Raw genomic sequence first — 69,929 nt, 5'->3', positions numbered from 1 at the left:
CAAAAGCAATTCAACGGTTCTTTTCCAAGAAATGGTCCTCCAGCGACTGCCGACCCACGGGCCAAATAATGGACACCGACCTGGACTTAGGATGTGACAAAAATGGATCAGAGTCGTCCATAGACTTGAATATAAACACACAATGTCAAAACGGCTAGAGGAGAACGTCGGAGAGACCTCGGTGTTTCCCGCGTACATGGACGTGTCCCAGACGCGATGCCAAACAGAGGATCCGCAAGAGAAGAGGGAGACGTCCCCCTCCTCAAGAGCGAAAGCTTTGTCCTGTGAGAGCCCTCTGTGAGGTGAAGCCACAGGCGGGAGGAGATAGTCACAGCCAGGGAGCTGACAAGGACTCGCGTCTGGATTGCAGAGATTCTCAGAAGCCCACAGAGAAGGCTCAGGCTGTCCAACCAGGAGAAGTACCCGAGGCAGGGAGGAGCATTTCACCTCCGAGGACGGGAACAGGCAGCTACGTTCTGGAAAAGATGCCCAACCTCACTAGCCACTGGGGAAACTCAGACCAAGAGGGTGAGGTGCACGGCTGCTGACCAGGACACCCACATGGACAGCAGGGCGACACGGTGGTCATTGAGCCTGCAGTCACACGTGCATCGCTGGTGGGAATGTAAAACAGTCCGCCACTTTGGATAACCACCTGGTGACTTCTTGAGGCCCCGAACGTGCATTTACCATGTGGTCCTGCCTCACGTTCCCAGGCATCGATCCTGAGAGATGAAAACAAGTCCACCAAGAACCTGGACACGACGGTTTCTTTACAAAATCCTCAAACTGGCCCCCATCAAACTGTGCTTTGGAGTGTGCACGGTTAACATGGACGCTGTCCAGCAACCCAAAGGACCCAGGGACGGTCTAAATGGATCTCAAAGGCCGACGAAAAACAAACAAAAACAAACCCCTGGTCTCAAAAGGTCACTCACTGTGTTTATTTATGTAGCACTCTGAAAATTACAGAGATGGAGATTAAATGAGTGGTTGCTGGGGTCATGGATGGGGGTGGGTACTGTGACTACCTAGGGGTACACAAGGGGCATACGGTGCTGCCACTCAGTTGCTGCACATGAACCTATACGTGTGACACAGTGACATAAGAACACACACACACACACACACAGGACCAAGGTCGGCTTCCTGGTTTTGATATTGTTAGACTCACATTATATGCATCCACTGGGGATCACTGGCTGCCACACACACTCCATCTCTCTATAATTATTATTTCAAAAGAAAAAATTAAGCATGTAAGCTGAGCAAGTCTGAGAGAGCTGCTTTCCACAGTCAGAGGATTCTGCTGTGTTTCTCTTTCCATTTTAATATTTTAACCCCCTTCAATATTTAAAAAGGAGCAAAGCCGCTGTTTTTATTATCCCTTTCTTTTTTCCAACTTCCTTGACTGTCAATGAGCTGAGGCTTTAAACCAAACTAGTGCTAAATCAAGAAGGAAATGCAACGAAAAAGATGCGGTGGCCGAGTCCAGGACTTAGCCTGGTGGGCTCTGAGGGGCCCAGAACCGTCCCAAGAGGCTTTGAGAAGAGAAAGAGGGACCAGGAGCAGAGGCGCACACCTGTAATCCCAGCGGATTGGGAGGCTGAGGCAGGAGGATCGCAAGATCAAAGCCAGCCTCAGCAACTCAGTGAGGCCCTAAGCAACTGAGTGAGAACCTGTCTCAAAACCTCAAAGGGCTGGGATGTGGCCCCCCGTGGTTAAGTGCCTGTGGCTTCGATCCCCAGTCACCCACCTCTCCAAAAAAGGGAGCGAGGCCTAGACCAGAGCAGGTGGAGGTCACTGCACCAGCTCCACACCTGCTTTCCAGATCAGCCCAGAAGGCTGAGGAGGGCCTTTCAGTGGGGCAACCACGATGTGTTCAGCAAAGGACAGAGCGGCTGTCATGCTGCCCGTGCTCAGGGGCTTGGCTTATTCACATTGATTCTTGGTAGCACAAGGAGCAACGTGGCTGCTGTGCTTCAAGACGTGGGAGTCCCCGGGTGCAGGGGATGGCTGGAGGGGCGTGGGGCTGAGGTCGGGGTGGGGGGGCAGCTGGTGAGCCTTCTTACCTGCAAAACAAGGTCTGAATCCTCATGCTTCCCAATTGTGGTACTTTTATTCAGGACAAAAAAGCCCTCGGCACTCTTTAGATAGGCTTTCATTCTCTTCTCTTTTCCTGTATGAGGTTTTCAGAAAGAATTTTGTTAGAAAAATGCAGCCCTCCAGCCACTCAACAGTATCAGTTTTAGAATGAATGGGATCCCCATAGAGCTGAAAGCAAAGGGAAAGTCTGCAGACGGCAGTGGGCCTTGGACTTGACCGTGATCACCAAGCCAAGTCTGCGTCTCTTCAAGAGCGTCTTCGCTAACTAACAGTGCTGTCTAACGTAGAAGAGTTTGGGTCTGATAACCAAACAGCAGACATTTGCTGTGGCACTCAGGGCACAAACCAAAGCTGAAACAACCCCCAAACAAACCTGAATCCCACTGATAACTGCCACCCACCACTCATCAATTTAGTTATCTGACATATTCACAGTCAGTATTTCTAACCAAGCACTGACTAGCTCTGTGACCTTGGCTGGTTACTTATTCTCTCTGTGCCCTCCAGTTTTCTCATCTGTAAAATGGGTGTGGTGAGGATTAACTGCAATAATACATGTGAAATACAGAGAATGGCTCGGAGCTCACTTTGCACACAAATTAGTACTACTGCTATTAATGCTGTTGTTAGCCTGGGCTTCTCGAACTCTGAACCCCAAGCTTCCACAGAGCTTGAAGTGCAAAGAGCTAGTCATTGAAGAAGCAGGCATTAGATACTTTCTTTCTAAATTCCTGCATTTCTTTATATACTTGGCTAGAAAAAAAAAAGAGGGTGATTTCTAAAATTAAAGTAACAGGTTATAGCTTGATCATGTGATCAGGACGCTGCACATATCCCCACCCCAACATTTTATTATGAAAATATTAAACATACAGAGAACTTTAAAGAAGTAGACACCACTGTCTATCTTATACTTTGATGTATTTCAGAATAAGTTGTAAACATGTTTTTTCAAAATGCTTTGGAGACTTCAGAAGTCTGTACAATGCTGATAACATTTCATCTGCTGCTTGAATTCTGATCAAGCTACGTCGACGTACATCAATGTCATATGGAGGAACAGCGTCCCTCCTTTTTGTTTTCAACTGAAAAGGCGCTGAAATGCAAAGTAGCTGGACTTAAGGATAAAAATGATAATCACCTAGCTGTGATGGTAGCAGCTCTCGGGGGCTCTGCTTCTCATCATCATCTCTGTCGTCACTTATTGAGTGCCAGGCCTTGTCACCCTTGAACACATGATTACTGTGCATCTTCAGAGCAACCCTGCAAAGTATTGTCCCTACTTTACGGATGATGAAACAGACTCAGAGAGGTTAAGTTCACCCAGAAGTTAAATGGCAGGGAGAGAACTTCTGGCCCTTGCATGGAATTACTAGGTTAGAGATAGTGTCTCCCTCTAGGGCAGGGGGCAAATTTGCATATCATAAAGGTAATGTCCTCTTCTAGGGCCAAGGTTTGCTCTCAGTCCCTTTATGAGACTGGAGTTCCCTGGGCTCGGAGTGCCTTAGCTGGAACTCAGACTCACTAGCTGCATTCACTGGGCAGGGCTTGCGGGACCAGAGGAACCATTGCCACAGGAAGCTCGCACAGCCTGCTGTGCGGTGAGTAACAAAGTTCTCCATCTCTTGCCCAGGAGTCTCCTGCCTTCTGCCAGCATCCATTAAGTTTGTTAGCTTGCAGATAGGGGTAAAATCCCAGGCCCTCTCTAATTCCTGCTCATCACTCTATCTCCAGCCCCCAGAGCTGCCATGCCTGGCAGCAAATTCTTACTGAATAAATGAAATTACAAAACAATGCCCCCAAGTCAGTCTGCCACCTCCTAATCTCTGATGGGTAACCACCTTTCATGTTTCCTTCAGGGTCTAGCCTCAGTGACATTTTGGAAAACTTAACGTCTATTTTTAAAGCTGTCTGGGTCAGGCGATGTCTCTGCACTTTAATCTTGTCCTGTGCATTCACCCACTTGCCTGAAAACACTGCAGAAAGTAACTCGAATATGTTAAGCTCCAAGTGAGCTTTTACTTGATACAATGGAGCCGCTGATCAGAGTAAAGAGCCAAAGAGCTGTACTCCTCCTGCCAAAGATGGGTCAAACGGAGATTCGGAAGCTAAATTTCTATGAAGGCCAAAGGTGTAGGTGGCCTGGGAGATGCAGAAGATTCTCCAGGGGACACCTGGAAAGGCGAGGTTAGGTAAGAGGCTCTCTCTGGCCACTGGCAGGTGTCCTCCATATCACGGGCAGCTGGGGCTCCCTCCTAATCCCTGCCATACCCCCTGGACATCCTAGTGGCCTAAGGCTCCTGGGCGGGCTACCTCGGGGGTGGGGTGGGGGGGGTGGGACAGGGTGGCTGCGCTTGGGGAGGAAGGGAGGGTGTAGGGGCCGCTCCTCTGGGTGCTCCTGGGGACCGAGTCACCCCCGCCTCCTCCCTCCAGCCCGGTCCTCGGTCCTCGTGGGCCGGTTCCCCTTGGCGAGCCGCACTCACCTGGCCCCCCGCCCAGTTCCCGGCCGAGAGCCCCGCGGGCTCGGTAAGCGCCAGCCCGCTCAGCGGCCAGGCCGCGGGCCGCGCTCCGCGGAGTCTCCAACTGGCCGCCCGCTCCCCGCGCGGCCGCCCCGCCTGTGTACGCGCGTCCCCATGGCAACGCCGCGCGGGCAGACCACGCCCCTCATCCGCCGGGCCGCGCGGGGGGGGGGGGCGTGGTCACGCGCCGAGCATCCTCGGGCTGCGGGCAGAGTCGCCGGGCGCTGCAGGGGTCCGCAGCCGGTCGGGTCCCCTTTCACGGACGGGAAACCCTGGCGCCGCGACCACACGAGGCTTTAGAGCGAGGAAGGAGCAGAGACGACCCAAGAGTCCCGTTTGTGACCCCTGCTCTAAGTCGATGCCGGGAGGACAGAGGAGCCTCTCGGAGGTGAGCACCACGCCCCTCCCGAATCTCCACCCTCTCTTTACAGACCCCAAAACCGAAAGAGTAAGCGGAGGACCATCACCTGTGAGGCGGGGGCCACCCGGGGGAGGCTGCGGGCCTGTGAGCTGTCTTGAAGGGCGGGGGGCTCTTCCCCGAGCTGGGGAAACGCGTTTCCAAACCCAGGACCCCACCGCCCCTGCCTTCTGTTGTTCATCTCGGCAGACATCCCCTGGGTCCCTGTGAGTGTCAAACTGTGGCCCCAGAATTGACCTGGACGAGAGGATGGGTCGTGTCCGGAAGATGTGCAGATCTGATCTACCTGTCCAAGCACCCCCAACCCCTCCTGGAGAAGGCCTCATCTAACCCGCAGGAAGTTGCCGAGGAGGTACCTGGAGAAAAACTCAGTATGTGTTTCCAAGAAAGTTGAACCGTAGCTGACCCTTCCCTGGTCAACGGGAAGACCACAGAAGAGAGCCACCAGGGAAATCAATTACATTGGCCTCTCTAGCCAGCTGCCCAGCCCAGCACGCAGCCACCACCCCCTGCCATTTCCACCACTCTATGCTCCTCTCTGCCCAACCCTTGTCTTCAAATTGTACCCAGGACTCAGACTTGCTCATTACCAGTGAAGCACATGCCAGCCATGAGCTAGAACAGCCCACAGCATCTGCCAGGCTTTAGAGATGGTGTCTCTACTAAACCGAGAGCAGAACTGACACTCAGAGCCACTGGAGCAGAGATTGCCAGGGCTTGATTGGATCCTCCCTTCCCCGAATGCTGCCATGACCTCCTGAGCATGTGAACTTCTCCACATTCAATTGAGTGTGACCCATTTTCTCTACTGAAACCAAATAAAACACCCAATAGAAACACATTGCTTTTCGTTTTCTTTTTAAACAATAATGGGTATTAAAGATACATTCCTTAAAGATCAGAGGTGTCTAGACTATCTGGACTCCTTGGTTGTGCCTGTAACCCAAGCCATTTTACTGAGCTCTGGGTACCTTCTAGGGCCATGTTATAGGATGGTTAAAATCGGAAGTGTGGGCCGCTGAAGGGTTGAGAACATTTCCATTGTCCCTAGCTGTCCTCAGAACACTTAATGTTAACCGAGGGCTTTGTACCTCCTGGCTACTGGCCTTTATATTGGTCAATCTCATTTAACCTTGTCAAAACTGGCTGTGTGGGAAAAGCACGGAGAATAGTGACTGAGGCAGAGAGCCACCTAAAATATCAGCAGTGATCATTACTTCTAGCAAATCACTGCCATGTCCTTAATGGTGACATAAGCCCTAGAGACACAGAGGAATATGCCTGAAATCTAGAAAATCAGACAGAATTAAATGTGCAGATGTTCTCCAGCTTACGATCTATAATGCGTGGAATTGATGTGCATTCAGTAGAAACCATACTTGAATTTTGCATTTTGGTGTTTTCCTGGGTTGGTGACACCTGCAAGGATGACATTCCCTCTTGTTGCCCGGCAGTGGGCTGCAGCATCACAGGAGGAAACAGTTCTTTGTAGTACACTGCGGTGAATTACACAAAATCAATGTGTTTTTGAGCTTTGATTATTTCAATTTATGACGGGCTCACCAGGATGTAGTCCCAATGTAAGATAAGGAGCATCTATAGTTGAGTGTCACTGGGAAGGCATTTCCCCTGATGGGGCTACAGGTGATAGCTGTCACAGCCACAAGATGATACCTGCTTGCCACCTGCTCTCTCTCACTTCTGTCTGTTCCAAGGGCCCAGGCACGGGGAAGGGTTCATAAGTCAGGAGGGGCCAGCTCAGGCCGACCACCCTCTCCAACTGCTGCACCCTGGGGGCTGGGCTTCCTCCTACAACTTCTCCCAGAAAAACCTCATTCCTCCCAGCCACCTTCCCTGGGCTGCCCTGTTCCCCTCCCTGGAGACCTGGCTGATGCTTCTGTTGCCCTTGTGTTTCAGCATGGAATGAGAGCTGGCCTTAGGCCCCAGCCCTACCCAGGGGAGAGAGCGGAATAAAGAGTGTGGTAGAGCAGGAAGTAGCCGGCAGGGTGCAGGGTAACAGGGCAGAGGGCCTGCTAGTCTGCCTGTCCTACTGATAAGCTGGCCATAGAAGCTGATCAAGCAGAGACTTTCACAGCAAGGAGACGCTCACAGAGGCCTAGGAGAATGTGGAATCCCTGGTCGAGGAGGATGTGGAAACCTGCAGCCGGTGGGTCTCCCGCAGACTCATGGCTAGTTGGGAGCATTTCTCTTGCCAATCAGTCTTCAAAGTCGGTCCCTTGCTTCCTCCTGTTGTGCCTGTGCATTTGTTAGGAAGCTGCAGGCCAGGTGTGACGGTCCCACCTTTGAAGTCTGGCTTGTTTTCTAATTTTGTCTCTGCCTCTGCCCTCCTCTGTAACATGGCGGTAATAACCGCATCGACAGCAAGGATTCCGCGGTTATTAGGAGTGAGTATCGTGCCTGCCACAGCGGGATCCCTCCACAGTGTTTGCAGTCGCTGGTGACGGTTGCTTTTCCTCCTGCTGCTGTGGAAGGACGGCTCCATTCTCAGCCCTGGTCACAAACGCCCCGGAGAAGCTTTGATTGGCATCAAGACTCAGTGTCCCCATCCCAAGCAAAGCTGACGTGTATCATCTGTCCAGCTGCCCTGGACTTTTATGGATGTGGATATTGGAGATAGACTGAGGTCCCTCCCCTGGTGACCATCTAGAAGACATTTCTAGAAACCCAGTAGTCTACAAGGTGGCACCTGGGCACTGGGGCAAACCCCCACTATTTTTTGCATGTCCCGGTGACCCTTCGTGGGTGTGGTTAACACAGACAGCTGATGTGTATTAAGGTGCACTAGGCAGCAGCCACATGTCAGGAGTAGTTTTATTTAATTCTTAGCCCAACCCTTTTACAGAAAGGGGGAGCTGAAGGACAGAGAGGTCGAGTGGCCTGCCCAGTGACAATTTTTGTAAAGGAGGTTCCAGAATTCAACTTCTGGCTGCTTCCACTCCAATGGGCAGTGTTATCGGGAAATATTAATGCTGGAAAAAAAAAAAACCAAATATCTGTCAAAAGAAGAGTGGACCAAGGGAGGTATATTTATACCATGGGATACAACTCAGTAATAAAAGGGGAGGAAATCCCAATGCACACAACTTGGATGGTTCTATAATCCTTGAAAAACAAACACCATGCATAGACATATATTGCTCTGACTGAAATCCGCGTATAGGAAAAGCCATCTAGAGCGGCAGAGTTCTCGCTGTTGCCTGGGGGAAGGGCAGTGGCTGGAAAGATAAAATGCAGGGTGTTCTGTGTCTTGTATGTGACAGCTCTATAGTGTCAGAGTTCATCAAAGTAAAAAACGGGACTGATGAAAAGAATAAAGTCCACTGGGGCGGGTGGGGCGGTGGGGGGGGATGCATAGGTTATTTGCAAACATGACACCATTTTGCAGAAAACTTAAGCATCCTTGGATCTGGGTATCTGTGGGGGATCCTGAACCCATCCCCACGGGTGACTGTGTGTCTTTCAGGGAGTACACGTGCGCGTTTCTGTTGCACACACACCTGTGGGTGGATCACTGGGTCACGGAATGTGTGTGTGTCCAGCTTTAGGAGAGTCCGCCAAAGATTTCTCCTGAGAGCTGGCACTAGTCCACAGCCCCTCACAGCACCTGAACTCCCCAGTCTGAGCTTTTCAATATGATTCCCCTTTCCTGTACAGAGGGAGTGTTGACCTGGGGTCCCCTGGGGCGGTAGGTGCTGAACCTGGCCCCGTGTTGGAACTCAGAATCACCGAATTCCTGGGCCACTCCTGCAGGTTTTGGGGTTGTCTGAGGATGGGATGTAACCTGGAAGGTACGCTCCAGGTGGGGAAGGTCCTTTTCTTGTTCTCCCAACATCCCGGGTGCTCGGACCAGTACCTGATATGTAGCTGACACTCAATAAATATACTTTTTAAAGTTCAGTGAATGAGTTGAGGAACAAGGAGACCCTTGTGGGCCTCTGAGAGGGCAGGGGCCCCTGAAATTGGTGGAGCCTCTGCAGTGGGGAGGTTTTGCTGTATCTGAGCCTTAAGCAGATTCCTCCTCTAATCTGGGTTGGCTGGTCCAGCATCTGAAGAAGCAGTTGGCCTCAGGCAGGAGGCTGGTCGCCGAGGACCAGCTTGTGGGGCTTGACGGGGCTTAGGAAGTGAGAAGAGAGACGAGTTTGCCTGGCGGCTCAGGAGCGGACACCAGGCTTCCTTTGGCCTTTGAGTCCTGGTGGCACTTTGGGCACATCTACCAACTGCCTGGCCTCCTGGGGGTGGTGGGGGGCCTACCTGTGTCTGTTTGTTGAACAGCAAATCCCAGGAGGCCGGGGGCCCTGGTTTCTCCTGTGGCAAGTGAGCAGGACCCCTGCCCCCGGAGAAGGCTCTCGTCTGCAGTGCCTCCCAGGTGTCTGGTTTGGGGTGACCTCATCCGTCGTCACCTCCCTTGCCTTCTGGAGGGTCCCCTGCTCTCGCTGCCACCTGTGTGCTTTGCTCCTGTCAGTGGCTCCAGGTTTAATACTTTGTTCTTGTTTCAGGCCCTTCCTGACTCTTCCTTTCACAGATCCACCTGGGGGCCTTTCTAGACAGTTCTACTCAGGTGTCCTCCCGTCATTCCATTTGGTCTAAACGTGTCCTGTCTTTCCTCCTCCTCCTCCTCCCGGAGCTCAGCACAGGCTCTTTTCCGGAGAACAATGGTTCTTTTCTTTCTAATCCCTCCCCTGAGGCCTCATCTGTCACCTGCCTTCTGACCTCTCCTAAGCACGGATTGTTTTCCTGAAACCTAAGTCTTGGAGATCGTCTCCTCTAAGCTGGGTCTGAATTGGGAGCACTGCCAGGAAGCACGGGGACAGGAGTGTTGCTGGGTAATTAGGATCCCAGCAGAAGAGGCCAGTGCTCTGTAGAGGCCCAGGGGGGCCTGGGGTGGAGGGGGGAGAGGCGGTCTTCTGCCCGAGTAGGGTTGAGGGGCCAGCAAGGGCTCGAAGGTACAGGAAGCCATCTGACCTGAGTCTGGAAGGAGGAGCAGGATTTCAGGGGTAGGAGAGTGTGAAACATGGTGGGCGGAAGCAACCAAGGGGATAGAGGCTGGAAGACCGGCTAAGTACCGGGTGGGAGGAAGGTGTGAGATGCAAAGAAAGCCCACCATTGGCTTTCATAGTGCTCAAGACTGAAGAGATAAGGCATCTGTCTACAGTGACAGAATCCAACGAACTGGTTTGGGCATGAAGGCAAATTCACTTGTTACCCTAAATGAAAAGGCTCCTGGGCCCAGGTCTCAGCCTCTCTCTAGCTCTTAGCAATGCTTTTAACCATATGGATCCAACCTCAGATTTTACAGCCACAAAATGGCTGCCATAGATCCAACCCTTACAACCTCTCAGCTTTGAATTTGATGATGAATAGTGAGTGTTTTTCCCGTCTTGTCAAAAGGCTTCACTGCTTCTCACTTTCTCTAATTGGGCCTCAGGCCCATTCCTGAGCCAATGGCTATGGCCCAGAAGGCGGCCCTGCTGTGATTGGCCCTAACTTGAGTCACACACCCACCCCCTGCCACTAAAGATGGAAGACCCCGAAAGACTGGGCTGAGACTGAGAGAAGGCGTGGTCCCCAGAGGAGAATTGTAACACTACAATATTTTAGAAGAGAGGAGAATCGATACTGGGTGAAAGAAATGTCAGATATCTACCATGATGGCAATATGTGCAAATTATTTTTTTTTAGTTGGAAAACTGAATCATCTGTCAGCACCCGAGCTTTATCCCTGTGTGTCCGGGCTGAGGAGAGGCTGCCCTCTCAGACACAGCCCAGGTCCCCCCTGGCCTCCTCCTGCATCCACGTCTCTCTCTGGGTTCTGTAAGCTCTGGAGTTTTTACCCTTGGTGTAACTCGATTATGCAGATAAATCAGCTTCTCCCACCAGAATGGAAGTGTCGAAGTAGAACACTTAATAGATCTTCCTGGGGCCCCCCAAACTCCTGAGGCTAAATGACGGGCCTCATTTTTTTTTCTCACTTAAAAATCCTTCTTTAAAAAAATATTTTGCACATAGTTATGTAGAATCTGACATGCATCGGAAGTCCTCTGAGAGGGTGGGAGGGCAGCTGATCCCTGTGTTCTTTCTGCGGCTCTTGCTGTTTCTCTAGGTTTTGTAATTCGATGGTGATCTCGGTTTTGATTGAACTTCATCTGTGGGACTCCGGAGAGGTCTGATTCCTGGCTGCTTGGCTCTGGGCGGGGTTTTTCTTTGTTTTAGCTGGATGTCGAAGGTGCCACCACTGTGACCACCAGAGACCAATATCGATTAAACAGCAAAGAGTTGTTTATTGCGAGCTAGCTCGGTCCTCCGCGCACACAGGTGACACTGAGAGGCCCCGAGCCCAGGGTTTGCAGCAGTTTTATACACTCTTTGGGGAAGGCAGGGACTTCACATACATCATAGCATCTCTTAGGAAGTCATCACACACCGAGGGAAAATCATAAAACAACTCTAAAACACGATTAGCACATTCACTGGCGGGAACAAGTTGGGTAGGGGTGATTGGTAAGTACAAGAGGGGGATTCCTTTGAACTGATTGCTTTAAGCCACGAGAACTACATGGTTTCCCAACATGTTATCAACCACCATAAACTACTGGGAGGGTCATCTGGCATCCCAGGTATTTTCCCTGTCTCATGCTGATTGGTGGTTGCTAGGGGGTTGCTATGGGTCCTCACCTAGCCTGACTGAGTCAGGGACACCTGGTGCCTCAGATCTCTCCTGTTATTTGTAGATAAACAACTCAGCAGGTGGGTATGTGCCTAGGAGTGCTCTGTGGGTTTTTCCAAGGACAGGGGTCAAGACCCTTCCTTGGACAGCTGTGCTCTGAGGTAGAGGCTGGTTTCTCACACTTATACTTGCTTCTCGGAGTTTCCTCATTGAATGCATGGATTGCAGACTTGAACGCTCGCCCTATGTGGTTTTAAATTCATCGGGCTGAGGATTAACATCATTATGATTGTTGCCTGTTACTGTCTTTTCCCTCCAGAGCCCCCACACACTCCCTTTTTTCGTAGTTTAGAAAAGAAGGATTTAAAAACCTTCCTCTTCCCAGGACAGATAGTGCCTTGGAGGTGCCGGCTCAATACCGCATTTTAGATTCGGCCAGTTCACTCGCACGGGCCCAGTGCCCACCTGCTCACCCCTCCCCCCAATTACTAGCACCTATAAATTCCCCCAAATAGGTCCTCAGAGAGGCCACCGTTTGGGCTTACACCTGATGGGAAGCTCGCTCTGCCTGTTGTGTGTGTGTGTGTGTTCCTTTGGGACTGCTTACTTTAAAAAAATATATGTTTTTTGAAAAAAAATCTTTTTGGAATTTTTGAAATTTCAAATCTGGAATTTTTGGAATGCACACAAAAGTAGAGCACAGAGTGTAACTGACCCCAGCTACCTGTCACCCAGCTTCACTGATTCCCAATCTTATTTCATCTCTCTTCTCTTCCTTCCTGATTTCATTTTTCTGGGTTCATTTAAAGCAGATCGGGTCATTTCACCCATAAGTCACAATCAGGAGCCACTTGTCAAAAGAAACTAACTTTATTTTTAGAACCACACACGCCAAACAAAACAGCCTCTCAGGAAAAACCCTCAGAGCCTCAACTGCCACCACCGGCTTTCCACAAGCCTCTCTCCCACACAAGCTTCTCTCCACCTCCCACAATCCTCCTGCTCTTGAGGCCGATTGGCTGGGTCACGTGGGTGGAGCCAAAAAAGTCCCCAATGAGCAGCTCCGTGGTCTGAAAGGGCAGGGAAACAGCCCAATGAGCATCACCGCAGAGGAGCCAATCAGCTAGATGTTGCTGGGGCCGCTGTGAGCCAATCATCAGCCGGCAGCTGGAAGTTTGCTGGCAGCTGGAAGTTTGCTGGGGCCCCTTCGGCTGTGGCTCTCAACATCGTCCTTCCTGACTGAAAGGAGCTTACACCCCCGACATTGTCACACGGACACACACTACCGCGATTCCCGAATGTGATACGACTTCCTGCGTGTATTTCCTTGATTTTCTCCAAGGTGTGCTTTGACTGACCGTTAGGGTGGAAATCTGGGAGTTGTGTTTGCTCTCTGTGTGTCTGAGGGCACCTTATTCTATAACTCCCCTCCCCCTATGTTCAATGGCCCTGATTTTTTTTTTAATATCAATTTTTTTTTTTTAGTTTTTGGTGGACACAACATCTTTATTTTATTTGTATGTGGTGCTGAGGCTTGAACCCAGCCCCCCGCCACGCATGCCAGGTGAGCGCTCTACCACTTGAGCCACATCCCCAGCCCCAGGCCCTGATTCTTTCATGAGAATCCGGTTCTTTCCTTCTGTAGCCGGTCACACCCTGGTTTTGCCGGTTGCGTCCTTATGGTTTAGTGACCCGTCCCTCTTGTCCCTGTGTCTCCCACCATCTAGTAGTTGGATCCAGAGGTCAGATTAGACTCAGTCCTTTGGTCAAGGGGACTTTGTGAACCAGGCGTGGTGGTGCCCGTGTGATCCTGGTGACTCCAGAGCGAGGATTGCAAGTTCAGGGCCAGCTGGGTGACCCTTGTGAGACCCTGTCTCAAAATAAAAAATAAAAAGGGCTGTAGACGTGGCTCACTGGGAGAGCTTCCCTGAATTCAATTCCTAGTACAGGAAAAAAAAAGAAAAAAAAAAGAAAGTGCTTCCCAGGCAGGCGGGGCTGTGGGCTGTGGCTACCCCGCCCCCCATCCATGAGCCTGTGACACCGGGCAGCTGTTTGTATACATGATGAGAGACAAGGGTGGGTTTCTTTCTTCTGCGTACAGATATCCATTTTTCTAGCAGTCTTTATTGAAGAGACTTTCCTTTCTCCAACATATGTTCTGATTGCCCTTTGTCAAAAATCAGCTGCCCGTAAACATACAGGCTTCCTTGGGCTCATCCACTCTGTTCTCTTGGTCTGGGTGTCAGCTCCTGTGCCAGTGCTGTGCTATAGAGTCACCTATGGCTCACTTCACAGTATATTCATAGTATATTTTGAAGTCAGGTATCATGATGCCCCCAGCTTTGTTCTTTCTGCTCAGGGCAGCTGAGGCTAGTGGAGAATCTTTTGTGCTCTGTATAAATTTTTGGAATTTTTATATATATATATATATATATCTGGGAAGAATGCCCTTGGTGTTTTGATAGGGTCTGTAGATTGCTTTGGGTAGATGGACATTTGAACAATCGTAATTATTCCCATCCATGAACATGGGCTACCTTTCCATGTTCTCTTGAGTTTCCTTCTCTGCCTTCTGTGGTTTTTGTTGGAGAGATCCTTCACTTCCTTGGTCACTACTTATTCCAGGAATTTTGTTTATTTCCTGATTTTGTAGTGATTGTGAACGGGATGGCTTTCTTGACTTCTTTTTCAGCAATTTCCCTATTGCTTTATCAAAAAGCTCCTGGGTTTTTGTGTTGATTTTGTGTCCTGCAATGGGGTGTCCATTTTTAATGATGCCAAGATTAATAAGCAGGGTCTGTGCTGACAAGCTGAATCCATTTTAAAATCCCCATCAACTCTTTTTTTGTTTTTATTCCTCCAATAAGTTCTCGTTTCTAATTTAAATTGTGGTCAAACACATATAAAATTTACCACTGGAAACCATGTTTAAGTGTCCCGTTTGGGAATGTTAAGTATACTCATGTGATGCCACCACAATCTCCAGAAATGTCTCATCTCACAAAACTGAAAGTCTGTGTTCATGAAACACAACTCCCCAGCTCCCCTCCCCTCCAGGCCCCGGCCTCTGTGTCCCACTTTCTGTTTCTATATCTGACGGCTGTTGCTGCCTCAGACAGTGAACCTCATCGTATGTGTCCCTTTGTGCCGGGCTGATTTCACTTCCCATAATGTCTTCAAGGTTCCCCATGTTGTACCACGTGTCAGAGTCTCCCCCGTCTTCAGGCTGAGTGGCATCCCTCTGTGTGTACACGCTACATTGTCTACGTTCACCACCATCCGCTTTGTAATTGTTATCCTTTGGGTGATTATCAGCTAGAATTCTTCTAGAAGGAATTTTCTTTCACCAACTATTTATCATGGAATGCAGCGTGTTCAGGAAAACCAGAAAAAAATAAGACTGAATCTTTCCCTTTATGTGCTAATATTCAAGTTTAAAAAAAAAAAAAAAACCTGCCTGAAGTGACTCCTGAGTTTTTAAAAAATATCATTAGAATATCAGATTTAAGGACATGTAGTTGTGCTTTAATCCACCGAGGTCACTATTTGGGTCGTTCCTCACATGGTGCCCTCTCAGGGGTCCCTGGGGCGGCTCCTGTGTCCTTTGTTTTTCCAGGTGGAAAGCACCGCGTCTGGGTAAACACAGAGGTCTGTTCGGCCTTGGTGTGGTCCCTAGACAAACACCTCTTCATTTCAGTTTTCCTTCCCTGCCCAAGGAAGTAGGACAGCACGAACCAGTTCTGCTCACAACCCAACCTCCTGCAGCGTTTCCACAGGTAACACACCCCCGTCTCTCCCCCCGTCGGTGGCCCAACACGGTTATCGATATCCACTTGACAAACACAGACATTTCTGCTCTGGTGACAGGAACTTTTCTACTTCCCCATACTGCATTTTCCCGTGGCAGACTTCAAGCTGTGGCTTTCAACCAGGTGTGTGTCCCCCCACCCCCACCCCCACCCCAGGTGGCTTTTGACAGTGTCTGGACACCTTTTTGATGGCTGCGTGTGTCCATCAAATTTCTTTTTTGACTCAATGCCTGATATAAAGTGCCGTGAGGAGGAAGGGGTCCTCAGGCTCATGATTCTAGAGGTTTCCGTTCAGGGTTAACAAGTGCCATTGTTCTGGGCTGTGGTGAGGCAGAACGTCATGGTGGGGAGCACGTGGTGGGGGGAGCTGCGCCCTCATGGTGACTGGGAAGCAGAGAGAGAGGAACAGAGCCAGGATCCCAATGTCCCCTTCCAGGGCACGCCCACAGTGACCCAACTTCCTGTAACCGGGTCCCGTCCCCTAAAGGTTCACCACCTCCTAATGGTGCCCCAGACTGGTGACGAAGCCTTTTAGCACACAGGTCTTTGGAGGACATTCAAGATACACACCATGGCTCCACAGTAGGGAGAGGCCACCAGCACCTGGAGGCCTGGTGCTGGGGACCATCCTACAACACGAGAGCAGCCCCTCCACCACCCTCTGCCCCGTGTGAAGTTATCAGCCCCAAATGTGCCAAGGTTGAAAACCCCCACTCACAGCAATCTGTGGTGGTAAAATCATATTCCATTGAGCCCAGCGTTTAGTCAATGAAAGAACGTATTAAACTGTGCGTAGCTAAGAATTCAACTCTAATGAGGTAGAGCCCCGGGGCCCCGCCCGCTCACACACAGACCCCAGGCCCTAGCTCCCTGCTCTCCTTCCCCTCTTCCTCTTGGCTCTTATTCCTGGCTCCCATTGCCCCGTGAGACCTTCCTATTATAGGCCGAAGGGAAGATTGATGGACAGTTTTCACTGCACTCAGCAATGGGAAAATTTTAGGCCATAAAACATTTCTATTTTTTAAGCTTAGCTTGAAAAATAAACATCCAAATTGCCCTGTATTTTTGTCCTGATTTTTTTTTCCTGTGCTATTTTGATTACTAAATGGATGTTTTCGATACGCTGAGCCTTACCTTTTAAAGTCATTAGTGATTTTGGCCTTTGGCCCTCAGCTTCTGTGTTTCTGTGCCCTGCTTTTCCTGCTGGTTGGTCCTGATGTCAAAGAACCCAGTTGGGGCTAGAATGAACTTACCACGCTCAGACGGCCTGTCCTGTCCAGTTCAGAAGCAACTTGTGGACCAGGACTTTGACTCTGATTTTGAAAGCTGACAACTAATTTGTCAGAAAACAGAGAGAAAAAAATGCAGGGTTCTCACTCCCCAGTGTGACTCTGAAAGGGGCAGGAAATCAGACCAGGCAGGTGCATTTACTCAGCGGTGTGGGTATCCCGTAGTCACTCGGTTCCTCTTTGCCACACGCGTGGGCTGTCAGATCTCATCCAAAAGGTAAAAGAAAGCACGGATGTCACGTTGTTTTTCTCGTCTGTGTTTTCTTAAGGTAGGTGCTGATGATTTTTCTGGACTGGGCAGGCTGACCAAGGATACATTTGGAAATAAGACACCTCAGGATGGATACTGAGGAGATGCGCTTGGTTTGAGGTTCCTGCACAATTCTGCAGTTTTACACGGTGCTGAGCGCAGCTCACCTGGGAGACGCAGGCTATATTTTCTGACATTGTTTTTTGAGAAGATTTATAAGCCAGGAAAAGCGGTATCATCATGTTTGCTTCCAAAATGGCATTCTAGTCATCTTATTTTATTCTCTACCCTTCATTGTTTCTAAGGATGCTTTTAAATAACCTAAAATTTCTCCAAGTCTGAGTTTGTAAGCACCTCCCCTCATTATGGTCCCCTTATCCTGTATGGTACAGTTAATAAATTCCAGGATATTGTAGTTTATTAAAACTCCATCAAAGGTCAGCTGGGAACAGAGGGAGGCTGTCCTTGGTCAACTGCTCTGCCAGAGGCAGGGGCATGGCTTCTTCTCCTGATGACCTGGAGGTATCTCACAAATCGCCCCAGAGAACGAACTGCTGTCTCACCAACTCAGGAACGCATCCACCCTCCCCGTGGTGCGAACAGCCATGAGGGTGCTGACTGCCTCGGGACTCACTCACCGCTGTTACCTCCCAGAGGATTTCCAGGTCACCCCCAGAGGTGACCCCTCATCACCTCACCTTCTTCACCTTGGTCACTTTCTCTTCTAATGTGACATCATGTGTTTATTTATTTCTCATTGTTCCCCCACCCCTTCCACCCAGAACGTAACCTCCAAGTCGGCAGGGACTGGGTCTGTTTCTTTGTAGCTTTATCCTGAGCACGTGGCACATAATAGGTGCTCAATAAAAATGTCTTGAATGAGTAGGCCTTGTTTAGCCTGGGGACTCGTCCCAAGCACATCGAATCAGGGACTTCCTCATATCCACACAGTAAACTTCAGGGGAACACGCTTGGGAATCCCCTGGGAAGAGGGTCCTCAAAGTCCCGAGAGCTGTGGCCTCTTGAGATTTACCTCAGACTGAGCGGCTGCACTTTGCTGGTGAGGAGCCGGAGGCTCGGGTGGGAAGTCCTGCTTCCCGTGGGCTGGCAGACAGGACAGGGCCGTCTTCTCTGACTCCGCCCGTGAGCACTCGGCACAAATGTCTGGGAGCTACACAGGCCTTGTCAGGGCCTTCACGTCAACAAACTCGTCCACTGACCCTTAGAAGAGCTCTCAGTGCTGCGGTCCTACTGAGCCGTCCACTTCTGGTGAGACAGTGGTGTCCCCTTCTCCACTGGCACACTTGCCGATTTATTTTGGCTCTGCCATCTCCTGCTTGCCCATATGAACAGGGTCATCTCAGGACATTTGGCATTGAACAGAGGAAACCCACCCCAACTTGGCAGAGACAGGCGTTACTGAGGCCCACGGGGCAGAGACCCACGGGGCAGGCGAGTAGCCAGGGTAAAGGAGCCGCCCAGAGCCAGCTGATGCAAAGTGGCAAAGTCTCCTCCCCTGTGGGGCTGCTTCTTCTGTGACCCTATTCTTTGGTCATCTCTCTGCTCTCTGTGCCTGTGACCACCCTGCAACTCTTTAATGTATTGTATCCAGTTCAAGTAGCCAGTCCAGCGTGATCATCCAAAGGTGACTGTCACCAAGGATATAAGATCTGCTTTGGAAAATAGTGCCCAAGCAAGGACTCTTCTTTAGAGAGCGGAGCTTAGGCTTGATGTTGGTCCCCAGAGCCCAGCTAGCGCCTGGCATTCAGAAGGAGACTGTAAAGCCCCGTGGGATGGATGGCCCCGCTGGTCAGCCACACACACCAGGCAGCACCCTACACAGCCAGATAGTCACGCTCCAGGGCCATCTTTGGCCCTAGTTAACTGCTATTTCTCTTTTGCCAGAACTGGAACTAGTCAGAAAAATGTGAAAGTAAAAATCAAGTCTAGGTGGGCCCGGAATCACTGACAATGGAAAGGTCGTCCCCATCCTCAAGGACTTCAGCTAAGTTTAGGATCAAAGCTAAAAAAAAGGCGGGGGATCGGGGCTGTGGCTCAGTGGGAGAGCACTTGCCTGGCATGTGTGAGGCCCTGGGTTTGATCCTCAGCACCACATGTAAATAAATAAATAAAATAAAGGTATTGTGTCCATCTACAACTACAATTTTTTTTTAAAGGGGAAATTACTGGGAGGATTCATTTGTCTTTTATGAAACCCAAGGGCAGCACAGCTGGACTCCCCAAGGGTCAAGGACCAAGCACCAAGAGTCACCAGGAGGCAGCTTCCTCTGTGTCACTTGTCCATGGCCCATCGTGATGGTCTTTGAATGGCCCTCAAGTTTCTGAGACCACATCACCCACCCACTAGCCTCGGCATCTGGGGACCAAATTCCTTGGAGAAACTAGCCTCTCCCAGCTCAGCTTCTGATTGGCTCTCCCTGGGTCATGTGGACACAAAACTCAGTCCAATCAGCAGTGACCTGAGCGCCTGGAAGTCACATGATGCCAACATGGGGCTGAGATCCTTCCTTTTGTGGAAGTGCTGGGTGGACTTTGGGAGCCCTGAATTCTGATTGCTGCTCTCTCTGCCCTTTCCTAGCCCCGGGCTGTAAGGCCCAAGAATGCGTGTGACTTCATGTCTCTCCTCCCTGTCTCCTGCCTTCTATTTAAGAACAAAAACCCAATAGAAAAGGACGAGGGCCTATCGTCTGGGTTTATCCTTTTTAATCATTTTTACTCTTTTCTTCTCATTTCCTTTTTAATTATAAAAAAAAAAAAGGTGGCCCCCACTAACAGGTCTGGGCAATAAGAAAACGGGCCTAGAAGACACTGGGGAACCTCGAGGTGACGGGGGCTCCCTGCCTGGAGAGTGGTTTTAACTTAACGTTGCAGAGAACTCCCGGCCTGTGTGTGTGGGGGGGTCAGGCTCCAGCTCTTGGTTAACATTTCCAGCTGACATTCTCACCGCCCATTTTTATATGCCAAAAACCCACCACACATTCTCTGAGTAACACGCGTGATTTCTTCCTCCATCATCCCCACAAACAGAACAAGCTGCTAGCCCAGCACGGTGGCCCACGCCTGTCATCTCAGGGGCTCGGGAGGCTGAGGCAGGGGGGTCGTGAGTTCAAAGCCAGCCTCAGCAATAGTGAGGCGCTCAGCAACTCAGTGACAGCCTGTCTCCAATAAAATACAAAATGGGGTGGGGATGAGGCTCAGAGGTCCAGGGCCCCTGAGTTCAATCCCTGAAACCAAACCAGACAAGACAAAGAAACAGGACAAGCTGCTGTGTCCACAGCACTCCTGCCTGTAGAGGGCTCTTGAAGGGTCAAGGGAGGGCTGGCTTCCACTGGGCTGAGGATCGAGCCATGGATGCATTTGCTATGGCTCCTGGGACAGATTCTCAAACATGGTGCCCAAGACCACAGACCGTTCTGTGGCATTTCTGCAGGCCAGGTGGCCCACATCAAAATCAGCAAGTGATTCTGAAATCAAGGGGTCAGGAGACCTGGCTGCCCCATCCCTTGCTGCCTCCAGCTTCTGGGGCTTCCGGTGTCCCCTGCCTTGGAGAGGTCACACCACCTCCTGGGCACACAGACTCCCTGCCTCTCATGGGGACACTGCGGTGGGTACAGACACCCAGATAATCCAGCATCGTCTCTTATCACCCCTTAATTTAATCACAGCTACAAAACCCTTATCATATGAGGCGATGATCGCAGGTTCCAGGGTTAGGGTCTCTTCCACTGGGGGCCTCCATTCAGTCCGCACAAGCCCCACACCCCTGCTCCCTCAAGGAGCATCTAGGTGGGCCGCCACCCACAAGCTGTCTACCGGGGGCCAGGTGGAGAGTTCCAGAATGTCGCCTCTCAGGTAGCAGAGAAAGGCTCTCCCCTTCCATTTGCCGCCTTTTTTTCCAAGCCAGGAAGAAGCATGAACAGCCAAGCGAGCCCTGCCCAGGGACCAGCAGCACAGGGTGCCCGGGGCAGGGCAGCTTCGGGCACCTCCCCTGCGGGTAAGGTGTCTGCATAAGGCAACGGAAAGCCTGGGACTTCCTGCCCCGCCCTGTTCCCAGGTGAGAGGGGACTCACCTGCTGACTGCCCGGAGCTTGTTAGGAAGTGCCCAGAGCCTGAGGGTCTTCTTCAACCAGCCCAGACCCCTCCACAGACCCTTCAGCAGCCCACTCCCCCTGCACCAGGGCCAGGAAGGTGTTCTCTGGACTTGGTCCCGCTCCAAGACCAAGACCCTGACCCCTGAGGTCTCTGGTCCCCTCCTTTGTCCCATCCTTGACAGTCTCGATCCCAGGGCCTCCCTCCCTTCTTTCCTTTCTTTTATTTGTCTATTTATTTTAGTTTATTTTTGAACCAAGCAATGAACTCAAGGGTGCTTAACAACTGAGCCCCATTCCCAGCCCTTTTTATTTTTCTATTTTGAGACAGGGTCTCACTGAGTTGCTTAGGGCATAGCTAAATTGCTGAGGCTGGCTTTGAACCTGTGATCCTCCTGCCCCAGCCTCCTAGCCGCTGGGATTACAGGCCTGCGCTGCCACTCTCGGCTCCCCCGGGCATTTCTTGTGGCTGAGCTTCTTTCCTGCCCTGCACAGGTGGTCACTGCCCCCTTCCAGGAGGACATGATCACCCACCAGTCAATTCTGGGGACAGATGGTAGGCTGTGCTGAGCCCCCTCCTGGGCCAGTTGCCCGGAGGGGGAGGTAGGAGGGACGCTTAGACAGGTGGAAGGCCGTGGTCTAAACCACCAGTACTTTCTTTGGGGCACGTGAGTTGGTGGGGATGCCTCTGAGATCTGGGGAAGTGCAAGTCCCTATTCAGATCTGCAGATTAACGTCCGGAGCCACACAGTGGAGTGTTGCGAGAACGCAGGCCCTGGGGCCCGGTGGCGTGGGCTCGAATCCACTTACCAGCCGTGTGACACGGGCTGCTTTACCTAACTTAGGGCCTGGAGAACTAACTTGCAGAATGGCGGTGGCACCAGGCCTGGGTACAGGTGACATGGGAGAGCATATGCCCGGAGCTTAGCCAGCATTGGAAGAGCTGCTAAGATAACTCAGGAGTCCAATGTCCTACATACAAAATAGTTTATTACAAAAAGCTCAGCGTGCCACACGTCAGAGGAATGGAACCCTCTTTAGCCACCACACAGGAGAGGCTGGCAGACGGCGCCAACTAAGACCACGGTCTTCCGCAGCAGGTGCTGAAGCCCCTCAGGCCCTCGGCCATCAAAAAACCAACAGCACGGGGGCCTGAGAGAGCCACCCCCGGGGCGGCCCGCGAGCCACCATCGCCCCGTCATAAAACAGCCCGGGTCCTTCTGGGGAAGCTGGCCAGGTGCACCCCGGCTCAGGACTCCAGTGCAGAGAGCAGGTGCCAAAGTTGCTGTTCTTATGAAACAAAGCAGTCAAAGCAGAAGCAAAGCGACCGTGTGGAACCGTCGCCAGGCATCTTTCTCTGACTCAAAAAAAAAGGAGCATGTCGCCCACGACCCAGAGTTGGGGAAGGGCAGGGCAGACGCCCCGCCGCCCCTCTTGGCGGGGTCCAGAGGGCCACCAGCGCCAGGGCAGCATCTCTTCCAGATGCACCTGCCACGCGAGCTCTGAGGAGCGTCAGCCCCCACTCCCGGGACTCGGACCCCCATCCAAATGGCCGAGTGCACAGTGGCCCCTCGGCTTCTCCCCCCCGGGGCGAAGCGGCTGCGTCTCAGTCTGTGGCTCAGGGTGAGCCAGGAGGGACGCGGCCCTGAGGGCCGTTCAGTCGGGTGGCCGGGCGTCGGCGGCCTTCTCCTGGACCTCGTCGTACTGTGGCGGGGGAGTCAAGGGCTCGATGGAGGGGGGAGGGACATTTTTGTCCGGGAGGTTGATCCTAAAGTCTTTGAGGTGCAGCTTTTCGGATTTGATCCTCCGAACCTTCAGGGGCTTCAGGCGCTTGGCCAGTCTGGAGTTCTGCCTGGCGGGCGGGTGCCCGGCGCTGGCCTCCACCTCGGCCCTGGTGGGGGTCGTGTCGTCCAGCCCCGTCAGGGACTCGTAGGAGGGGAGGGAGACGCTCATCCTCGGGCTCTGCTGCAGCTCGGGGCCCTCTGTGTAGTGCGTCTGCATCACCTCCTCGTAGCTGGGGACGTAGTACCTGGAGGAGGCCGCCTCGTCCTCCTCCTCCTCCTCCTCCTCCTCCTGGCTGCAAGACACGAACACACACGGTTGTGAGCACACTTGAGGCCCCAGAGGGGGCTGCAGACCCTGACAGCCTCGTGAACCACTGTGTACCAGGAGCCTTAACGCACCACACGGACTTCATATTCCTGACTGGGGTGGAGCGCGGTTGGGATGCCCATTTTACAGATGGAGAAATGATACATCAAGGAAAGGGAGGGCAGGAGGCGAAGGCCACGCTGAACTACTACGCAGCGTTACCTGGGTGTGGACCCCCTTGGCCTGGAAGCCTTTCACACTGCACAATGCTTTGCGGGGCTATTTATTCCAATGCCCAGCGGGGGCCTCTGGGAAAGGCAACACAAGACTGGACGCCGCAGCCTCCAATCTGTGGTCGTCCCCAGGTAGAGAAGGAACAGCTGACCGTGAACACATGCATCTCAAATTATTCATCTCCAGTACTCAGAAGACCAGACGCTCCCCCTTACGTCATTTGACGGTTGAAAGAGAAAACCCAAATGCCAGGACCTCCCCTTGAACTTGCAGGGGATGGCGGGCAACAGACACCTCCCCGTTGGCGCCTTCTCTGGAAGGAGCTTGGGTGTGCTCACGGCTGGCGTGGGTGTGTGCGGGTGACTGGTTTTCCTCTTTTGATCTTTTCTCTATCTCCCAAGTTTTCTAGCATCAGTAGGAGGGACAGTGAGCGGCGTGTGACTGGCCATGGGGGCCCAGTCTGTGAGGATCTTCCCAGAAGACATTCCCATTTCAATCAGTGGACTCTGCCCTCCCCGGTGTGGGTGGGCCTCTGCTGGGGGCCTGGGTAGAACGAGGGTTGCAGCTAGCAGGAGCCTCCCTTCTCCTGCCTCCAGTTCGGGAGGGGGGGCATCTCATGTCCTCTCCTCCTGCCCCAGGAGTGGGCTTCCAGCCAGCAGCTCCCTGGTCCTCAGGCCCTTGGACTTAGGAGGAATGAGACCACGGGCTGTCCTGGGCCTGGGCCGCTGGCTTCCTTGGGACTTCTCAGTCTCCACGGTCCCAATTGCCAGTTCCTCATAGTACATTTGCACACACACACACACACACACACACACAGCCATGAGCCACACAACAATGTTTTGGTCAATGGCAGTGCCTGAGATGGAGGTCCCATAAGAGGACGTCACCCAGTGACCCACAGCTGTCCTGGTTGGTGGCAGTACACTCTGGGAGGTGCTCACACCACAAACTGCCTACCTGTGGCTTTCAGGACGTGTCTGAATGCTGGGCACCGGCCCCACCCCAGTTTGGGGAACCTTGGCTAGGACAGCAGGGTTGTCTGGTTATTTATCTTGATACAGGGAATTGAACCCTGGGGCACTTTACCACTGAACCACATCCCAGCCCTTTTTATTTTTTGAGTAGGGTCTCACTAAGTTGCTGAGGCTGGACTCAATCTTGCAATCCTCCTGTCTCAGCCTCTAAACTGACTGGGATCACAGGTACGTGCCACCACACTCAGTTATGTGTTATCTTTTGTTATCAGAAAATAAGTCGGCTTTCTCCAATATAAAAACAACTTCCCTCCTGCTATAAAGTAAGAGATGCTTATAGAAAATTCAAACAAGATAGAAAAATCTAATGAAGAAAATAAAACATCCCCAGTCCTTCCATGTAGAAAACCACGGTGAATACCCCTGTATGTGCCTCTCCTGACCCTCTCTGAGCCCACCCCACACCCTGTGATGTGACAGTCTCCCAAGATGCTGAGCTGTGGGCTGCGGTGTGGCTCGTGGTAGAGCACTTGCATGTGTGGGGCACTGGGTTCGATCCTCAGCACCATAGAAAATAAAGAACATAAAGGCGTCATGTCCATCGACAGCTAAAAACATGTTTTTAAAAAGATGCTGAGTGTCATCTCCTTTCTGAGGCAGATCTGGTCCCCCGTTAGCAGGTGCAGATCTGCAATGGCTGGCAGGACCGTGCTGAGGGACCACCGAGGCGCTGCCCCTGGCGGGTGGACAACACGGCGGCCAGGGCCGCTGCTCTAGACAGGGACCTGGCAAACTTGCTGGGACGTCCCCTCCTGCGACTGTCTCCTTAGGAGCAAGTCGGGCAAGGATGTGACAGCCTCATGAGTACTGCCACTCGGCATGGGGATCTCAGGAACCCGTCTGTCCACAAACCCTCGGCACCCCACCTGCCTGCGCCCCACCTGCCTGGGCCCCACCTTCCTGCCCCCCACCTGCCTGTGCCCCAACTTCCTGCCCCCCACCTACCTGCCCCCCACCTACCTGTGCCCCACCTTCCTGCCCCCCACCTGCCTGCGTCCCAACTGCCTGCGCCCCAACTGCCTGTGCCCCACCTTCCTGCCCCCCTCCTGCCTGTGCCCCACCTTCCTGCCCCCCTCCTGCCTGTGCCCCACCTGCCTGCCCCGCACCTGCCTGTACCCCACCTGCCTGCCCCCCACCTGCCTGCGCCCCACCTGCCTGCACCTCACTAGCCTGCATCCCACCTTCTGGCACCCCACCTGCCAGCACACAACCTGCCCGTGCCCCACCATCTGGCACACCATCATCCAGCACCCCACCTGCCAGTGCCCCACCATCCGGCCCCTCACCATCTGGCACCCCACCATCTGGCATCCCATCTGCCTGCACCCCACCTTCCTGTGCTCCACCATCTGGCACCCCACCTGCTGGTGCCCCACATTCCGGCACCACACCATCTGGCACCCCATAATCCGGCCCCCCACCTGCCTGCCCCCCACCTGATGGCACCCCACCGGTCGGTACCCCACCTGCCTGTGCCCCACCTCCCTCCAACCCACCGTCCTGACCCCCAACTGCCTGCAACCCATCTTCCTGCATTCGACCATCCTGCCCCCCACAGTCCTGTGCCCCACCTGCCTGCCCCCCACCTTCCTGTGCTTGACCATCCTGCCCCCCACCTGCCTGCCCCCCACCTTCATGCGCTCGACCATCCTGCCTCCCACCTGCCTGCCCCCCACCGTCCTGTGCCCCACCTGCCTGCCCCGCACCTTCCTGCGCTTGACCATCCTGCCCCCCATCTGCCTGCCCCCCATCTTCCTGTGTCCCACTTGCCTGCCCCCCACCTTCCTGCGCTCGACCATCCTGCCTCCCACCTGTCTGTGCCACAACCGCCTGCCCCCCACCTTCATGCGCTTGTCCATCCTGCCTCCCACCTGCCTGCCCCCCACCTGCCTGCCCCCCACCGTCCTGTGCCCCACCTGCCTGCCCCCCACCTTTCTGCACTCGACCATCCTGCCCCCCATCTGCCTGCCCCCCACCTTCCTGCGCTTGTCCATCCTGCCTCCCACCTGCCTGCCCCCCACCGTCCTGTCCCCCACCTGCCTGACCCCCACCTTCCTGCGCTTGACCATCCTGCCCTCCACCTGCCTGCCCCCCACCTGCCTGCCCCCCACCGTCCTGTCCCCCACCTGCCTGCCCCCCACCGTCCTGTGTTTGATCATCCTGCCTCCCACCTGCCTGCCCCCCACCTTCCTGTGTTTGATCATCCTGCCCCCCATCTGCCTGCCCCGCACGGTCCTGTGCCCCACCAGCCTGCCCCCCCATCCTGTACCCCAACTGCCTGCACCCCACCTGCTGGTGCCCCACCTTCCTGCTCCCCACCTTCCTGTACCCCATCTCTCTGGCCCCCACCTGCCTGAGCCCCACCTGCCTGCCCTGCACCTGTCTGTCCCCCACCATCCTGCACCCCACCTGCCTGCACCTTACCTGCTCGCACCGCACTGTCCTGCATTCTACCTGCCTGCACCCCAGCATCCTGCACCCCACCTGCTGGCGCCTCACCTGCCTGTGCCCAATCATCTTGCACCTGACCTTCCTGCACCCCACTTGGTTGCACCCCACCTTCCTGCAATGCTCCAACCCTGGACTATCTCCCCTGGCCAAGATGAAAGACCATAAAAAGCAAAGAGAAAACAGAGACACCTTTTTGTTTCAACTTCATGACTAAGTCCTTGAACACCTCTGTGGGTTTCTGACTGGTTGCTCATCTGTCAGGTTCATTTGCAGGGCTCTTTTCTAACGGGGTATCAGCCTTTATCACCTGTTCCCCAACTGACCACCTATTTTCTATTTTCACTTTTGGTCTGGGGATTGAATTCAGGGGTGCTTTGCCACTGAGCCTCATCCCCAGACCTTTTGACCTTTTAGTTTGAGACAGAGTCTCACTAAATTGCTGAGGCTGGCCTCAAACTTGCGATCCTCCTGCCTCAGCCTCCTGAGTCGCTGAGATTACAGGCGTGGCCGCTATACCTGGCCACCACCCACTTTTAGTACATGTCTGTGGCCTGTTAGGTCCAACGCAGTGCTGCTCCCTGACCTTTTCAATTCAGCATAAACATTCACAGCACGTTGGGGTCAGATGGACGAACACCCAATCAGGAGTCCCCCAGGCCCTGCTCGGACTCCCAGGGGCTGTCTAACTGCAGTCCACCTGTCAGCCGTGCACACACCTGGCCTGGGAAGCCCTGCTCTAGGAGGATAAAGTAGTTGTAAAATGGAAAGCTTTGCAGAGTCTTCCTGGGAGAGAGTGGGAAGTCGAAGCCTCGGGACTAAAGGATCCTTGCTCCCAGGTGCGGGCAGCAGGCGTGGGCCCCTCGGGGTGGGAGTGGCCCTCACCTGTCTTCCTCCTGGGCGCGCGGCACGGCCCCCGTCTGGTGCTGGACTCGGGCCAGCTCCTCGCTCTGCCGCTGCTTCCGCTTGTCCCGGATGCTCAGGCAGATGGACAGCAGCAGCAGCATCACCCCGGCCCCGACCAGCACGTAGGCCACGGAGAAGGTCTTGCTCTTGAGGAGGCCGCTGCCCACCTCGGTCTTGTTCCCCTGCGCCGTCGGCTTCTCAGCAGCACTGAACCCGGGCACCAGGTTCCACATGGCCATGATGACCCCCAGGACCAGCATCCCCAGGCCGATGGCGGTCAGTGCGTAGTGGGAGCCGTTGGCCTTGGACTGTGCCATCCTGCCGGTGGGGGCGTGGGGCCCGGCCCAGGCCAGACCAAGAAGGAGAGAAATCAGCAGCAGCAGCAGCAGCGAAGCCCCCGGAGAGCAACGAAGAGACTCTCCAGTGCTGCTCTAGGAGGACGCAGGCCGGACCCTCCAGGGGACTCCAGGGGACTCGGGGAGCAGCTGCGGGGAAGAGAGGCCTGCAGGAGGGACAGAGAGCGGCAGGTCAGCCTGGAGCCACCGGGCTCTGGCTGGGCCTGGCCTTTGACGCATTCCAGATGTCCCGCGGGCTCCTGCTCCCGGTGCCAGGAGGAAGGGACCCGCCCAGCCCCAGGCAGAGAGGAAAGGCAGACCTCTCCCTGCAGGAGGCCGCGCCCAGCGGCCAGAGCGCAGGGCGTTAAAACATTTTGTGCAGTTGAATGAACGTGGTAAAACCTCAGCTCTCTCCAGAGAAGGCAGAGGGTGGACGTAGCAGGAGGGGGCCTCCTGGATCGACCACTGCAACAGGACTCCCCGTGTGGGGGGACGTGGGTCAATAACGTGTGCCATCCAGGCAGCCTGCTGGGGTCTGCTTACCACCCTCAAGGGCTCCCTATTACCCTTAGAGGAAAATCCACCTCCCTAGAACGGCGCTCACGCCGCCTTCCCTGGCCCTGCCTGCTGCGCTGCCCTCCCCCGCCCTTCTCCGCTCAGCTGCAGTTTCCCCATCACCTGGATCAGGTGCCCTAAACCCCACCAACCGCTGTGGCGCGTCTCCTCCTGGGAGTTCCTGGCCGTCTCTGAGCCTGGCCCGCAGCAGGGACTCTCAAGGGCTCTGGGATCTCAATGTGGAAAGAATGACCGGAGGCCGCGCGAAGCCACCAGCAAGACCAACTCTTCTTCGGCCACATCAAGTTCCCTTTCCTTAAAGGGGACAGGGGCCTGCACGTTTCCATCTGAGTTCCTAAACCCCGTCCCCAGGAAGCAGCTCGCAGACCCTGAGCGGCAGGGAGCAGCCAGCAGGCTGCAGCCTATGACCGCTGCAGGGAAGGGGACCCCCAAAAGCCCGGGGTGAGAGCCAGGAGGGGCGGGCGCCCCGCCGACCGCCCCGGCAGTCTGAGTGATGGGTTAGGGTGATTTTTATCTCCTTTTTCTTACCGGGAGAAGAACAGTTGGAAATAGAAAGATTCATGAGCTGCTTCTCCTAGACAGAGAAACAGAGAGGTTCATTCTTTGGGCTCCTGGTGGGTCGGTGTCCAGCGCTGCCTCAGACGCGTCCCTCTGGAGATCCTGGTCCTGCCGGGCTCCGCAGTAGCCGCTGCCCGTCTGTCTCGGGCTTGCTGACCTGGAGCGCCCTGTTCTGTTCAGCGGGTGCCTTTCCCTCCCAGAACTACGCAAAGAGCCAATTTGGTGCCTCCAGGGTTGGGGCTACAGAGCTTCTGACGTGGCCCTGGAAAGGTGCCACCTTGGGGGGCCGCGGGGGTCCCGGTTCATTCAGACTCAACCTCCAGACCCCGGGTTGGGCCGTCCGTGGCTGCCATGTTCGAGGGGGCCCTAGGGAGAGCCGGCGGCCCGGTGCCTGGGGTTTCAGGGGCAACCGTGAGCCAGCTAAGGGAAGACCCACCTGGCACGGGTGAGGGCGCGCCTGCCAACCGCTCCAGCTGCCCGGATCGAGTCAGATCCACCTGTGAAACGAAAACAGACCCAGTTTCTAGGTGGACCGTGAGCATTTCCATTTTGTGGGGTGCTCCTGGGGGGCATGAGCCTTGTGGGGACTCAGAAGGGAAGGAAGGGGTGGGCAGGGGCGTGGATCAGTGGGACCCAGAGAGCCCAGACTCTGTAGCCCATGAGCAGTAAGATGGGTGACAAGAGGTGGCCAAGGGCCATCGCGAGGGGAGCCTCTGCGCCAAGTTCCAGGCCTGAAGGCCCCAGAGTCACGTGCTGGGGGCGGGAAGAACGGCCAGAGCCTCTGCTGCTGCCCGGTCCTGCCTGCGAGCTGGCTCCAGGCCACCCCTCCACAGACCAGGGTCCAAGGGTGCCAGGTTCCCGACGCGGGGATCTCTCAGACTGTGCGTTTGGGAAAATGAAAAGCAGAGGAAAATGTCGAGGGGCTGGCGGGGAGGGAGGACTGGGTCAGCGGGCGAGGCGGGCACAGCAGCAGCCGTCACAGTAACAGGGCACCAGCAGCCGCTGACCCAGTCCTCACACCGGCCTTCAAAGACCGATGAGCCCCACCACCTCTGGGTCTCAGAGTGGGCAAGGGATTGGCTTTAGGTCACACAGCAGCAGCAGAGGCAAGACTCATGATCGGATCTGGCTGACTTGAACTGGACCTTCTGTGTCCCGAGCCACTGCTGGGTCCTGCAAGGTGGAGCCCTGGGGGCCGGCTCCCCCTGGAGCCCCCAGCAGGACCACCTGGCGACTCGCTGGCTTTAGGCCCTGGCGCTGGCTCCCTCGGGCATCCGAGTTCCTGCAGGAGGAGGACATGTGCGGCTTGTAGTCAGAAAGCTCAGAGTCATCGGTCCCAGCAGCCAGGGGACAGGAGCACAGGCGGCCACCAGGCTCCCCCTGCTCCCCAACCCGAGGCCAGGTTCCTGGGGGAAGGGCACCGAGGCCAGGCGGCTCCTCGGCCCTGGTGGCCGGTCCTGGTGGGCTTGTGCAGGGAGCTCGTCCGCCGCCTCGGGTTTGCATTTTAACCCAGGTTCTGCCACCAGCCAAGGTCACCCTAGTTCTGACTTCTTGGGGCAAACACCGTGACCAAGGGGCAGGGCTGCGCTCCCGGGGGCTGGAGGCTGCAGCTCCGGAGCCCTTGGGATGGGGGGCCGGGGTTAGCATCAGTGCCTGGATGTGAGGGGCTTAAAGCCCAACCAGAGGCCCGGGACAGGGCGCTGGGTGACCCAGGAGCGGCTGCGTTCCCAGGCCTCCAGGGCTGATCCTGGAGATTAGGGCGCAGGCACGGCTTGTCCTGCCCATATCTGGACTGATTCTTTCCAGCCTCAGAAGCGGTTCCCAAACCTTCTGCCAAGAGCACTCTGGGACCGAGCCGGCCGCCCGCCCTCTCCCACCCGCGCCCACCCCGCCGCGGTGCCCGGCTCCTGCTGGCTGAGTGGCCCCCAGGCTTCCCCCAGCTCCGTCGCTGTCCCGGGGCACCTGGTTCTTTTTCCAACTCTGACACTTTGGAATTGTAATGACGGTGAGCGCTACACACCTAGCAAGTGCCGGGTGCCTTACATGCACTTATTACTGTTGATTACTATTTATTATTATACTAACTTTACTTATAGTCTGTTTTATTCTACTTATAAAATCTCTGACGTTTTATTTATTATGTATTCACTTCTACTTATTCATAACTCTGGATCTTATTTCTTTAATATCATCATAATTTAATAGATCGTCATTCATTACCATGCTTCCATTTTCCGAGTACCCTGTGACAAACTTTTTCGAATCATCCTCAATTTACAAAGGAATAGTTTCAAGTTCAGAGAAGTTCAGCATCCGGCTCAAAGTCACACAGCAAAGGGCACCGCAGAGATTCAAGTTAGACCTGTCTGACTCCAGAGCTAGCCCACCCCACCCGGCGCCTCCCCGTCGCCCCACTGCAGGGAAAGCCCCCTCCCCAGGCTCCGGCCTGGAACCCCTCCCCCCAGGTCCACTTCAGTCTGTGCAGTGGGTGAAAGGCCTCCTTCCCTCAGCGTCCTTTCTCCTTCATAAAACCCGGCTCCCCGTGAGTCACTCCGGCCCTGCGGCCTGATACCATCGGGACGGGCTGTAAATAATTGATGCTGGGATGTTTAATCATCAAACGGGGTGGCCTGGAGGACAGGGCGGGGGTCATGACCTGAGACCATTTCCTGGGTCCCCCAGACCAGGGCCCCGACGGGGGCTTCGACCACAGAACTTTGTTCTCTTTCCTTCCCCGGCTGAAGGCCCGAGACCACCTCATGGCCTCCCTCCAGGGCCCGTCTCCAAACCCAGCTCCCTCCTGGGTGCGGGGGCCAGGGCTTCGGTGGGTGAGTTGGGGGACACAATCCAGCGCCTGCCGTTGGGTGGTCAAACAGGAGCTGCCCCTGACCGGGTGCTCAGGAGCCCACGGCCTGCCCCGGGCCTGCCCCCCCCCTCCCCGCAGCTGGGAGGGGCCCCCGCCTGTCACGGTCTCCGCAGAGGCCCAGGTCAGCCCAGGGATCACTCAGGCCACCGTGTGGCTCCCCGGGGCTGAGGAGCCAAGGTTTCACCCTGGCAGACGGCAGGTGCCAACACCTGGGGGCGCCGCGGGGGCAGTGGCTTCAGATTCTCCCAGGACACCCGCTCCCCAGGTGGTAAGCCTCCTGGGGGGGGTGGCACGCCACACCCCGTGGCCTGTCACTGTGGATGTCACCTGCTCCTGGGCCGGACCCAGGGGCCTCCGTGGCCTGGGTGGCTGCCCTGTCTCTGCCACTTGTCTGTGAACACCCCTCATGACCAGCTGCCCCGCGAGGCCGGCTCACCCCAAGCACAGGGCCCCCGATGGCTGCTTCTGCCTGTGCCTGAGGCAGAGGAAGACCAGGGTCACTGGGCGCTACTTCCTTAATTGACCAGAAGGGAGGTCCCCAGACCCACTTTCCCTCCTTCACGGTCAGGATGCTGAAGCTCAGCTTTCCGCCTCTCAGGCAGCCCTGCTCAGCTTCTTAGGCACCAGCTAGCGATTCCACATGACCATGGATATAAGCAGAAGTATAGGGGTGAAGGGACATTCAGAAAGAGTTCTTAGAGGGAAAGCACACATCTCCTCCCTCCCCCTTCCTCTTTCCTACTGGCAGTAGTGTAGATGTGAGGGCAGGAACTTAAGCAGCCATGCTGGAGCATGAGGTAAAGGATGGCAGAGCAAAACAGACAAGCCCAGGTCTCTGATGATCACAGAGATGTTCTTCCAATGCTAGACTGCTGACCTCTGGATTCCACCTACATGAGCGAGAAATAAACATGTATCTTACTGAATCTACTTTTTTTTTTTTAATTGTTGTCACCTAAATGCACCCAAGCCTGGTAAATAGTAACATGGTATTGTAATGATGTATAACAGCTATGCCAAGGATAGTGTTGAGAGAGTTACCTCGGTGGGTTTATCCAATGACCCTGAGAACCCCAAGAGCCAGAGGGTATTGCCCCATTTTATAGATGAGAAACCTGAGGTCTTGCTCTAAACCAGCAGGTCTCCATCTATCATCCTGCCACAAAGAAAAGATAACAAGTGGGCAGATGCTTAAGGTGGCCCAGGGTGCCTGCTTCCTGGCGTTCCTGCCCTTGGTGAGGCCCCTCCCCTGAGTGGGGGCAGGAACTGTGGCCTCTGGTCAAGGTGATGGACGAGGGTGGTTATGTCCATGGGCTCAGGTGGCATAAGAGAGGACTGACAGAGCCAAGGCCACTTGGGAGGAGACCATTTGGCAGGGACCTGGAGCAGGTTCCCACTGACCAGGAGCAGGACGGCGAAGCCCTTGGTGCCACACTGCGAGGTGGAGTCTGCAGACAGCCATGAGACCTCAGGTGAGAAGCTGGCGGAGGCTCCCGACCCCACGGCTGCAGAGGCCGGGAGGCCAGGCCCCAGAGGAGGAAGCCCGTGAGTCACCCCACAGCGGCCACAGGCGACCTGGCGAAGGGGGCGGCGGCTCTGAGGGCCCTGGAGAGATCCGGGGAGGGGTGAAGGGGTGAGGCTGGACGGCAGGAGCGCCTGGGAGTCGCTGCCGCTGTGGGGCAAAGGCTGGGGCTGCTGATGCCACCCGGAAAGGCACGCGGGAGCCAGGTGGCCCTGGGGACTCAGGTATGTGGAGGACTGGCAGGGGAGGTCCAGGACTCTGCCACAAGCTCAGTTCATGAGCTGTGCCCTGTACCCCTCAGAACCTCAGTTTCCTCATCTGTCAAACAGCAATAATGATTTTAAAAAATAATAATAACAGAAAATAACTGAGAAAGCGGAACACACCTGGCCCTCCGCATCCTTGGATTTTACATCTGTGGACTCAACCAACTGCGGACCAAAAGCACTCGGGGGTGGGGGGAGTCAGCATCTGTCGTGAACACCGACGGACTTTCCCTGTCATTATTCCCTAATGGCCACGTCCAGACCCCTCACACTGCATGGCTGTAAGTAACCCAGAGGCGACGTAAGGTCCACACGAGGATGCACGTCGGTCATGTGCAAACACAACACCCTGTGCATTAGGGCCTGAGCGTCCTTGGGTTTTGGCATCCACAAGGAGCCCTGGAACCCACCCCCTGCAGACAGCAAGGGCGACTGTAAACAGAAGGTGCCCCATACATGGAGCGCAGGCCTCCGAGAGGACCCTGCGGCTGACCGGCCCACAGCACTCCATCTGCAGGAAGCAGCGCCCGGCTTCCGTCCTCCAGGGTCTCCCCATTCTCCACCCAGGACAGGGACCTGTCACTAGGCCCAGGGGTGGGCACAGGGCCCAGCCTGGCCGGTCAGGGCTTCCAGGCTCCGGGGCTCAGGGGTGAGCCAAGGACAGCAGGGGGCCCGGAAGGCCAGGGAGCTTCACTTGGCATCTCAGCGCCTCAGTGGGTGGCTGAGGCCAGGCTGCTCTCTGCACGTGCGCCTCCCTCAGGAGCAGGCCCAGGGCTGGGGGGGGACAGCTGGCTCCGAACAGATGAGGACAGCAAGGAGCCGGGCCAGAGGAGGGTGAGTTCTGATGAGATGGCTTAAAACCTAGATCCAGCCGGGCCTGAAGCCAACTCCTGGAAGTGATCAGAGCCGGCTCTGATCAGAGCTGCACAAGCCCCCAGGGGCCAAGGTTCTGAAGCGATGGAGGGACTTACCTTACGTACACGCTCTGTCCCCACATTTCCTGTATCCCTTTAACCCAGGAAATGTCGGAACCCGGCTTTGGGAATGGGGTGGCTGGCAGGTGTGGGTGGCAGGACTGGGTGGCGGGTCCAGCTCCCTGTCGGGAGGGGCTTGATTTAACCAGATGAAGTCCTGCCTGCCCATCTCCGCCAAACACACGCACACCCCACTTTGTGGTGACTGTCGCTGCCGATTTCTGAGGTGTGAACCCCCACCATAACCACCATCAAGCCACCACGTGGTGTCTCTGAGCCCTGGGCTGGGAGCAGAGGGGCAGGGCCGGCTCTCGGGACGTGGACACACCAGCACTCGTGTGTCACCGTGTCTTCGCCTGAGTCCTGGGCCCAAGCAGTAAGGAGCATGTCCACCTTCCAGGTCTCTGAGGACACCACACGATCCCCACACTCAACATCTCAGGTAAGACGCTCGGGTGCCACTCCCAGGGCCACGTCCCTCAGGATCCTCCCGGGCGGGGCTGGGGCTGGTGGCCAGCAGCAGACCTCGGGGGGAGCCGGCTCAGAATCAGGCTCAGGACCCTCCATCGGCGAGACCTGGGCAGGTCCCTCCCGGGGTCTCGGAAGGAGGTGATGACGTGGGGACTGGGGATGTTTTATATCAGACACCAGCAGAGCTGGGCTGGGGAGGCGCGGAGGGGTCAGAGAAGGAGCTAGAACGTTCTGGGGAAGAAGGGCATGAGCAGTTCTGTGGAAATCACCGGAAGAGGATGACCTAGGAGGGAAGAGGAGAGCGCCCAGGGAAGGAGGGGAACCTGCGAAGGCAGAGAACACAGCCGCCGGCCGCAAACTGAGGGCAGAGCCCAAAGCGCAAGGGGCCGGCGCACTGGAGAGAGGCGGAGGAGAGACAGGGAGGGAGGGCAGCCAGGGGAGCGGGGCCCAGGCAGCCAGGCAGTGACCTGGCCCAAACCAAAGGCCCGACCAAGCACACCTTCCAAGCACCTTCCCGCCCGGCCAGGAAGTGCTGCTTCCTCAGTCCCTGGCTCCCCGGCCTTGGACAGCCACTGAGCACACCAGCCAAACTGTCATCCGTTTATTCTGCAAATACTTCCCAAGCTCCTCCTGCCCCGGCTACAGAGATCAGTGGGCAGAAAGGGTAGGGCTCTGTTCTGTGGCAGTGCTGCCTGACAGCGTACCATGTGACCCGGGGAGTCACCACGTGGACACGGGAGACGTGGACTGGTGGACAGGGGCGGAGCCACTCAGCTCCACTGGGTGACATGGGACCCTTACACCTGGGGCTGTCCTGGTGGCCACTGGGAACTGGCTTGACCCAGGAGCTGCCCTGTCCAGTATGGCAGCTGCCAGCACCCTGTGGCTCCCGAGCACTTGAATATGCCCCTCAGCACCGAGGGCGGAAAGTGCAAGACACAGACCAGGTCTCCCAGGCATCTGGGGACGAAAAGGATCTCTCATCAATATTTTCATTTTCATTTCATGTCAAAATGATGCATTTGGGAAAGACTGAATTAAGTAAAACAGTTCAATGTTGCCTGTTTCTTTGTCCTTTATTTAAAAAAGATGAACGTATTGGGACATTTAAAATACTATTTAGGGCTCACGCTCTACTCCTACTGGATGGTGCTGCCGTAGACTGGCCCCTCTCCCCAGTGTGGGGTCTCATCTTTCTTTGCTGTTGTCTCTAGGGCTAGAACAGACCTGGCACATGCAGCAGGAGCTTAATAAATGCATGCTGAGTGGATAAAGGGCATGGCAGTTACCAACGGTCAACCATGGCCCAGAGACTAAATGGGGAATTCCAGAAGGTCAACAACGTGTCAGTTTTAAGATGCACTGTTCTGAGTGGCATGGGAATCCCAGGGTCCCGCTCCTTCCTCCCGGGAGGGGACTCACCCCCTCACCAAGCTTCCCTCGTCCTCCACACCACCTACCCCTTAGTCACTGCCGTCTCGGGTATCAGATCCACTGTGGTAAGTGTCACAGTGCCTGGTTCAAGTGACCCTCATTGTTCTTAACAGAGGCCCCCCAAAAGCAAGAGCAGAGATGCGGGGGATTTTATCACAGGGTTTTGTTACAATTGCTCTGTTCTAGTCATTTCTTATTGTGTCTAATTTCTAAATTAAACCCATCACGTGTACCTGTGTAGGAAAATCACAGTATGTAGTACTGGGGCTTAGTACTCTCTGCACCCACAGGCCTCTTGGGGTGCACCACCCACAATGTGTTCCTGGATCTGGTCTCCTCCTGCATGCCCTGGGGACAGTCTTGGCCTCCTTGACTGCAGAGCAGGCTGCCCACTTCCTAGGCTGCTCCGAGGGCCAGGCGTGGCTCAGGACAGCACACATGGTCATTGTTTGCTGTGGGAGGCGAGGGCTGCTGCGGTCCCGGGTGAGTGAACTATAAGTCAGGCACCAGCCCAGGCCCCGAGCAGCTGCTGAGAGGCTTGTCCCTCAAGAGCAGCACCAGCCCAGGTCGACCAGCTGCCAGAACCACAGCTGGGGTCCCCAGTAAGTCAGGTAGCGATGGCGTGGACAGAGGCCTGGAGCTGGGGTGAGCATGATCAAGGATGGCGAGGAGGTCCGCTCGGGGGGCACCTATGATGGTCCCAACTTAAACAAATTACTGCTGAAGCACGTGTCTGTATGTCTGATGTGCTACATAGAAACATGGAGGCCGGGGAGGAGGAGGAAAGGTCTCCAGGGCCAGATGGATGCTCAGACCAGTGACTCTCCATCATCGGAGTGTCCATTCGGAGACCCTTCCCTGAGAAGGGCCGTGGCGGCTTCCTGTGGCTGCTTAGTGGCTTAAAGCAACCTGGATTTACTCTTAGCCTCCTGGAGGCCGGAAGGCTACAGCCCAGGATGGGCAGGGTGTGTTCCTTCTGAGGCTCGGGAGAGAAACCCCTTGCTTGCCTCTCTCTCCCGGCTTCCCGAGGCGCCTTGCCTGCACTGCGGCCCCTTCTCCACCTTCGTAGCGCAGCCCACTGATGTCTGCTTCCGACGTCCCACTGGCTTCTCAAATTCGGCCTGGTCTGCTCCCCTCTTATAAGGGCTCTGGGGACCACGTCATGCCCACCTGGATAACCTGGGAGAGTCCCCTCATCTCAGGTTTTCTGATGAATTCCCACCTGCAGAGCACTTTCACCATGTAAGGGGACAGGTGGGGTTCTGGGGTTAGGAGGTAGGCCTTAGGCAGGTGGAGAGGGGTGTGGTTCAGTCTGCCAAAATGGCTCTGCCAAAATCTGTGCCCCGTCAGGGATACATTGTCTCTCCACTGGACTGTACCCCGGGGTCAGCATCCCTGCTCCGGTATCTAACGGCGTTGTCCCTGGAGATTCAGGGGTACCTGGATGTAGACAGCGGGCGTCAGATTACAAACCAGGGGTGCACACGTTTTACAAGAGCCTCTTGTCTTCCAAGCAGCATCTTCCAAGCATGACAGGAGCAGCTACCTTGCTCTCAATGTCACTCCCCGCCTGGGGACCTCACTTAGCCTCCACGAACAGCCACTATCACCACCCCCATGCGACACAGGGACCCAGAGAGGTTCCTCAACTTGCCAGAGTCTCCGGTTAATAAGTAGCATGGTGAGGCTGAGTCCACAGTCCACCCTCTCAGCCCTCTAGTGCAGCCGCCGCCCCGCCCCCAGGCCAGCTTTTCAAACAGGTGTTGAGGCGCGGCTCCGGGGCAGAGAGCTTGCGGAGCCCCAAAGTGGGAAAAAAGAAAACAAAAAGTAGTTCTCTTTCCACCTTCTACCTCGGCTTCCATGAACAAAGCTCTCCTTTGGCTGCTGTCAGAAGCAGAGGTTCCCTGGCAGCAGGAAGATGGGGCGGGGGGGAGTCCAGAATGTGCAGAGGTGAAGACAAAGGCCAGTGTCTGAGTCACCCTCCTTAGGAGTCAAGGTCAAAGCCCAAGGTTGACCCTGGCCTCTCTGCCGGCCCAGCTCATTCCCCCCCCCCCACCGGGCCCTGGGGTCCCCTGGGCCTTTCCTGGCCAGGGATCTGTACTCTCTGAGCTGGCACGGCTGGAATCAGGGTGAAATTAGCCCACAGGCTCAGTCCCCGGTCTGCGCTTAGGAACTGTAACTCCAAACCTTTTGGCATCAAATGGAAATACTGAAGCAAAGGTGGCCAGAGGGTTGGAGATTAGCAGGGGACAGGGCTGCTTCCTGAGCAGAGAGAAGCTTCCAGCATGCTCAGCCACACAACGATGGTAACGATGCTACTTCCTGAGGGTTCCCATCAGCTGGGCAGAGATGGTGCTGCCTGGGAGGGTGGGCCCTGGGGTGGGGGCAGGGGCAAAGCTGCTGTGCCCTGCCTGAGTCTCCCTCCGGTCAACAATCTCCGTGGTGCACACGCCACGCTGGCCGTAATTGGAGTATAGAGGACCCAGAGATGCACATCAGACAACTCAGCACCAGTACCCTATGATACTCAGCACCAGTGCCCTATGATACTCAGCACCAGTACCCTATGATACTCAGCACCAGTACCCTATGATACTCAGCACCAGTGCCCTATGGTACTCAGTGTCAGAACCCCTTTCTTTATAAATTTCTTTATAAATTCCAGTACCAAATAGTAAAAATCTCAAACAGGTATAGGGGATGCCTCTTGTTTCCAGGTCAAATAGGTCTCTGCTGTGTCCCCAGAGAGCTAAGCGTATTGCACAAGTGCCTGGCTCCTGGAGAGTGTCACTGGAAGCCCCAGGGGACAGCCACACTGGGCTGGGGGAATCAGGCTGCCTCCAGGAGCGCCCCCTTTCTGATTGTAAGTGTGGGCGTGGCCATTACCGGCCCATCGAACGTCCTATATCCCAGTGCCCACCAATCCAGGCCTCCTGTTTCCCAGGGGCGTGGCCACAGAGCCGGAGTCCTGGCTGCAGAGAATCCCCGCTGGGGAGAATCCGGGCTTGGGACCCTGCTAGGCCTGTGGGAAGGACAGGACAGATCTGGAGCTTCTGGGGCCTCTCTGTCATGGCAAGAGGCTGCCCTAGGAAGAAGCCCAGGTGTAGGCAAGGAATGCTGCGCGGAGGGCAGGGGGGCTGCAGGGGACACCGGTGAGCCCAGGAATCCCCCGACCCACCAGCATTTCCTGTGACTGAACCCACACACCCTCTCTTCTTACTGAAAACGTGTAAATAAAACAGTGACAGTAGAACCAGACCTTAACTAACGGGCTCCTGCAGTCTCGGGACTTGCGCATCCGGGCCACGGGGGCCAGAGGGGGAGTTCTGGAAGCAGGGCAGAGTCTAGGCCCCAATTCTAGGGTCATGGGGTCTTTTTCTGTGACCACCATATTTTGAGGATGACCATTAAGGCCACTCAACAAGACAGGCCTGCAGCCCTTGTGGTGACTGAGGAAGGACATTATTTGGGACCGAGTGTTGGTTAATCTCTCCTAGAGCCACTGCCCTAGAGTACACCAACCCGGGGACATGGAATGGGAACGTCCCTGGGCAGCCCTGTTCTGAAAATGGAATTGCCAAGGTTAGACTGCGGGCTGGGGCTCGGTGGTGGAGCACGAGGCCCTGGCTGCCGTCCCCAGCACTGCCATTAAAAAAAAAGAAGAAGAAGAAGAAGAAGAAGCCAGGCACCAGGCACTCCCCGTAATCCCAACAAGTGAGAAGTGAGGCAGGAGGATCCCAAGTTAGAGCAGCCTGGAGAGCAGTTATCTACAACAGAGAGAGGAGAAAAGGAGGTGAGTCTGGAAGACCTGTCGGAGCAGGCAGACCCCCGGGGGAGGGTGCAGGGGGGACACTGTGGGAAGGGGGGGACACTGTGGGAAGGGGGTGAGCTGGCTCTGGGCCGGAGCCCCAGGGCTGCCTCTCTGGTCAGGGAGTCTGGACTCTTTGGTCTGCAAGGCTGTTGCAGGGCGTGTCCAGCATGAGGTTTGTTCACCAGCCACCAGCCACAGTCCCACAGGCCTTGCTGGGCCACATGGGGCCTGGGGGCGGCCACACTCCAGGACACCTACTTGCTCCTCCACGGCCACTGCGCCCACTGCAGTCTACACTGCTCCCGGGGACCTATCCTAAGGGGCAACCATGACGTCACTGTCTGGTCAAGATCCTTCCTGGGCTCCCTGTTGCCCCCAAGATAAAGCCCTGCTCCAAGGCCCTCCAGGGTCCTAGTGTCCACTCTACTCCTCATGCACGACCTCATCTAATTCTCCCCAGCCCTTTACACAGCCCCGCTCTACTGATGAGCTCTGGAGGTACTGAGCAGCAGTACCAGTCACATGGCCACAACTGGGACATGCAAAAATGTCTCTAGCCATTGACAAATGTCCCCTGGGAAGGCAGGATCACCCCTGGTTCAAAACAACTACTCTGTACTATTGGTTTAAAACAAAATGAAAAGCAGCACTGTCCTAATCTATATAAGATGACTGAGGCCAGTCGGATTCGCCCCCCGGCAGGTGTGGTCTCAAATCCACCCGATTCCTGTCTCGTTGCTGCCTCTGCCCAAGCCACCATCGCAGACCACTGCCTTGGTTTCTGACCTGGATCTTGCTGCTGCCCTTGCCCCCGGGGTCTTCTCCACTCAGAGCAGAGAATGAGCTTCGAGAAGTGTTCTTCAGCCAGGTCATCCTCCCTGTGTTTCCAACTACCTGAGAGTAAATCCAAACCCCCGTCCTGCCTTCAGAGTGCCCTGCCATCTGCCCCCGGCTCTGTCCTCGGCCCTGCTCTAACCCTGGCCACTCACAGGGTGGTCCAGGGACAGCTCCTGGGCAGCTCGTACAGATGCTCTGGGCCCCTGCCGGCCGGGAGCCTGCAGCCCACAGGCGAGCATGCACCTGTGAGCTGCTCCGGCTGCCGTTGTCACCGGCTCCTGCTCAGCTGTCATTTCAAATGTCCCCTCCACATCTAGGCTTCCAAACAGAACCTGCAAGTCCTAGTCCCTGTGGCTCTGGGTCTTCACCCCCTCCTGGCTCTCTGGCAACCTGCAGGACGAGTCTTATCTGCTGCCTCTCTCTCCGCCCCCCACACCCCAGGTGCCAGCCCTGCGGAGACAGGGACAGGGCAGACGGTGCCAGGCACAGAGACATGCTCAGCAAACACCACGGCAGTCATCACGGGCCACCCACACGCTGGCCTTACCCTGAGGCCCTCAGTTTTCTTTATGGGAAGTAGCGTGTTTATTCTTGCACAGCGAGACGTGACAGGTACCATGTGTGATAAGAGCCATCTCATGCAGTGACTGCACGTTTCCTGGCTGGTAACAGGCCGAGGAGGGCCCCCTGGGCCAGCGGGGGCCTGATCCCGCTCCTGCGACCACACCTGGGGCCTCTGCCCAGCACTGGGACACACAGGTAAATACAGCAGCCCATTGCACAGGCGCCTGGTGTTCCAAAGGTCCCAATATTTAGCCCCCTCCTGTGCTTTTTCAGGGCTGTAGATATAAACCCCTGTACCCCGTCCTCAGGGAGGACACGGGAGCTCTCAAGTGAAGAAGCAGGTGACGTTTCTGCACCCCCCACCTGCCATCAGGCTGGCACACACCCTCACCCCTAGGAGCCGCCAGGTAAGTTACCTCTCATCTTCCCAGAGTTCTTCTTCCCTGGCCCTCCCTGTCAGTCCTCTCCCTCACACCAAGCTGCCTTAGGTAGTCACCTCCCTGGATTTAATCCTCAGGACAGTCTTTTACATATGGAACACAGGGTCCCAATTTTGCAAAATGAAGAATCCGAAGCTCAGAGAGGTGAAGTCATTTGCCCGAGGTCACACAGCCAGCCAGTCGGCAATTGGCCCAGAGTTGAGCTCAGAGTGGTCCTGTTATACGGATGACCCTGCGCACTAAAGCTGTGGGCTGCGGACCGGGCACTGTTGCCCACACCTTGACGGCTTCATCTTGCCACAGTGCCCCAGGGTGGGTGCCATGACCGCGCCCATTCTACAGAGAAGGAAATGGGGCCCAGAGAGGCCGAGCCACACTTCCCCAAGGTCACATGGCCCAGAGAGAGCAGGGGTTGGTGCAGAGGGCCCTTCTGCCCTGCGCTGCCATCCTGCTTCCCATTTATTGTGGTCACTTATTCTAACATACAAACTGGTCGCTGTGGGGCTTCCTGCAGGGGGCTGGGCGACCCGGATGGAGGATTTGCCTTATTTTTTTGGTTTTCAACCCAAAGGAAACAGAGCAGTTGAGAAACCCACACTGTGGTTCCCAAGAGGCAGGCAAGATGATAAACAAGGAAATAAGACACAGAAAATAAACAAATGAAAGGGGCGCCCGTGCCCCGAGCCCAGGGTGGTCCAGCGGGCAGCGGGGGTGGGCAGCTCATTCAAATGCAAGAGTCACTGCTGGGCCCCAACCTCAGGAGCTAATGCCCAGGGCAGGCCTTGAGGTTTTCAAATGAGAGACTCCACAGAAGGCTCCCTATTGGACCCCGGGGTTCCCAGGACACAGTTCCCAAAGGCTTAGCTACACACCTGTCGCCACAGCCCGCAGAACACTGTCCCCAGGTCACCTCCCCCAGGCAGGAAAACACACTTCCCACCCGACTGCAGCCCCAGCCCCTCCCACAACAGCAGTGTGTGACCTGCAGAGGACAGCAGATGGCGGCCGCCAGGTGTTTGGGCTTCCGGTGGCCTTGTACCTACAGACCCAGTTAATCCCCACAATAGCCTTTGGAAACGGCACCAGCACCACCCACCCCCGGCTTGCAGAGGGGGAGACGGGGAGGCTCAGGGCAGCCAGGACCTGGCCCCAGGCCCCTCGGCGGGGCGGGTAGGATTTGGAACCAATTCTGGAGCCAGGGCTCAGCCTCCCTGGAGAAGGGCCGGCTCTCTCCACCAGCCAGGGCTTCCCGCTCCAGGTCACCAGGGCCATCGGTACCAGTCCCCACCCACAAAGCCAAGGGCTGCAGGGGCAGCAAGCAGGTCACGGGCCCACTAGACCCAGCCTCAGTCCCAGCGAGGACGTCTCTGAGCCTCGGTTTTTGCTCTGAAAGTGAAGATATGGCAGGGCTTCCCCACGGGGTATGATACAGATTAAATTAGCTAATACGGGTTGGACATCCCTAATCCAAAATCCAGATTCTGTACGATCCAAAGGTTTCTGAGCACCAACATGAGACCCGAAGTGGAAAATTCCATGACCTCAAGAGACAGGTCAAAATCAAATGGAGATGCACAAAAAATATCATGGAAAAATTACCTTCAGGCTAGCTACGTGTATAAGGTGCATACGAAACATACATTTGGGCGATGTACAGACAAACATTGCAAAATCCCAAACCTTCTGGTCCCAAGCATTTCGGATAAGGTAATGCTTGTAATAATAATAATAAGCAATGTTTACTCTTCCATGCTCAAGGTTCTGTGAAGGAAGAAATATTGCCATGTTCATTCTACAGATGAAAAGCCCAGGTTCAGAGAGGTTAAGTAGCTTACATAAAGATGCACGGCTACTTGTGGAGATGTGGGGGGCTGTGAGCGCCTAAGAACCCCATAATGCATCCTGTCTCAAAGTCAAAAATGTACCCAAGACAGCCAACATGGTATCTACTGCATAACAGCCCCTCTACTCGGTGCCGGTGGTTATTCTCTGGATGGCAACCGGGAGACAGGACCCAGAGCGGGCCTGTCTAGTCCTGCTCGGAGCCCGGCGCCTGGAGGACGTCTGTGCCCTGCAAGGCATTCCTGCCCCTTTCCCGGCTCGGCAGGCCCCGTGATGCCTGGCCCACGGCCAGGACTTGCCAGCAACTGAGAAGGCTTTGTCTGTGGCTTAGAGCTGGTCTCCTCCACGGTCAGGAGACAGCCCTGGGGCCAGACTTTGGCCCTAATCAGGTTTATGTTTAAAAATAGGCTCCCAATAAGTGTGTTCAGCATCTATCTTCAAAGACTCAACTGTCCAGACGGGGGCCTTAGAACCTGGTGACGCCCTTCCAGGCTGGGTCTCCAGCTGTCTGCATTGCCTGTGGAAAGTGCAAAAAGATATGACTCGGGAGGCTGAGGCAGGAGAATTGCAAGTTTGAGACTAGCCTCAGCATCTTAGCAAGGACGGCAGCAACTTAGTGAGACCCTGTCTCAAAAAGTACACAGGGCTGGGGGTGTGGCTCAGTGGCCAAGCACCCCTGGGTTCAATCCCTGGTTCAGAGAGAGAGAGAGAGAGAGAGAGAGAGAGAATATGCAGATGCCTGAGACCCCACCCAAGCTGACCGTGAGCTGGCCTTTTGGTTGACTCTAGACGTAACTTAGATGTAACAGGAGCCACAGACCTTGGAGCACAATTGTATGAGCTCTGACAACCTCCTGTGTCCGAGCAGCCACCGCCCAGGTCAAGATGTGAGACATTTCCTTGACCCAGAAAGTCCCCTGTGTGGGCCTCCTACCTCCCACTCTGTGGCCCTCTGCTTTTGGTCACCAGCCTCGCGGCACTGGAAGTGTCTCAGAACAGATCTCCTAAGCCGCCCCCACCCCCGCGGCTCACCCACGGTGCGGCCTGTGTCACAGTCCTCCACCTTCACCTGGCCCAGTGGCAGTGGACGTGCGGGTTTCTCACAGCCTGTCCACCTGACCCACCGACGGTCACCTGCGCTGTCTCCTCCTGGCTGCTCTGGAGGAAGCCGCGGTGCGGCCAGAGGTCTGCCTTTCTCTGTAAATACCCCGGGGAGCAGCTGCGGGTCACTGTCACCCTCTCTGCAGGGGCAACAGCTGCTCAGGTGCTGAGAAGCCCCTGGAGGTCCGAGGCCTGCGCTGGGCCACGGAGGACTCCGCCGTCCTAACCGGTGACCCTTGAGTGCCTCACATTTCGATTCGCGTTTTCCTCTGAGAGTCCAACAGATTCTGAGCGGTTTGTTCTGAGGGACGCGAGCTGTTCACACCAGGGCTGGGGCCCGTGGTCACCGTGCAAGGACGATCCCCGCGGCCCAGGCTGTCCCAGGGTTTCCCACCTCCCCTCCCCACAGTCCAGGGAGGCTTCAGTCCATCCTCCAAACCCCTCGAGGGGATCCATGCCGTCAAGGAGGCCGGGAAGCAAGCCCGCTAGAGGTGATGGAGATCCGGCTCTTTCCAGAGGCTTCGCCTTTCTGCTCCTCAGTCTACTCATCTGTAAGATGGGTGCCTTTCTGGTACGGTGCACATGCCTGGCGTACTGAGGTGCTGGCGGGGTGGCAGGTGGCTCAGGAAGCACTTGAGCCCCCGCTGCTGTCTCAGGACCCCTGCATCCCCTCGCTTGGGAGAGGCAGGGTGGGTTTGGGATCTAGGTGGGGTCTGGGGCGGGCCTCTTCAGGTCCTGAGGCTCACCAGGCCTCAGAACCCGGCCCCAGGTGTGGACGCCCCAGGTGTGGACACAGGCCCCAGGTGTGGACGCTGAGCAGAGGATGCAGAGGTAGGTGTGTGGGAGGAGGAGGGGGTGAGGCCACAGCCGGAGCCCAGCAGCAGGGCCAGGGACGGGGAACAGGGGCCGGTTTACTCTGCGCTGGCCTCCTCTCAGCTCTGCCCTGGGACTTGCCCCCCCACACACACCAGCAAGGCCCCAGCCAGGCCAAGAAGGTCTGCAGCCCCCACCTGGCCCATGGTCAGCTCGGCACAGTCCTAACACCCTCTGCGAGGGGCACTCTAGTTGGGGGCTGAGGGTCCCGTCCCCACAGTCGGGGGCCCTGCTTTGACTCCAGCTGTGTCCCTCCATCCTGTGGGTGAACCTGAGCCCGGGCCTTCAGCTGGGCTGTGAAAGGGGGACAGAGGAGCACTGTCTCCGGAAGCCCAGCAGGTGGCGCACTTGGAGTCCCAGGTACTCAGGAGGCTGAGGCAGGAGGATCTTGTGAGCCCAGGAGACAGAGGCCAGCCTGGGGCAGCAGGACAAGACGCTGCCTCAAGACAGAAAAAGAAAAGAAGGAAGGAGGAAAGGAGGGAGGGAGGGAGGGAGGCTCCTCTGCTGGAGTCCAGAGGTGCCACCAGCCCGGGTGGCAGAGCGGCCCCGTGGGCTGGGCAGGTTATTGGCGGCAGCCCTGGGCCTCATCAGAGGTCAGTGGGAAACAGCGCACAGGGCTGGGGGACAGAGAACGCGGCTCTCGGGCATCTCCTCCACCGCCTCTCGGGCAGCGGCGTGCTGGCCCTCAGCTCCAGCCATCTCCAGGGTGCTCCTAGGGGACGGTTCCCTTAGCTCCCTCCCGAAGCCAGGCGGCTCGGCTCTGCCACCAAGGTCTGTCATGTGGGGACCACGGTGGACCCCACCTTGGCGCCCAGCCCACACAAGCAGGTGACCTGGCCTATAGGAAGTCTAGAAAGTGTCCCCACAAACACGATGGAGTCCTGCCGTCTCCTGGGGCCTGCGTCCCTCCCCTTGTCAGAGATGCCAGGCCCATGTGACCAGGTCCCTGTCAAACAGAGCAACACCCAGCTGGTGTCCAGGGCCTGGGGTGCTGGTGGCTACCCCAGCCACAGGGGCGGCTGACACCTGCCCGCCCCTCTCTTGGGGTGGCTGGACTTTGCTCCTGAGTGGAGGGGGTGTCCCCGGGAGGTCAAGGGGATTCCATGTCCCGGGTGGGGGTGAAGGACGGCAGATCTGCCTGGGCACAGGGGCCTGCTCTGCCCCCTCTGTCCAGTCCAAGGGCACTCGGATACCATAAGTGGGGTCACCACTGGGGTGTACCTCGGGCCAGGACGCAGGAGTGGCTGTCCCAGGTGCAAGGGTGGTACAGAGCTGCAAAATCAACCCTGCTGAATGCATGTCACAATGTCACTGTGAAACCCAGTGTTTCGTCCAGTTAATTATGTGCCAATAATTGTTACAAAACAAAAAGGGAAGCAGATCACTGGTTCCTGGGCGGGAGTGGGGGAGGGGGAGGGGAGTGACCGCCAACGGTAGGTCACTGGGGGTGACGTCAGCGGTCGAGTTGACAAGGTGAGGTCTCACAGCTCCACCAACATGCAAACGGCCGTCAAATTTTATACTCAGAAAACCCCAAACACCACAATAAACCCAGCTCAGATTCAGTCTTCGCCTCAGGAGCCCGCGATTCTCAGCAACGCCAGAAGGACACGGTCTCCCCAGAAACTCTTCTGGGGCCCAGTTCTCGACAGTCCCTCGCACGGGCTCAGCCGGTCAGTGACTCCTGTGGTGACCGCTGAGTCTTAACAACGCCCGCCTGAGCGTCCAGCCGCAGCCCTTGGTGACCACCGTGTCCTGGGGACAGAGTCGTGGCCGGGAGCCCTGCGGGGACTTTCCAATCCCTGTGGCCTCCGGGGTCCTGTCACTAAACATCGCAACACACCTGGGAGATGGCGACTGACAGAGACGGAACCCGAACCCCGAGCCACTGGCCGGCACTTTTCTGGGTTGTTAACGTCGGCAGCAGCAGGACGGAGCCGTGGGCAGAGACGGAGGCTGAACTGGAAAGTTCAAAGTCAAGTTCACACAGGGAACCGGTTCGTTTCACTTGACTTTGTCATCAGTGCCCCAAATTGTCTTGTTACCTAGAGGATGGGGCGTGGAGACGTGATTGCCACTAGGTGTCAAATGGGCTGGGAATGTCATTGTCCCCAGTGTCCCATACCCCCGTGGTGGGGCGTGGGGACACTTTCACCCATGCTGCTGTATGGGGGGGGATTCCCCAGGTCCTGGCAGGGATGAGTGGAACCAGGAAGGACCCTGGGGCCATTCCATGTGAGCCCCTGGCTTTCAGATAAAGACGGGACCTCTGGGGGGGGGGGGCGAGGCATTTTACCGTCATGTGGGGTCACAGGCACGGGGGAGGGGGAGGGGGCTGCGGACACCTGCTCACCACCATCAGGGCCAGCATTCTCCTCCCTCTGGGAGAGAGGCCCAGGAAGGCGGGGCCCTCAGGGACTCTGCCCAAGGTCATGGGCAGCAGGGGGCTCAGCTGGGGACTGACCTGGGCCTCTGGGGCTCCAACACCAGCGTCCTCAAAGCTGCCACTTCCCGGGCACAGACCAAGCAATCTTAGGAGCCAAATCAAAGGACCCCACCCAAGTCCCGGACAGAATAAAGCACTCAACAGAAGCAGAGAGGGTCCCAGAGAGCCACCCGGAGCCGTCCCCAGCCGGCCACGCGAGCAGCCCTCCCTCCCCACGAACCAGCTGCTCCCGTCTGTGTCCTCCTTTGTCAAATGACCCTCCAGGTCCCTCAGTGTCCACTCCTGCCCCTCTCCTCCTCTGGGCTTCCCACTGTCCTGATGGCCTGGGCCCCTTGTCCCCGGCTCCTTCCACCCTCTCCACATGACTCCTTCCTCTCAAACTGGCAGCCCAAGGACTGCACCTGGCCTGGGGAAGAGTCTTCTTTGGGCGCTAATGCCAGTTACTTGTTTATTTGTTACGGAGTCATTCCGGCGTGGAGAAAGAGCAGGGGTGAGCCCCAACACCCTGCTTCTCACCCACAATGGGCACCGGGGCTGAGTCACATCTGTGCCTTACAGATCGGGCTGGCCCCCACTTTGCCACAGTCCCCACCACTCCCTACTGTCTCACATCTGGCCACTCTCCCCGCCCCTCGGAGGCACGCGCATCCCCGACTCCTGTCCTCGCCCACGTTCCCGTGATCCCCACACTCGTTGCTGCCTCTTCCCTCAGTCTTTCTTTCCAGGGGTGCTCCCTGCACCCCACCCCTACTCCTCCAGTGGACTGTCTCCAGTGCCATCCCAGCCCCTACGCCCATCACGTCTCTGCGTCCATCACAACATCAGAGGACGCCCACAGAGCCCCCGCTCCTGGGGAGGGCCCGGCCACCCACCCACCCTTAGGCCAACGTCAGAGTCCTCAATGCTGGCTCCATGCGGGACCCTGTGACCTCTGCACCAGTGACCCCGGGGCCATGCTCTCTGCCAGGAAGATCAGCGCAGCCTCAGGGGCACACCTAAGGGTGACACAGATCCAGTCTCCCTGCTTGGCTCCCCCCCAGCTACCCACCAAGGCCTGCCCTGCCCCCCACGTCTCATTCCCCCTTCTCTCGAAAGCCTCCAAGGCCAGTGAGACGGGGCTCTCCTCTCCATGACTCACAGACACAGGTCACTTGTACTAGCCAGACACTACTCGCCAATTAGAGCTGTCTGGGGGGTGTCATTTTCATTCCTGTGTCTCTAACTGCATCCTAAGTCAAACAGGCAGGATAAACGCCTGTGATCTTCTTGCTGCCTCCGGGCACCCCCCATCTCCCGGGAACTCCTCTCACCGGGCGCAGAACTGTGTGCCTAGCAAAGTTGACCAATCTCTCTGGACTTCACTCATTCATGTCAGCAAACGTTAACTGAGCGACTACTGGGTCCAGGCTGAGGAAAGGCCTGTTCTTGTGAAATTTCTATTCTACGGAGAGGCAGTTAAAGGGATGGCCTAACCAGAGAGGCACAGGAAAACAAACAGGATGGTGTAGGAGTAAAGGAGGAGGGAGGGTGGATCAGACACAGACACTAAGCAGAGTTTAGACTGATACAGTGAAATGACGGGACCCCGTCAGTGAAGGCTGGAAGAGTGTGCTGGAAGTGAGAACCCTCCCTTCACTCAGAGATGCCCCTCCACTTGTCTCTGAGCCTCTCTGGCTAATGCTGATGGCCGTCCTTGAAAGGCCCTCTGTTAGTCTGCTTTCTGTTACTATAACAAAATACCTGACATAATCAATTTATTAGGAGGAAAGGTTTATTCTGGCTCTTGGTTTCAGCCCATGGTTGCTTGGTTTTGTTGCTATGGGCCTGTGGTGGCAAAGCACATTGTGGCAGGAGCATGTGGCAGAGGAGGGCTGCTTACCCCATGACAATCGAGAAGCAAAGAGAGACCAAAAGGAGGAGCTGAGGCCCAAGATCCTCTTCAAGGGCTTCTTCTGCAATGACCTAACTTCCTCCCACTAGGCCTCACCACCTAAGGCTCTACCCCTCCCAGTAGTGTCACAGGCTGGGGACCAAGATTTCAACAAGCTTGGGGGACATTCAAGAGTCAAACTATAGCAGTCCCCTCCCTGAGCGTCCCCCCACCCCTCCCACAGCCTTGCGCAGCTGAAGTGCAGAACCCCGTGTCCTCCGGGCTGCTTCCCCTGCCTCGGGAATGACAGCCCCTTTAGATGCCGCTTCAAAGTCACTGCCCCACTATGGAACCGCCTGGTCCAGAGGCACAGCTGTGGTCCACTGGGGAGGTGGCCACAGGAGTGTCACCAGCATCCGGGTGACAGATGCAGAACAAGTCACAGGGATGTTCGGCATGGGGTGAACCGTCCCTGACCCCAGGGTTAAGAAGGGGTGTTCCAGGGACAGCAGGGCTGGAAGGCAGCGTGGTTGCCACAGGGATCTTTTTTTTTTTTTTTTTTTTAAAGATGGAGTTTGTGAAATTCACCTAAAGAAGAAGTAAGCAAATGGTGTTTACATGAAACAAAGCCCGGAACGGGGACCCTGTGGAGGAACAGCAGGCCCAGCTTTCCTGACGTCGGAACCTGTGTAAGGCCAAGGTGAAGGTCAGGCCCCACTTCACAAGACAGGAAGGGAGAGACTTAGGGCCCGTCTGACCTGCGCCCGGGACCCTCGGGGCGCAGTGGCCAACGGTATCGAGCACAGTGACTTCCACAGGCCTCACTCGGGCCGCGGCCCCCTTCATCCCCACAACCCTCTGCGAGGAACCGGTACGAGGACAGCACAGCGTCAGACCAGAGCGGGCAGGTCACTCGCTGGAGGTCACACCACTAGGGAGTGGCAGAAGCAGAATGCTAGCCCGTGAGGTCTGGTCCCAGAGCCCCTGTCAGAGGCCCCCGACGTGGCTGGCATCTGGATCCACCAGGGAGTGGGTTAGAAATTTAGATCCTGGGATTCGGGGGTCCCACGGCTGGGGTTTGGGGCCTGGGAGTCTGTTTTACAAGGTTCCCCAGTGAACGCTGGCCTGGCGGGTGACCGGGCGGAGGGTGCTGGGATGGATGACATCCAAGGCCACCAGAAATCCCCACTGGGACCTGCAGTAGGGCCCCCAAGCCACCGGTGGGCACGGCGAGGTGGTCCTGCAGCAAGGACTGTTGGTCTGCTCCGGGAGTGAGGCCGGCCAGCGCGGTTGAGCCCGGGTGACTGTTCCCTGTTCCCCGTCTGGATCTCCAGCATCAGCCAGAGCAGCCCCTGGTGACTCCGGAAAGCAGCACCCAGGCCTGAAGCAGAGGGCAGGGTGGGGATGGGCAGGGGAGACGGGCATGCTCCCGGGTCCACCATCAGCCTGCTCCCAAGGGCTCCCAGCCCTGGTGGGTGTGGGCTGGGATGGGCTCATCACACGGAAAGGTTTTTGGAAATAATCATGATGGTAGCAACACCTAAATGTGTATGGAGTGTGTCTTACAGTGAGCTCTCTGAATCCACCCCCCAAACCCTAAAAGGCTCCTCCTCATTTGGAAGAATGACGCGACGCCCAAGGTCTCTGGGACGAGGATTGGAATTTCAATTTCTTACTTTAATATGGAGTGGGACATGTTTTTTAACAGGAAATTTATAAAGTACAGGTAGGAAATGGAGGGGAAGTATAATCTCTATATTATAAGCTATTAGCAATAATCATTAGAAACGTCATAGTAAACATTCTTCATTTTTTAATTCTTTGTTGGTTTTTCAAAACAAACAACAGCAACAAGGACGAGCTTTGCGACCTGGCCTTGTGGGCTAACAGGTTAGAATCATCTCCCTAGTCGGAGCCTTCTCCCCTCCCCCACAGTCCCACAGTGAGTTTTCCAGGTCTTTGTGTCACTTGGGTGGCTTACAGGAGAAAATAGTTCAACTGGGAAAAAAGTACTTTAATGAGGTTGATGGATCTACCCAAGCCTCCCCCACACTGAGCCGCAGCCCAGGGCTATCGGCTTTGGAGGGCGGAGATCTACTGGTGGAGAGATCCGAGCACAGGTGCTAAGGCAGCCAAGGCTCATTTCTTTCCCATGCAAACTCTTCTGGGGGAAAGGCTCTCATTTCTATGTGCTGAACCTGGAAATTCTCACCTGAAGGGCAAGGGAAAATCTCTCTCGATGTACCCTTCTTGCTCCCTGGAGGAGATTGCCCCTTGGCAACATGGCGTAGAGGTCTATAGAATGCTCCTGTTATCTGCTCTCGCAGTTCACGCAGCAGGCTGAGCTGGGGAGAAGCCAGCACTCCTGCTTCCCACAGAGGGCGGGCCCTACAGGGCCCCCTGGGTTCAAAGTCCAGCCCCCCTGCGCACCAGCTGCGCGGCCTGTTACTGAAACTGAAAGAAAACCTGAATGAGCCTCATGGATTTCAGTTGACCCTGCCACGGGCGGAAGGTGCCTGGTTCAGTATCATCATTAACCCAGCAAACCCTCTCAAGGGACGTGCAGCAGGTGTTAAGCCTGGGTCCCTGAATGAGCCTGTGGAGTCAAGACCCTCTCTTTCCCTCCAGACAAATTAAATGGTGACCTGAGTATCTTAAGCTCTTGAGCTGCGGGGCCTTTGCACAGTAGCTGCTGTGCCCTGCCTCGGTTTCCCCATCTGTCCTAGAATGATCCTGAGCACCAAGTGCCTGCATCTACGCAAGGGGGACTGGAAAGCTCGGTCATCGTCCCCACTTCCACCACCAACTCCAGACACTGGCCCTATCAGAGACAGTCCCCGAAACATCTGCGACTTGTGTCACCACCGGAGGCGGCTCTGCCTCCCAGGAATTTCCCTAGACTCTTCTTGAATGTTCTTCAGCCTGCAAGCTTTCAGGAAGCAGGCCTGTCTACTCCTCTGCGAGAAGGTCCCAGGAGCCAGCTCACCCTGAGCAAGAGAGCTGGGCGTGTCCCCAGCTGCCAACCCACTTCCCCCCATGGTGAGTCAGTGCAGCGGGCGGGCGGGCAGGAGGGATTCTACAAACTGAACCCCCTCCCCCGGCCCGGCCAGCGTGGCTCCTCCTAGGCCAAGACCACATGGTTAAGTCAGCGGCTCCACCGGCTCCTACCACCCGGCTAAGAAGCAACCCTGCCTGGTCAGGACCTCGTACCCACCCACCACACACCTGTAAAGTGGCCGCTGTACCGACTGACCCGGCTTCTGTGATGCCAGACGCCCTTGGAGAATCTGGTGAACGCTACTGACTACTGACAAATGCCCAGACGGACTGCTGGGCGTCAAATTTCAAGAGATTGGTGGATCCTTGAAGGCCCCCAGGGACCCGGATGTGACTTATTACTAGTTTAAAACGACCCAACGATTTCATAAGGATTCTGACCATTCTGACAGCTTATTGCTTTGGTGAACATCTCAGAGCAGCCTTTTAAAGCATCATCAGATGCAGAGACAATTTCTGGAAGTATGTACAAGAAATCAGAAAGCTTGGCACTCTCTGGTAGAAGGAGCTGGGGTCCTGGATTAGATGGAGATTTATATTTTTTTAATTGGATATTCTTTTACATCGTTTTGACTTTTTTCTTTTTTGACCATGTACATACATTACTTTTATACTTCAACAAAAACAGTTCATAAGACACTATTTTATTTTATTTTTGGTACTGGGGGTTGAACCTGGGTGCTTAATGACTGAGCCACACCCCCGCCCTTTTTATATTCTATTTTGAGACAGGGTCTTGCTGAGCTGCCCAGGGCCTTGCTAAATTGCTGAGGCTGGCTTTGAACTCGAGATCCTCCCCAGCCTGCCTCAGCCTCCTGAGCCGCTGGGATTACAGGCACGTGCCACCAGGCCCAGCTAAAACACTATTTTAAAAATGAGAAAAATAATTTACAAAAATAAAATAAAATGTTATTTCAGTTAAAACCTGTCCCTGTCCCATGGACACCTCCATGTCTGTGACGGGCAAGGGACAGGTCAGCTTCTGTTGGGTCTTCGATGTAGGTCATCACCCTTCTAAATGGACAGGGCATGTGCTGGCGGGATTTAATAGACCCCTGCACAGACATGGGATCTCCTGCGGTGGGGAAGGAACTGGCCAAAGCCTTCTAAGTGTGTCCAACTTATAAAAAACCAGAGGCTCCACTCTGAGGTGTTTGCCCAGGAGAAATGAAAACCCCGGGTGGTGGGTCAGTTACCATCACCCCAAACTGGAAAGAGTTGAAACATTCTTCAACATATGGGGGGCCTAAGAAATGGGGGCTCATGCACACACCAGAGCCACAGGGGAATCTCAGATGACTCAGGTTAAAAGAAGCCGGTCTCCAAAGCGTTTGTTTTATGGGATTCCATTTATATGACGTCAAGCAGAGGGCAAAGCTAAGGCAGAAAACAGATCAGTAGTGGCTGGGGACAGAGGCAGGGTGGGACTGATAACTCCTGGTGGCAGGAGAGGATGGTGGGGGACTGATGGGAGTCAGGTGACCGTGTGTGTCCCAACTCAGAACTGTTCATCACAACAGTGGGTTTTACAGCCCGTGAGTTTAAATCACACACACAGTATAGGCAACACCAGGAGGTGTTTTGACACCGCTGCGTCTGTGCCCACTGCTGCTGCCGTGTCTACCTCGGTCACACGGGGCTCCGGAGCCTGCCAAGGGTGGCTGTTCTAAGGCTGAAAGTTCAAGAACCCTCCAGGAATGTCCGCAAAGCCCTTTACAGTTCACAAAGCACCAAGCCTCCTCGTAACCCCGCGGGACCCACAACAAGCCTGAGGGGTTTAAAAAAAACAAAACATTTTCTCTTGCTATAAAAACAACGCTTGTTTGTTAAACACAGATTAGTCAATATAGATTAGCAGAATGAAATCAAAACCACCCACACCAATCAGGGCCCATCTATGATGCCACCTAGGAGGTCTGAACTTCCCTGTGTCACGTAGACAAGCATACCCTCGAGGGACCTGTTGCAGTTCCACGCCTCACCTTTTAAAAAATTGAGATGTAACGAATAACCATGCACGCCGGCCGCGTTCACCCGCACTGTCATTTTTGGTGGATGAGGGGTCTTCTAGGATTGCAGGACCCAGGATTTATGGCCAATCCCCAATTGCTACACTTAGAGTTGGCCTCTAATTTTATTACTATTATAAAATTATTATTATTTACTCCTATTATAGAAACAAGTGGTGTTGAAACTCACCCTATGCCCAACCAGGATTTGTGACCCCAGATAGAAATTGCTACTTTAAAAAAAAGGCTTGGCTATGCATTTTCCTCTCCCATCATGAGCACAGGATGGCACCACCTCCCAACACCAGCAATCGTTTTTTAACTTAAGATTTCAAAACTCCTAAAATATTTCCAATTTCATATGTGAAAGGCAGCATGGTTTGAATTGGCATTCCTTAAATGCCACGAGGTGAAATCTCTCTCTCTTCTCTCTCTCTCTCTCTCTCTCTCTCTCTCTCATGCACCTACTAGACAAGAGCATTTCTTCATCCTATTTCCAGAATAGGGCATGTGGCTTGTCCTTACTGACCCCAAAGTTCCTGTGTGTGTCCAGAGAACCATCCCTTGTCCGTCATGTGTTGCAAATACTGCCCCCGTTTATCACAGGACATATCAAAGTCTTTTAATTTTAGCAACCTAATCTATCCATCATTTTCTTTATAATTTCACCTTTTACCATCATGCTTAGTAACTTTGGAGAGGGGAAACTTGGCAGACGCCACCTCAACTAGTGGTCAAGGTCAACCAGAACAATAAATAAATCACACTGACTATACGTAAATCCTGATATGACGCAAAGAGAAGGGCATTTCCCCTATGCAGGATTCCTTCCCCAAACACAGAGGCCCCGTCTGACGGTAAGAAGATATCACACAAACCCAAAAGAGGGACATCTACAAAATACCAGCCGGTTCTCCTCAAAGCTCTCAAGGTCATGAAACTCAAGGGAAGACTGAGAAATTCACACAGACAAGAAGAGTCCAAGGGGCCAGGACGACTCAATGCAAGGCAGGATCTTGGATGGGATCCCGGGGCAGGACAACAGCAGCTGGAAACTAGCTGGTGAAGTCCAAATAAAGCCTGAGCTCAGTCAGTCCTAATGCGAAGTCCGTAGTTTTCAGAAATACGGTCGCTCTCCAGATACAGGGGTTCTGCACCCGAGGATTCAACCAACTTCAAATAGAAAATATATGTATTTTTAAATTGTATGTGCAGACTTCCACCCACCCCCTGTCATTATTCCCTAAACAGAACAAGAGAACAACTATTTGAATATTATTTGCATTGTAATTCGATGTTCTAAGCAATCTAGAGATGGGTTTAAAGTCTGTTGGGGGTGTGCATAGATCATATGCAAATACCACATCATTTTCCATAAGGGACTTGAACATCCTTGGACAACTATATTTAAGATGCTAACATTAGGGGACAGATAGGTGAAGTGTTTATGGAAACTTTCCGTACAACTCTGTGAGTTTTTCTATAAATCTAAAATTATTCCAAAAATAAATAAAAAGCCTTGGCTTAGGAATGTTGCTGGACGCACAGCTGGTTTCTAAATTTGTTGCTACTATAAAAAAATAACTGTGGACCTTCACTGCTCACGTCGTTATTAAGTGTTTCCTTGGGATAAAATGTTGGTCTTGAAATTTACTAACTTTGCAAAAGTTTTTGGACAATCTGGCAGAAAAGCAGAGAGAATAGGATGGGGAAAACCCTTTGGGTTCCTGAGGAGGAGAAAGGGGGTGTGGAACGTGGTCCCCTGTGACTGCTGCGGGCGGGGCAGCGGTCACAGGTCTGGAAAGGTCAGCTGGGGCCGGATCTGAAGAGCCTGGTCGGTCTTCAGCTCGGCTGCAGGTCACCCGGAATCCGCAGAGATTTTAATTCAGGGCTTGACGCGGTTACTGATTGGTTAACTGACTCCTCCTGCTGCCCAATGAGGCGTAGGCTCCCTGAAGTCGGGGACCACGCCCCTCCTACGCACCATTCACCTCAAAGCCTAGAAGGACACCTGTTCTGGAGAGAGAGGGAGAACGCGGATGCAGAGTCTTGTTTCCAAGATGCTTTCCCCCCAGTTTTTCATTGTGATAAAAGTGTGCACAACACAAAATTTACTATCTCACCATTTTCAGTGTAGAGTTTGGTGGCATTTAGGACGTTCATGCGGCTATCACCAACACCCACCCACAGAACCCTGTTCATGGTGCAAAACTAAAACTCGCTTCCAAAACACAACCCCCCAGCCCCCAGCCCCGGGGGCCATCAACCTACCCTCCGTCTCTGCCTGTTCTAGGGGCCCCGTGGAACTGCGATCCGACCGCATTTGTCTTTTGGGATTGACTTATTTCAGCTCTGCTGTCTGGCACTGCCGTGAGCCCAGGTGCACCAATAGCTCCTCAAGACCCTGCTTCCAGTTCTTTTGAGTGGACAGCAGGAAGCAGAATTGCTAAATCACATGGCCCTTCGATTTTAGTTACTTATTTATTATTATTATTATTATTATTATTATTATTATTATTATTATTTGAGGAACTAACAAAATAGCTTTTAAGAAATTATATAAAAGGTTTTTTCCCCACCCCCACCCCTCACAGCTCATACCTCCGGATCTTTGCACAGCTGCTGCCCCCCCCCCCACACACACACACTCCCAACAGGAAACACTGTGCTATGTGGAACTTCTATATCCCCTTCCGATTTCAACTCAGACTTCATTCATCCTTCTCTCAGTTGAGCCTCCGCCTTCCTGGCCCTGGGCTTCCGGATCACTCACTGGCTCTATTGCTATGGTCCATTCCCTGTGGTCTCGCCAGGAAGATAGGCTCCCCCTCGGGGAGCAGGAGCTGCACTCAGCACAGAGCAGCGCATTGGTTCAAAGCCTTCTTCCCCGGAGACACAAGCTGCAGCCATCACTGTTTGAAAATAATAGTCACCCAGAGGCTGCACTGGCACATAATCGCTACCCTTCCAAACTGCAGTGAAGGATCTGTCAGACCCAGGTCTCCTCTGTGTCTGAAGTGAGCAAGGTTTGAGTGTTCTTTCTTTCTTTTTTTTTAATCTTGTCCCTCCCACCCAATATCAACACACCACACCCACGCCCTCACCACCAGGAGCCTGCTGGCAGGGTGGGGAAATTCACAAGGGTCAGGGAACTCAATCTCAACCTATTTCTCTTTCTCTCTGGCCAGACCAGATGGGAAGAGGAAACAAAATTATAAATCCACCCAGAGTGGCTCAGGGTGCAGCTCACTGGTACAGCAGGTGCCTAGCCTGTGTGAAGCCCCGGGTTTAATCACAGTGCTCCGCCCCCCCAAAAAAATTCATCAAGATTTAGAGCCACCTGGTTCTGCACCTTGAATAGAGGACCGGGCAGAACCTTCTGGAGACTGTACATGGCGTGAGGCTGTGATCTTTTAGAAGCTGACGCCCCCAGCTGAGTTCTTGTCCTGGTTTTGCCAGGGGCTGTTGGGTGGTCTGCATTGTCTGTAGCCTGGGAAGCTCCCTGGGGCCAAGCTACGGGGGCATTAAAGAGAAGAAATGCCCAAACAGGAGCCGCCTAATGTTTGGTGCGTTGCAGCCACATAAACAGAGATCAGCAGTCAATCATAGCACACACAACCGCGTGGCCCTCAGGGGACAGAGCCCGTCTGTGTGTTTCAGGCCAGTTGCTGTCTTAGTAGTGGCTTTATGCCCTCATTTAGATGCTATGGCTTGGATCTGGAATGTCCACCAAAAGTTCATGTGCTCTTGGTCCCCAGTGCAGCAGTGTCCAGAGGTGTCCAGGGCTCTTAGGAAGTGAGTGGACCAGGGGCTCTGGGCTCATCGGGGGATTAGTCTACTATGGCTTCATGACTGGGTGGACTACTGAGGGGGGTGGAAACTCTGGAGGTGTGGCCTAGCTGGAGGAAGCAGGTCCCAAGCTTGTCCCCAGCCCCCCTCCTCTCTACTTCTCAGCCCTGGGGAATTGAGCAGCTTTCCTCAGCCACGCCTCTCCACCACGATGCTCCACCTCACCACAGGACCCAGCCGCCCGTGGACTCAAACTTCTGAAAACACGAGCCAAAATAAATCTTTCTCCCTTTTAAGTTTTTTTTTCCCCCCAGATATTTTGTCACCATAACAGAAAGCTGACTTAACAGTCTCCCCATGGAGTATCAAGGGGAGGGGGGTGGTGAGGGTTTGGCCACCCCCTGCCCAGGGCCCAGCCTCTCCCTTCTGGCCTTGGTTTCTGGCCCTAAGAATGAGGAGCTAGGTGAACAGTGCTTTCCAGTTTTCTGACCTATTCTACTTTTAAAGTCTCAAAATTTTTAAGGGGTCTCACACCCCTACATCTGGAACATCTGCAAGCTGAGCGTCCTTCCTGCTGGCCCCATCTCCCGACCCTCAGCCCTGTCCCCACAGACCCCTGAGTTACTTCTGGGACTGGTCCAAGGAATCCCAAGTTTCCCAGGATCACGGTATAAGATCCTGTGGATTGCAGCAGGGTTTTCTAAGGCTCGCACCCCACAGTCAGAAATCCCTGTTATGGGGTGACTCCGTCCACACCCACAGGCAGATAACCCACAGCTTTCCTAAAGAATGCTTCTCAGGGCTGGAGGTGTAACTCAGTGGTGGAGCACTTGTCTGACGTGCCTGAGACCCTGGGTTTGATCTCCAGAAGGGTGAGGGTGGGGGAGGGGGACTTCTCATGATGAAGCCAGATTTGAAGACAGGTAGTTAGTCTAATAGAGGCCATTATTGAGAATGGAGAGCAGCACTTGGGGAAATTGAAATGTTAATGTCCCAAGGCCGGGATCCCATCCTAAGGAACTGTGAATGAATCAGCTCCCTGCAAACAGGGAGGTGCTAATCCAAAACCACCCCAGGCCCTTCCTGCCCAGATCACTCCTCCAGCTCACCTGTCCCCCACCTTTTGGGCCTTCATTCTATAGCTGCAGGATAAAGGGAAACAAAGGACATGAATGCGAAAAGTAAAAGAAGACCTTAGCTATAAAAGAGGGAAGACCTCCATGGATTCTGCCTTTTGGGTCCCCTTCTTCCTCCGGGGAGAAGTCCTTTCTGCTGTCCTTTAATAAAGCTTCCACTTTCCACTCTTCCCTTGTCTCCTGCTTCTCTGGTGTTATACTTCAGCATTCGGGGAAGCAAGGACTCGTCACCAGTAAACAGCGGTAACAATGACAGGAAATGATCATTTTCTATTTTTCTCCATTTCTCCTTTAAAAGACAGCTGCGAAGCCACTTCACTGCCCGTCAAACCCACTAATAAGCTGCTGCTCACAGTCTGTCAAGGTTAGCCTAGAAAACATCCCAGATCATCGTTAGGACGTCTAGCAGTATGGAGGATGTCTGGTGCTGACAAAGCTGTGATCCTGTTAGAGGGGGTGACCTCACCCCAAGAGATCCTGTCCCGGAGGTGGGGTGACCTCCCTGCCTCCCCTGTCCGGGAGACAAACTATCTGCACACTGATGCCATTGAAATACCTCCCAAGAGGCAGGAGTTAGATGAACGAGCCAAATACCGGCTTTCCATGCACCTACTGCCCCATACCTAGCCCCAGGGGATTTGGGACCAGGGATGGTGGTGGGGTGTGAGCACTGGCTGCTTAAAATGAATACAGCTAAAACTCAGAAGCCACCTGGCTCGTTCCCTGCAGCCCTGTGATCTTTGGGTCACATCCATCCCGCCCAAATGGCTGACTTCTCCCACTTCCTAGAACCTCAGTGAGAATCTGTTTGTGCTTTAGATTTTGCAAATATCACTCCTTCCCAAACACCCACAGTGATGCAGAAAAATGGCCCCCAAAGTCCTACAGTGGTGGGTGACAAATTTCTTATGCACTTGGCAGAAAGAATTCTGGCCAAGGCAGCTGATCCAGCAGTAAAGATTGGCCTCCCAAGTACCTGCTGGCCACCAGGTAGAAGAAGGAGAGAACTGGCAGCTAGAACCTGTGTGGAAAAACTGTCCCCTGGGGCTAACACCCCTTAGGGTGACACATGGAAAAGCAGGAAGATGAAATGACAGAGTGATCGAACTAACACACCACCTGCCCAGGTCACCGCAGGATCACCAGAGGCTGCTGGCATCTGCGGCCATTCCTTCCAGGTTTTTACAATGAATAGTCCGTCCGTCCTCTGGGAAGAGAACATTCCCTGCAGAGCCACAGTATAAAGTCAGCTTAGCAGAGCACCTAAATCCCAGTTGCCACGGTGCACCCCATGCCTTTTGACACATCATGTGGACGCCCTGAAAATACTTGGAATGTTGCTGGGAGCCATTAGACAAGTAGGTATGACAATTTCCTTGCCAGCGTACCCCATGTTGCTTAGTGGAAGGACTCGTGGAAATAGGACATTTTGCAGTGACATTGCATGTAGGTGACCTTGCTCAAGGACCAGGGCGGATCCGGGTTTAGGGTGTTCCCGGTTTAGGATAATCGGGTTTAGGGCGTTCCAGTTTTAAGATTATTCCTGCTGGGAATAGGGCGTATCCTGCTGCCTGAGTTCCCCTTGAGTTCTCACGGGATTCAGACAGTATTTTTTGGGAGACAGAAGCCCAGTGGATTTGGGCAGAGAACGTGGATTTCCCCAGAACGTGATTGTAGACGGCTGGTGTGAGTTCGGGAATAAAGAGTTGCTGTTTGAATCTACAAGCTGTGTGGTGGCTCGTGATTGTGTGCCCAGCCAGACTGCGGCAGAATGTGGAGAGAAAGGGACCCCAGGACAGGGAGGAGGCTCTGCTTTTTCTTCTTACCGCCCCCCCCCCAACCAAGCCATCCTCCAAATCATCCAAGACAGAATTGGGGAGCCTGGGGTCTATTCCTGACCCTGGCCTCAGACAGTCCCTTCCCTTCCTCAGGCCTCGGTGTCCCCACGTGTAGGAGGATGGACTTGCTGGTCCAGTACGCTGACCAGAGCCGTTCAGGCTGGAGGATGCTGCGAAGGGCAAATCTAGGGCAGGAGAGAACAAGGCCCGCTCGGCTGCTTGGCCCAAGTAAACAAGCCCAGGGGAGGGCCAAGCCTGCCCGGAGAGGTAGCCGGGCTGAGGGGAGGGAGGGAGGAGCCGGGCATCAGCCCAGAGGGTGGCGGGGAGAGGGAGAGCTTAGCAGAGACCCTCAGAGGAGATCTCTGGCCAGTGTCTTGTGGCTGTTCTGGGCGGGGCAGGACAGCTGGCAGGAAAACCAAGAAGCAGGCTGTTTCTCCAGGGAACACCAGCTCCCCGAGGGATGGCCTTGGCACCAACTGCTCCATCGAGGAGATGGGAGAAAAGGGCCCTGCCAGGCCAGCCTGGGCCTCCTGTGTGGGCTGCGGAGGAGCAGGACTCTATGAAGCTTCCAGAAAGATGAGATGCTGAGAAACCGTCACACCAGGGGCCTAAAACAAGTCTTTGACCTGAATGTGGCCAGGCCACCTGGGATCGGGCATAGACACCAGGGGGTCTAAGGGGCTCGGGGTCCAGTCCCAGTTTGGCTGCTGTCCTGCTTGTCCTTGGGAAGTCCCTCCCCCTCTGAGTTTCACTGGTCAAATAAGACTGGCAGCTCTGATAGCCCGAAGCCTCCCGCACCTGAGGTATTCTGGGGTCCTCTGTCACCTGCGAGCAAAGGGAGATCTGCAGCTCCAATCGCAAGGCTCTCCCCAGCTTCAGGGCAGAGACCCCAGAAGTGAAAGCAAAAGCCAGCAGCCCAAGCAGATCCTCATGAGGCGTCTGGGCTGCTGGAACATTCCTGGCACCTCGGGAGGCAATGCTTTCTCGCTCTCCAATCCCACCTGGGTCCAGAACTGGGGCAAGAGAAGCCAAGGACCCAAGTGTCTTGCGCTGCAGCCACCTCCAGCCCAAGATTTCGGAGGGGTTCTCTGCCAGCAAGACAGCATTTCCAGAACTGTGACTAGTAAAACCAGGGCCTCCAAGGAAGCAGCTGCCCCAGGCAAAAGTCAGTGAGACACACCCCCTGGCTCTGCCATCCCTCCCAGATGGAGAAGCCCCCGGGCCTTGTGACACGTGGAGCCCCAGGGCAGGAGAGCTGGAGGGTTGGGGCCCTGCGCTCATCACCTCTCTCTGGCAAAAGAGAAGGCTGGAGGTTGGATCTCTCAGGGAGACCCCAAATCTTATGCTGAACCAGTGATCCCAGGTGAAGGCCACATGTAATAATCCCTGCCTCTGTTCAGGCCTCCCGTGTGGCTCCCCACTGCCCACCACCAACCGGCAGCCGGCTTTTTCTCTCCTAGAGATGTGATCTCTCCATGCAGCCAGAATTATCTTCTAGCCTTCTTCTTCTTCTTCTTCTTTTTTTTTTTTTTCAGTGCTGGGATTGAACCCAGGGCCTTGTGTGTGCTGGGCAAGCACTGTACCGCTGCTGTGCCCCCAGCCAGAAAGAAGGTAGTTAGTGCCTGCCCACAGAAAGGGCTCAGGTAACATCTGCTGGATGGTTCCAAGAGAGCCCTGCCGGTCCAGTGGGCCCATTCCAGCCTTGTCCCCACTCCCTTCCTGGTTCCCCACCCTCCCAGTAGCCCACCCTCCCCACCTGAGTCCTCCCACCCAGCACAGGTCTGCTTGCGGGTGCTCCACCTGCCAGACACCCTTCCTCCCAGGTCCCCTGTGGACTCCAGTTTCCTGTGGACTCATCTAATATTCTTCTTTGCAGGACCTCCCTCCCCAGTTATTTTCTTTCTAGCATTCTCTCTTAAGACCGGTAACATAACGTCCTCCAGAGCCTGCTCTGTACTCGGCACAGACACCCCACTTTGCCCTGGGAGGTCACCATTCCCATTTCACAAAAGAAGAAACAGGCACAGAGGGGTGAAGTGACTGACCACCATCTGTCATGGCCAGGAATGGTGTGGCCTGACTGTAGCACCCACCCTCTGTGACACTGGCCATTACTGTCCAACTCGTTCACTAGGCTGGGAGCTCCCCAAGTCCTCCCCGAGTCCTGAGCAACGCTCCACACGTCCAGGACACCATGAGAAACAGCTTCATGGCCAGTCTCCTCCCCTCGCCTTCCTATTGCCCTTTTCTCCCACTCTCGTTTGTGTGTGTGTGTGTGTGTGTGTGTGTGTGTTTTGGGGATGGGGGTACATCTGGTAAGAAAGGGAGGGAAATATTTGGAAGGAAATGGGCTCCTTCCCAGATCCTTTCGGCCCCGCTCCATCAAGTCGGGATCCTGGTGGGACAAGTCCAAGGGTGGAAGTTGTTCTCAGGTGGACCTTTCACTACAGGAGCTAGCTTCCAAGTAACCCTTCAAAACAAAAGCCAGAACCTGCCCCAGGGCGGTCCCTCCACCTGCAGCCCTGCGATGGCCCCGCCCACCCCGCTTCGGAGGATTCCGGGAGCCCAGACCCCCAGACGGAGCTGAAGGACCGGTCCCGGGACACATGTGTCATCCCAGGGCAGCCCGCGGCGTCTCCCAGAGGAAAATTGCGGGTTCCCGGCCTTCCACACCCACCCTGGTGGGAAAGATTCCTTCCTCCAAGTGACTATCCTATTAATCAGACCTGCTGCGCCCCTGCCGCTGTCCTGCGCGCCGACTTGAGATCTGATGGGGATCCGGCGCTCCCCCAAAGTAACCCAGCTTGAGCCTCGCAAGAATGCCTCGTCGTCTCGCCCCGGGACACTGTCATTCCCACTTTACAGACAAAGAAGCCGAGACACGGCAGGACCCGAGTTCCACCTCACCGCTCCCGCCGGTTTCTCACCCCTTTACTTCTAGTGGGTAAAACAGGCGCGCACGAATCTTAAACTATTAAAAGCCACAAAGAAACGAGGGCCGGGGAGGAGGGTCCACGCGGACGGCGCCAAGCTGCTTTTCAGGGACCAAAGCTCTGCTCAGGATCAGGGGTGGCAGGTGCCTCTGCCGAGGCCCGGGATTCAAAACCCTCCGGGAGGATGGCACTGGTCCTGGCCAACAGGGGGCCCCCGAGGCTGGCCGCCTTCCCCCTCCGTGGCCGGCCGGCCCGCGCGGTGCGGGAGGTGGGGGTGTCGGTCGCTGGCAGGGCGCGGCTGCCGAGGGCTGGGCAGCGAGGCCGCCGGGTGGCAGACTCCCGCTGGACACTCTCGGGCGCCTGGGCGCACCACCCGGGAGCCTCGGGCTCCCCTCCTCGGCCCCACCGCGAACCCAGACACTCCTCCCGGCGCCGCGGCGCAGACTCACCCGGGCCGCTGCGGCTCCGGCTCGGTCTCTGCCCGGCGGCCCGGGGCTGGGGGCTCCGCGACACCCCCAGCCCGGGCTGCCTCCTCGGGGACGCGGCGATCGCGGGCAGGGGACTCTAGCGAGCCTCGATCGGGGGAGCGCGGTGCGGAGACGGAGCGTCGCCGGCTCCGGGACCGGGATGGGGACGCAGGAAGCGCGGCCCGGGAGCGCGGAGAGCAGGAGGGAGGGACCGCGGGCGCCGGAGGGCGGCGCCGGCTCCGAGTGGCCTCGGGCCGCGAGAGGCGCCGCCCACCAGCCGACCCTCCCTCCCGGCCTCCACGCCACCCTAGACCGGGGCCCGCGACCTCGCCGCGGAGGGCGGGCAGCAGCTCTCTCGACTGGGGCGCGAGCTGAGGGTGCAGGGCGCCGGCGCTGCGCCCACGTCCCCCGGACCCCGCTGGAGTCAATAAACCGCGTGGAGGCAGGGAGGGAAGCGCGCCCGGACCGCCCCTCTCCCTGGGAAGGGCGGCGGGTCTGGGTGGGTGGGGGTCTCGAGGCCCGGAGCCCGCGGCATTTATGGCCTGGGTTTAAGTGGATCTGGGGACACTCCCCCACACCCCACCAGGGGCGGTGTCCCTGCGCCTTCACCTGGCCGAAGACTCACCTCTCCTCCTTCTCCGGGAGGCCGCTGCCTGGCTCTCCACCCTCGGGCCCGCGGGTTCAGGGCCGGCGGGTTCAGCCACAGCCGAAGTCTGGCGAGGTGAGCGAAGGGCGGAGGTAGAGAAGGAGGAAGCGAGTTTTTAAAAAGCGAGTCAGCTCACGCCTTCCGTAGGGCTCCCCACCCACTCCTGGGTGGCCCGGGCACCCTCGGTATCGCGCGTCGAGCCCAGCCTGGGTGGAGCCCATTTCGGGTTCCTGCATCCGAGCCCGGGACTCTCCCCTGCCGGGGCCCATGCCCAGGTCTGCAGAGAACTTTCCTAGCGAATCACCGGCGGCTGTCTCCCGTCCCGTGGGTGACGGACGGGTGGCCCGCCTCTGCACGGAACCAGGAAGGTGAGCCCGAACACCGCGCGCCGCCTCTCACCTGCGCTGCAACCCCGCCCTCTGCCTGGAAGTCGGCTCTGGAAGCGGTGCCAGAACTAGGGTGGGTGGGTCCCGGTCCCCGCCAGACCGCCCGAAACGTGGATTCCAAACGCCGAGGGAAGAGCTGGCCCGGCTCCCCTCCCAATCTTCGGCTGTTTTGAATTCCAGCAGAGGTCGGGCCAGGGTCCCCTCCTCGGGTGAACGTCCAACTCTTTGAAGTTCAAACCCTGAGAAGCCCAGAGCCAGCTGGCGGGTGTCTGAGAAGCCAGCCGAGGCTGACAAGGCGCCTCGTACTGGGAATCCTTGTCTCCAGGAGGAGCGCACAGCGCCGGCAGCCAGCCAGTCAGCCTCCACCATCGCCATCCAGGCCGGATCCCACCGTGGACACTCAAGGTGTCCAGGAGTTCCTGGGCACAGAGCGTCCACTTGCACTTATCTAAAGAGTTGTAACAAGTGCTCCCCCTACATTGTTGCTTCTTGATCAGTAACAGTTCAGTAGGACCCTGGTGTCCATAAAAAGACAAATTTGGGGAGCAAAAAAGCATTTGGGGAAACAACCAAAGCCTTACTGTGAACCAGGCATGGGCTGGCCACGGGCTTCCCTTGAACCATCTCCTTTCATCCTGGTAACAATCGGGGAAGTGGTTACTGCTTATGTCCACTTTCCAGAAGAGAAAGCTGAGTCATTTTTCAATGTCACACAGCGGGGGACTATAGGATCTAGATTCAAGTGGGTCCACTCCAGAGCCTGTGCCCTGCTTGCTACAGGACAATTCCTCCTGGGCATGTGCTTCCTGCTGAGAGCTTCCCCTTCCCCTTCCCTGGCCCCCTGAAAGTGCTTGATAAATATTTGTTAGATGAATCAAAACCCCAAATAAAAACATCTTTTTGCAAGTGAGAACCCTTTACGTAATCCGCTGCCTGTAATAACGCTCTCTCATCCAGAGCTCTGTGTATTCATCCCAACTTTCAGACAATGAATTTGGGGACTTTCCCAGGTTCCAAAAGAGGGGCAGGAACAGTCTCTAGGCTCTCAGATAAGATCAGGATTCAGGTTTTCATTTCACTCTCTGAGACTGACTAACCTGAAAGCAAAGAGAGTTGGTACTTTTCCACCCCAGGATCCACTCCCAGGCCCGCCCCGCTCTGCTGCAGACCCAACCAGGCAGATCCTGCCTATCAGAAAATCATCTTCCAGTGTTCCTTCCAGCAGCCTCACCCTGGCTGGTCTGAGCAGAGGCTGGAGAATTTCACAAAGTTGACCCGCAGGCAAAACTGAGAAGCTGGCGGAAGAAGCTGGTGGCTCCTTACCGTGCTCCTCTGGAGGGACCTCTTCTTCTCCAAGGTTGGTTTCTCTAAACCCTCACTTGGTTAGTTTCTCTAAATAGTTCCCAGGTTCTACCTGCCAACTGATTCCCCTAAGTAACCACTGACAGGGGCCTGAGACGTGTCCTTGGAGAGAAGATCCAAAGACGAGACTCTCAAAGGGTGGGGTGTCTATTACCTGTTATCACGGGCACAGGGAGGAAGGCAGTCCCTGTTACTGAGGCCTAGCAGTCAAAATCAGAGCCAGGCACCTCCCTCCACAGGACCCCTGCTCTAAATCACTGTGGCAGGAATCCAGTGTCGCAGGCAGAGGGATAGCTGCCCACCGAGGTCAACATCGCGACCCCCAGAATCCGTTACCTTACATGGCAAGAGGGACTTGGACTCAAGCTAAGAATCTCGAGACAGGGTTATCCTGAACGATGCTGGTGGGTCCAGTGTAGTCACGGGGGCTCTTGTAAGGGGGCAGGAGGCTCAGTCAGAGACTAGGGAGTAGAAGTCCAAGTGACGGCATTGCTGGACAGGGGCCATCAGCCAAGGAATGTGGGCAGCTGCAGGAGCTGGACAAGGTACGAAAGGATCCTCTGTTGGAGCACCAGGAAGGAGCGGCCCTTGCTGTTAGCCTAGGGAGACCCAACACTGGCAGCTGACCTCCAGTGACCTACGGTGGTAAATCCGTGTTGCTCTAAGCCATGAAGTTTGTGATGATTTCTTGCAGTGGCCACAGGAACTCAGCCACCTAGGCAAATGTTTATTTCACTTGCCTGCCAGTTGACTATCCACTCTAAAGATCTTAAGAGTCATGTGATATAGCTGGTACCATGTATTTAGAGAGAAAGTAAGATTTTACCAGATCTGTCTTTGGAATCTGAACCCTTTGCTATTTGGGAGCTGTGTGATCTTGGGAAGATATCTTGTCCTCTCTGAGCCTCAGTTTCCTCACCTGTGAGAATGGTGATGTTAAATATACACACTTTGCAGGATCAACATGGGGACCAGATGAAGGCAGGAAGCGCCTTGTGAGTGGCCTGGCGTTGTCTGAACTTGGGTCATTTGGAGCACGCATCTGCCAGTTCTGAAATCGAGGATTCTAAGAGGATTGACCGCTGTTCTGGCATGCATTTTTATTCACTCTGGCTGAGTGGACAAGTCACTTTTAAAGAATTAAATTGTGCCTGGTCGGTGATTAAATCCAGTCATGCCACTGATTTTTCAGGCATGCTGGCAGGAATGAGGCCAGCAAGTCTACTGATGAGAATACATTGTCATGTCGAATAAGCCATTCATGTCCTAAAGGACGTATGGGCTTAAGGGCATTTCCTATGGGTAATGGTCAAGCATCACCACCCACCTTGGTGCCCACCACTAGAAAATATGCTAGGTAAATTATGGTTTGAGCCAGTGCCAGAATGCTACACAGTCATGAAAAAGGTGAAGCCACCTGACATGGAAGAATGGTGTCCAAGAAGAGTCATTAACTGAGAAAGCAAGAGGTGAAACATTATGATGCTACATAAATGACATTTTGAAAGGATGTGGACACATATGAATTGGATTATGCATAGAAAGTACAATGGGAAGAATCAAACCAGAAATTGCCCTTTGAAGTAGAGAAAAGGTGCGTTCATGTGTGTTGGGGGGTGATG

At 55.2% G+C, this 69,929-nt stretch overlaps 2 protein-coding genes across 10 annotated transcripts in view; both read right to left on the bottom strand.

Annotated features, from left to right (window-relative positions):
• The window catches only part of Fhad1 (forkhead associated phosphopeptide binding domain 1), a 117,256-nt gene extending 115,091 nt beyond the window's left edge, over positions 1 to 2,165 (bottom strand). The window contains exon 1 of the mRNA XM_071617369.1: positions 2,073 to 2,165. Coding sequence (XP_071473470.1) covers positions 2,073 to 2,165 — 93 coding nt within the window. The remainder of the gene's footprint in view (positions 1 to 2,072) is intronic.
• A 19,990-nt stretch (positions 2,166 to 22,155) lies between these two features.
• Positions 22,156 to 66,691, bottom strand: Tmem51 (transmembrane protein 51). 9 transcript variants are annotated; one of them, XM_071617367.1, is made up of 7 exons: positions 65,896 to 66,117; positions 29,804 to 30,649; positions 29,338 to 29,383; positions 28,941 to 29,103; positions 28,554 to 28,698; positions 27,878 to 28,400; positions 22,156 to 23,262 (listed from the first exon to the last, which is right to left on the bottom strand). In XM_071617367.1, the coding sequence occupies exons 6-7, from the start codon at positions 28,213 to 28,215 to the stop codon at positions 22,842 to 22,844; spliced, it is 759 nt and encodes a 252-aa protein (XP_071473468.1). In that variant the 5' UTR covers positions 28,216 to 28,400; positions 28,554 to 28,698; positions 28,941 to 29,103; positions 29,338 to 29,383; positions 29,804 to 30,649; positions 65,896 to 66,117; the 3' UTR covers positions 22,156 to 22,841. The 9 variants fall into 9 exon arrangements, with proteins under 9 accessions (XP_071473468.1, XP_071473469.1, XP_071473467.1 ...); XM_071617368.1 differs by lacking the exon at positions 28,554 to 28,698 and having other exon boundaries at positions 29,338 to 29,524; XM_071617366.1 differs by lacking the exon at positions 28,554 to 28,698.
• Between the last annotated feature and the right edge of the window lie 3,238 nt (positions 66,692 to 69,929).

This window comes from Marmota flaviventris, chromosome 10 (genome assembly GCF_047511675.1).
Source record: "Marmota flaviventris isolate mMarFla1 chromosome 10, mMarFla1.hap1, whole genome shotgun sequence".
In the NCBI taxonomy this organism is placed as follows: domain Eukaryota; kingdom Metazoa; phylum Chordata; class Mammalia; order Rodentia; family Sciuridae; genus Marmota; species Marmota flaviventris.
Note: the sequence above shows the minus strand (reverse complement) of the source record. Positions and strands in the feature narration are given on the sequence as shown.

Coding starts and splice junctions, on each gene's coding strand:
- Tmem51 (XM_071617365.1), bottom strand. CDS start 28,215: ATGGCACAGTCCAAGGCCAACGGCTCCCACTACGCACTGACCGCCATC. Junction 23,263..27,877: donor CGCGCCCAGGAGGAAGACAG/GTGAGGGCCACT, acceptor CGTGTCTTGCAG/CCAGGAGGAGGAGGAGGAGG.